Source organism: Zea mays, chromosome 1 (genome assembly GCF_902167145.1).
Source record: "Zea mays cultivar B73 chromosome 1, Zm-B73-REFERENCE-NAM-5.0, whole genome shotgun sequence".
Lineage (NCBI taxonomy): Eukaryota > Viridiplantae > Streptophyta > Magnoliopsida > Poales > Poaceae > Zea > Zea mays.
In genome coordinates, this window is record NC_050096.1 from 280,464,786 (window position 1) to 280,535,062 (window position 70,277).

The 70,277-nt window shown below is 45.4% G+C and overlaps 5 protein-coding genes across 9 annotated transcripts; 2 read left to right on the forward strand and 3 right to left on the reverse strand.

Annotated features, from left to right (window-relative positions):
- Positions 1-8,700: 8,700 nt before the first annotated feature.
- On the reverse strand, positions 8,701-13,779 carry LOC100283846 (uncharacterized). 3 transcript variants are annotated; one of them, NM_001412592.1, is made up of 6 exons: positions 13,472-13,779; positions 10,942-11,202; positions 10,761-10,842; positions 9,734-9,807; positions 9,521-9,581; positions 8,701-9,419 (listed from the first exon to the last, which is right to left on the reverse strand). In NM_001412592.1, the coding sequence occupies exons 2-6, from the start codon at positions 11,197-11,199 to the stop codon at positions 9,277-9,279; spliced, it is 618 nt and encodes a 205-aa protein (NP_001399521.1). In that variant the 5' UTR covers positions 11,200-11,202; positions 13,472-13,779; the 3' UTR covers positions 8,701-9,276. The 3 variants fall into 3 exon arrangements, with proteins under 3 accessions (NP_001399521.1, NP_001150216.1, XP_035823481.1); NM_001156744.2 differs by having other exon boundaries at positions 10,942-11,205; XM_035967588.1 differs by having other exon boundaries at positions 8,957-9,419; positions 10,942-11,205; positions 11,579-13,651.
- A 3,023-nt stretch (positions 13,780-16,802) lies between these two features.
- LOC118476173 (uncharacterized) lies at positions 16,803-17,787 on the forward strand. Its single transcript, XM_035964377.1, has 3 exons — positions 16,803-17,272; positions 17,359-17,443; positions 17,539-17,787. The coding sequence occupies exons 1-2, from the start codon at positions 17,074-17,076 to the stop codon at positions 17,376-17,378; spliced, it is 219 nt and encodes a 72-aa protein (XP_035820270.1). The 5' UTR covers positions 16,803-17,073; the 3' UTR covers positions 17,379-17,443; positions 17,539-17,787.
- Positions 17,788-20,002: 2,215 nt separating this feature from the next.
- On the reverse strand, positions 20,003-35,546 carry LOC103645598 (E3 ubiquitin-protein ligase HOS1). Its single transcript, XM_020546920.2, has 10 exons — positions 35,309-35,546; positions 33,896-34,286; positions 33,685-33,819; positions 33,289-33,464; positions 31,719-32,129; positions 31,438-31,596; positions 26,961-27,467; positions 26,176-26,307; positions 20,842-21,557; positions 20,003-20,529 (listed from the first exon to the last, which is right to left on the reverse strand). Exons 1-10 carry the CDS (start codon positions 35,324-35,326, stop codon positions 20,373-20,375), a joined length of 2,802 nt encoding a protein of 933 aa, XP_020402509.1. The 5' UTR covers positions 35,327-35,546; the 3' UTR covers positions 20,003-20,372.
- LOC100283483 (uncharacterized) lies at positions 35,522-41,699 on the forward strand. 3 transcript variants are annotated; one of them, XM_020552051.3, is made up of 15 exons: positions 35,522-35,966; positions 36,086-36,136; positions 36,225-36,297; positions 36,455-36,573; positions 36,654-36,727; positions 37,035-37,155; positions 37,235-37,303; positions 37,656-37,697; positions 38,800-38,877; positions 39,420-39,478; positions 39,605-39,689; positions 40,810-40,898; positions 40,986-41,051; positions 41,140-41,185; positions 41,254-41,699. In XM_020552051.3, exons 1-14 carry the CDS (start codon positions 35,907-35,909, stop codon positions 41,141-41,143), a joined length of 990 nt encoding a protein of 329 aa, XP_020407640.1. In that variant the 5' UTR covers positions 35,522-35,906; the 3' UTR covers positions 41,144-41,185; positions 41,254-41,699.
- A 133-nt stretch (positions 41,700-41,832) lies between these two features.
- LOC606457 (myo-inositol kinase) lies at positions 41,833-44,893 on the reverse strand. The gene is made up of 2 exons (NM_001112320.1): positions 43,877-44,893; positions 41,833-42,383 (listed from the first exon to the last, which is right to left on the reverse strand). The coding sequence occupies exons 1-2, from the start codon at positions 44,819-44,821 to the stop codon at positions 42,189-42,191; spliced, it is 1,140 nt and encodes a 379-aa protein (NP_001105790.1). The 5' UTR covers positions 44,822-44,893; the 3' UTR covers positions 41,833-42,188.
- Positions 44,894-70,277: the final 25,384 nt, after the last annotated feature.

A 70,277-nucleotide genomic window follows, 5' to 3' on the forward strand; every position in this document is an offset into this window, starting at 1 on the left:
CCCAGGACCCATCGCAAAACACTGTCCATGCTTCGGTGTCTTTATTTGCTTCTTCCTCCTGAGCCCCTGGCGTCCAGTCAGCAATGAAGTCTGCTAACGCCTGAGACTGAATCGAAGATCTATGAACATATTCAATACAAAATTCATTGAGCTCTGCAGCCCATTTTCCAATCCTTCCAGTAGCTTCTCGGTTCCTCATAATATCCTTCAGAGGTTGTGAAGAAGGAACAATTATGTTGTAAGCTTGAAAATAGTGCCGAAGCTTCCTGGATGCCATCAAAACAACATATAACACCTTTTCTAATTCTGTGTAGTTTTTCTTTGATATACTAAGAACTTCAGATACAAAATATACTGGGACCTGTTTCCTGGTTTGGCCATCAAGCTTCTCCTGGACAAGTGCTGCACTTACCGCTGAGTGCGAAGCTGCCACATATAATAATAAAGGAGCCCCTGGCATAGGTGGAGTTAGTGCTGTTAGATCTATTAAATACTGCTTCAGCTCTTCGAAGGCCTTCTGCTGGATTGGTCCCCATTGAAAGACTTCGGCTGACTTCAGCACTTCGAAGAATGGTAAGTTTCTCTCTGCTGATCTGGATATGAATCTATTAAGAGATGCCAACCTTCCTGTCAATCTTTGAGCCCCCTTTTTTGTAGTTGGTGGCTCCATCCGAAGTATAGCTTCAATCTTACTTGGATTAGCTTCAATTCCCTTTGTTGAAACCAAGCATCCTAGAAATTTCCCCTTCTTTACTCCGAAGACGCATTTTTCTGGATTCAACTTTAAGCCAGCTTGTCTGAAACTGGCGAAGGTCTCCTGCAAGTCAGCAATATGATTCTCCTGCTTCGTGCTTTTCACAATGATGTCATCAACATAAGTTAGCACATTTCTGCCTATCTGAGACTGGAGAACCTTCGCAGTCATTCTGCTGAAACTTCCTCCAGCGTTTTTGAGCCCCTCAGGCATCCGAAGATAACAATATGTGCCACTTGGAGTTATGAAGCTAGTCTTTGGCTCATCTTCCCTCTTCATCCAGATTTGATGATAGCCTGAATAACAGTCTAACAGACTCATGAGCTCTGAAGAAGCTGTTGCATCAACTAAAGAGTCTATCCTTGGCAATGGGAATTCATCCTTTGGACAAGCCTTGTTAAGGTCTGTAAAATCGATACACATTCGCCACTTGCCATTGGCCTTTTTTACCATAACAGTATTAGCTAACCATTCTGGGTACTTTACTTCTCTGATAACTCCTGCACTGAGGAGTCTTTTGACTTCGTTGCGAGCACCTTCGGCCTTATCATCTGACATTTTCCGAAGCCTTTGCTTTCTGGGTCTGAAGGATGGATCGACATTGAGCGAATGCTCAATAACATCCCTATTAACTCCACAGAGATCATTGGCTGACCATGCAAAAACATCTTTGTTGTTGAACAAAAACCTTATCAAGGTTTTCTCTTGTTCTTCGGATAACTGAGAGCCCAACAGCACCTTCTGCTCTGCTATATCCTCACATAAGAGCATGGGCTTCGGCTGATCTGCTGAAGCTGCTTTCTCCCTTCTGAATTTGTACTATTCACAAGCTTCAGCTCCATCTATGTTATGGATTGCTTTTGAATCAGTCCAGTTTCCTTCGGCCCTTCTGGCAGCTTCCTGGCTTCCATGAATAGCGATGGGTCCTTGATCCGAAGGCATCTTCATGCAAAGATAGGCAGGGTGAAGAATTGCCTCAAAAGCATTGAGGGTGCCACGACCAATAATTGCATTGTAAGGGTATTCCATGTCAACAATGTCAAACACAACTTGCTCAGTTCTAGTGTTGTTGATGAACCCAAAGGTCACTGACATGGTAATCTTGCCCAGTGCTACAATTTGTCTTCCTCCGAAGCCACAGAGAGGATGGGTAGCATCATGAATCTTATCTTCTAGCTCTTGCATTTGTCTGAAGGCCTTAGCAAATATGATGTCAGCTGCACTGCCTGTGTCAACCAAGACATTGTGGACCAGAAATCCTTTGATAACACAAGAGATAACCATGGCATCGTTGTGTGGGTAATCCTTGAGCTGAAGGTCCTCTTGGGAGAAGGTAATAGGAATGTGAGACCATCTTGACTTGATGAAGGGTCCTTGCACCCCAACATGTTGTACCCTTCTCTGTGCTTCCTTCTTTTGTTTCTTGTTAGCTGGCTCTGAGGATGAACCACCTGTGATTGGGAGCACCAGCTTCGGGTCCGAAGCAGCTCCAGCTTGATCGTTGAACGAAGCCATCAGCTCGAAAAGTGGAAGTGAGTTCACCGGAGGTGGGCGCCAATGTTGGAGACTCGTTCTCAAGTGCTATGAATTAAGAACAAGGCAACATAAAATGTTAAATGTCAACGTCCTTCGTCCATAAAACATTATTCCCTTGAGGATAATGGGTCTTGGACGAAGGTTGATGAGAGTAAAATTACGAAGTTTAGATCTTCGTACTAAGATTTCAATAGATATTGCAAGATGACATAAAATAAAAGGTACAAAAGAGATAAATAAGTCATGGACGAATTATATTATATTTTCTTAATATATCCAATTATTGAATACAATAATACCTCTGCCTTGACAAAAGGTTGAATTCCAGAATATGCGGTTGCAGTTACCAGAATCCGTGAACAGTAAAGGAATAATGTTCACTATTTATAGGCACAGGGCGCAGCCTGTGAGGGATTACAAGTATGCCCCTTATGAAAGTTTACAACATTGACTCAGACCTTTATGGACTAAAAGGTCATTCTATCTTTAAGTCGGTTTGTAATACCGAAGCTTCATGAAGAGGGACCTTCGGCCATCTTATACAAACAGCTTCAGCCGAAGGCCGCTTCTTCCTAGAAGACCTTCGGCGACGAAGCACAGGCCCAACAGCCACCACTGTCAAAACCCCAGTAGATCCACTATGTAGCTAACATTTGGTAATCGGAGCTGGAGCCGCCCCACGACCATCGCACGCGGCTGCAGACGAAGATGGCACCACCGAAGCCGGACGATCCGTTGGCGCAACTCCTGGCGAAAATTGAAGAAGGAAACAAGGAAACACATCGGAGGATGGAGTCGATGCAGGCTGCGATTAGCAGCATGGAGGCGACGATGAAGGGAGTGCTCACAGAGCAAGGCGATGTTCAGAAGTGGAAGCCGGAGATCGAGAGGAAGGTCACGGAGTTTGCTGAGGTGTTGAAGAAGACTCAAGCCAAAGCTGATCTGAAGTCGCTGATCGGGGCGTCCAACAACAAGGATCCAGTCGTGGATGGTGCGCTGGGCTCCGTTCATCAGGAGATCCCTTCACTCGAAGCGGCGCACGAGCAATTTCGCCACCGATCTGCTCACCCTTACCGGAGACCGGGTGCCCGGACCGATGAGGTCTGGACACCTCCTCCGGTCGGAGGTACGAACTACCCTCCACAGTTTGGTAACATTCCTTGGAGTGCGGGCGAGATGAATTCGATGGGAAATTGGTCTCAGTGTTCAGGATCGGTAGCTCCGAGTATGACCTTTCCAGTGTTTGATGGTAACAACCCAAAATTGTGGTGGCAGAGGTGTGAGACATATTTTAATTTTTATTCAGTAGCTAGGGGGATGTGGATTAGGATGGCTATCATGAATTTTGTGGGAACCGCTACTTTTTGGTTGCAGTCAGTGGAGAATAGGTTGGGAGAGATGAGTTGGGAAGAATTTTGTGGGTGTCTAAATGCTAGATTTGGTCGTGATCAACACAGCATGTTGATTAGGCAATTTTACCACATACATCAGACCAATTCGATGAGCGAGTATGTTGAGCAGTTTGATGTGCTATTACATCAATTGTTGGCTCATGAGGGTCAACTTACTCCAGCAATGATTACTGCGAGGTTTTTAGATGGTCTTAAGGAGGAGGTTAGGTCTGTTGTTGTTATTCAACGACCAAACAACTTGGATGCTGCTTGCTCCCTCGCCCTGTTGCAGGAGGACGTGCTGATGCATTCGGGACGCCGTGAACATCGGAGGCAAGATGGAGGGGGATTTTCCAAGCCGTTGCAGAAGGGCACAACAATGGCGGGATCATCGTTGTCAGCTACCACTAACAGGGTTGCTTACCCTGTTTCTGCAAGCAGGCTGGAGGACAGTAAATTAACTGCACTCAAGGCATATCGAAAAGCTAAAGGGCTATGCTTCAAATGTGGGGGAAAATGGGGGCATGCACACCGCTGTTCTAACACCGTACCCTACACCTAGTTGAGGAGATGTGGGCTCTAACAGTTACAGGCGAAGAAGAGGAACAAACGAAGTTCGTGACTGAGGGTGGCATTGATAGTGATGGGGAAGCAGTGTTGTCCATTTCGGTGAATGCAGTCAGTGGAAGTGAGGGTAATCGAACCGTGCGTCTTTGGGCGTTAATTCAACGCCAACAGCTGCTAGTTCTGGTAGACTCGGGCAGTTCAACGAGTTTTATGAGTGACCATCTGATGGGAAAGGTGACTGGAGTTCAGAGCATACTCGAACCTGTTCAAGTAAAAGTGGCTGATGGGAGATGTCTTTGGAGCAAATACTTTGTACCTGGCTGCCAGTGGTTGTGTGGAGGGATCACTTTCCATACTGACTTCAAATTTCTGCCATTAAGTGGGTATGATATCATTTTGGGAATGGACTGGCTAGAGGCCCACAGTCCCATGAAAGTACACTGGGTTGGTAAGTGGCTGGAGTTTGAATATGAATCGAGAGTTGTACGCTTACAAGGGGTGGTTCCAAAGTTGAGCACCTGCCATCAACTATCCAAGGTGCAGTTAAATTGGATTCTTAAACAAGAGGCCTGGGAACACATATTGGAGTTGAGTGTGGAAGACAAGGGCCAGTTCCAGAACATACCTTTTGAAATGGCTCAGTTGGTGGAAGAATACCATGAGTTGTTTGACAAACCTGCTGGGCTGCCTCCTCCCAGAGAAGTGGATCACACGATACCATTGTTATCTGGAGCCCAACCATTCAGACTTAGACCATATCGCTACACCCCCCAATAGAAAAATGAGATCGAAAAGCAGATTATTGAAATGTTGGAGCAAGGAGTTATACAGCATAGCTCGAGCCCGTTTGCCTCCCCTGTATTGTTGGTGAAGAAGAAGGACGGAGAGTGGCGGTTATGTGTGGATTATAGGCGTCTTAACGCCCATACGGTGAAAAATAGGTACCCTATGCCAGTATTTGATGAAATTGTGGATGAGCTATGTGGGACTAAGATCTTCACGAAACTTGATCATAGGTCTGGGTACCATCAAATTCGAATTAAAGAAGGTGATGAATTCAAAACAGCTTTCCAGACGCACAACGGACATTACGAGTACCGTGTGATGCCCTTTGGACTGACAGGAGCACCCGCCACCTTTCAGGATTTCATGAATAAGATTTTGACCCCCTTTCTTAGGAAGTGCGTGGTGGTATTTTTGGACGATGTGTTGATCTACAGCAGAGACATGGAGGAGCATGTTCTTCAGGTGAAACAAGTGTTTCAGAAACTAAAGGATCATCAGCTGAAACTGAAACTGTCAAAGTGTCGGTTTGCACAGACCACCCTTGAGTTCTTGGGACACATCATCAGTGCAGAAGGCATTGCCACTGACCCAGAAAAGGTGCAGGTTATTCGAGACTGGCCCATTCCCAACAACGTCAAGGAGGTGAGGAGTTTTCTCGGCATGGCCGGGTACTACCGTCGATTTGTCGCTCACTACGGCATAATCAGCAAACCCCTTACTAGCTTGCTCAAGAAGGACCAAATTTTTGTGTGGAATGATGAAGCTCAGAAAGCCTTTGAAGCTCTGAAGGCAGCATTGGTGCAAGCACCGGTTCTCTCCATACCAGATTTTTCACAACAATTCGTAGTGGAAACCGACGCAAGTGGATCGGGTATTGGGGCAGTTTTGCAGCAAAAAGGCCATCCTATAGCTTACATCAGTAAAGCTTTAGGTCCTAAGAACTTGGGATTGTCCACCTACGAAAAGGAATATCTAGCCATTTTATTTGCAGTTGATCACTGGCGCCCTTACCTCCAACATGGAGAATTTTTTTATCAAGACTGATCAGCAAAGCCTAACCCATCTAGAAGACCAAAAGTTGTCGACTATCTGGCAACAAAAAGCCATAACCAAGCTATTGGGTCTCCAATTCCGCATTATATATAAGAAAGGGGTGGAAAACCGTGTGGCAGATGCTCTTTCTAGACGGCCAAACCTATGCACTGATGGTTCCAAACTGCAACTCAACGTGTTAGCAACTTCGACAGTGGTACCAAGTTGGCTCACCGAGGTGACTAACAGCTATGAGGAGAATGAGGAAGCTAAGAGCATTCTGAGTACGCTTGCTGCAGGGGATACAATAGAGCCATTCACTTTGGTATCAGGAGTGATCAAGCATAAAGGAAGGATTTGGCTGGGTAGCAGTAACCAAGTGCAATTAAAGGTGATGACTGCCCTTCATGACAGTCCTATAGGAGGTCATTCTGGGTTCCCGGTAACCTATCATCGCATCAAGAAGCTGTTTTACTGGGCTGGCATGAAAGGACAGATCAAGGAGTTCGTGCAGTCTTGTGAGATTTGCACAAAGGCCAAGGCCGACAGAAATAGATACCCCGGTCTGCTATTGCCATTACCCATACCGGATCAGGCTTGGCAAGTTATTAGCTTGGATTTTATTTCTGGATTACCTACATCCCGACGCTTCAACTGCATATTGGTGGTAGTAGATAAATTTTCAAAATATGCTCACTTCCTAGCCATGTCCCATCCTTTTACTGCTCTATCTGTGGCCAAGCTGTTCCTATCACAGGTCTACAAACTCCATGGCCTACCATTGTCTATCATCTCTGACAGGGATCCAATATTCACCAGTAACTTGTGGCAGGAATTGTTTAAGTTGGTGGGCACAAAATTATGCCTCAGTAGCGCATATCACCCCCAATCCGATGGCCAAACTGAATGGGTCAACCAATGTGTGGAAGCTTATCTTCGATGCTTTGTCCATGGCTGCCCTAAACAGTGGTCCAATTGGCTATCTCTTGCAGAGTTTTGGTATAATACTTGTTTTCACACTGCACTGGGTCAGTCCCCGTTTGAGGTTTTGTATGGCCACACTCCATCCCAGTTAGGACTGTCAACTATTGAACAATGTCAAAGTGCTGATCTGCAAACATATCTGGCAACAAGACAACTTATGCTCCAACGGGCCAAGTTACATCTTCAAAGGGCTCAAGATCGGATGAAAAAACAAGCTGACAAAGGAAGATCTGAAAGGGTGTTTCAAGTGGGACAACGTGTATTTTTGAAACTGCAGCCAATTTGTCAGAGTTCGATGGGGAGCAGATTGAACACTAAATTGTCATTTCGCTATTTTGGATCGTTTCTGATCACAAAACAGGTGAATCCCGTGGCTTATAAACTGGCATTACCAGAAGGAAGTGCGATTCATCCGGTCTTTCATGTGTCCCAACTTAAATCAGCCGAAGAAACTCGTATCACAACCGATGCAACCATGCCAGACCTGCTGCAGGAGCTGAAAATACCCACAGAGGTGCTGGAGTCTAGGCTGCTTCGCAAAGGTAACAAGGTAATACCTCAACTCCTAATCCGATGGTCTAACTGGCCGGCTTCATTGTCTACCTGGGAAGATGAACACGCCATCAAGCAGCAGTTCCCACGGGCTCCAGCTTGGGGACAAGCTGTCTGTCAAGGGGAAGGGGATGTTAGCAGCACAGGGCACCTGAACACCGGGAAGGATGCTGCGATGGAAGAGGCGGACGCTGAGGTTCAGGAAGCAAAGAGGAGCACTCGGGCTAAAAGGCCGAATCCAAAGTATATAGAAAATGTGTGGATGAATTAGGCCCATGTAACGGGCAGCCCATGGCAATTATATAAAAGCCTGGGTTGTAATGGAGAAGAGAGACTTTGGCTGGTGGAACTGGAACACGAAAGAACCGCGTACCTGATCGCGATACGGCTGTGTTGCCGCCACCACTGTCAAAACCCCAGTAGATCTACTACGTAGCTAACAGGTTGCGTCTAAATCGAAGATAGATAAGAGGGAACAGATTCTTTTCTATTCAATTTTAATTAGAGAGGAATTTAATCTCCTCCAATCTTTTTTTATACAAACGCAACCGAACTCGGTCAATCTGGCAAACATTGTCACGCGCACAACGATCACCCGAGGCTAGGACGACTGCAGTCTCCCCAACCGAGAAACTGACTCAAAGGTTATTCCAGACGTGACCACGTACCAGTATATCACATACCATTCCGTTCAGTCTCCAGAAATCTATATCACATACCAGAAACATTTACGGGACTCCCCAACAGTCAACAGCAGGAGCAGCAGACAAGACTAAGACCGTTTGTTTGGTTTTAATCCGTACCGGCTTTTACTGTTTCTACAGTGTTAACAGCTACAACAGTCCAAACAGCTGACTTTAAGCCTTATTTGGAAGAGCTTTACTTCAGGAGTTTTAAGTTTGTTTTAGCTTCTTCTATCAAACAGGTAATTCAAATGGTGTTTTAAAAACATTGTTTTTTATATCTTCTCATAAAGTTACACAAAAATTATCCACCATATCATTAGTTACATGACCTACCGATTTATGTCTTTTTCTCCACCTTCTAATCATTAAAGATAAATAAGAAAACTCACACAATTTAATTGTATTACATAAGCTAGAAGCTATAATCCACATGCAAGTCAAATACTCTTGAAATTTGTCTTACCAATCTGTTGCAAATGTTTTACGATGAAGCTAAAAAATCGAAGCTGCATTTCCTAAATACGAATCTGTTGAAAATATTTCATGATGAAGCTAAAAACAGAAGATGTAATTCATAAAGTAAAGCCTTCCCAGTTCTGCACGTACAGTACTGCACTGAATCCGTACCGTTCATAAACAAGGCCTTAATCCAAAGCGAACATCAACAATAAGCAATGCACAACACGAACACCATTTTTATTCCTTCAAAGGAAACACACAGCGGCACGCTCTTATTTCCGGTGTTTCCACCATCAGATGGTCTCTGCGCCCCAGCACCGGGCGCATGGCTCACGCATGCCTTTGGCAATATACACATAGACCACGCAGTAGAATAAAAAAAGAGAAAGGAAAACCTTGCCGAACTTAACATCATTGTCCAAGAAAACACGGCCTATTTCGTCATCATCATTGTTCCGAGTTATTGGATTTCAAAGGCGGACTTCACTGACTGGCGGGATCGGAGGGGGTCGTCGCTGCACACGCCGTCCTAGTAGCCTCCCTGGATGTAGTCATTGAGCCGGTTCAGCTCCTCCCTGTGCTCGGCCACCACCGCGCGCACGACGTCGCCGATGGAGACCATCCCCAGCATCCCCGTGCCGTCGATCACCGGGATGTGTCTGACGCGGTTTTCTGCGCAGACGATTGGTACAGCGGATCATAACCAATTTTCCAGTGCTCTCACGATTCTAGTAGTATTTTTTCTGACAGAAGAACACGGGCAACCAGGTTACCTGTCATGAGCTGCATTGCCTGCAGGACCTTGGTGTCGGGATTCACTGTGATCAGTTTGTTCTGGCATCATAACGGTTCACCGGTTAAGTTGTGTCCAAGCATCCTTTCGGCACTTATATAGGTCATATCGTCACCAGGTACTGGTCTTATGCTAATCATGTTCTAGCTATCTTGCAAACCACACACACAAAAAAGATTAGTGGGGGTAATACCTCTTCAGTCATGATGTCGCCAACCTTAGTTGACTTGGAAGACCTTCCCTGCACTATGATTTTCCGGAGATAATCTGAAAACACCAAGTCTCAGATGTTAGCCTCATGGCACTATGATCTTATGCATGTCTTAAAAGATTGCCACGCTTACGTTTCCGTTTTCAGAATGCAAGATCTGTCAAGTATTGGTTCTAATCTCAAAAATACCATCTATGTATGCTGATCGAGTGATCGTCTGTATATGGATACTACTTGGTCACATTCAAGTCCAAGATGTAACGTGCGAACAGTGCAGCAAGGCATAGTGAAAAAGAAATCATCATGTGATGTGCCTGAAGTTGGCCCAGTTTCAACCTCCATGCTCGGCAGTGTTTGTACCGCGACGCGTGTGTGTAGCTGAGTACATCTTGTGATACAAGAATACAACAAGTGATGTCAGTTAGCCTATACATCTCTAATAGGAAATTCAGTGTGAAGTGGCAGCTATGATTGTGCCATGTGAAGAAGATCCTATGTTACTTACACGTATACTTTAACTTGATGCAATTTCTGTTGTATCTACTATAAAGTGCTCTAAAGAGTTGAGACTCTTTGATGCCAAAAGTACTATGATGCACAGCTGAAGTAAAAACAAAGCGGAGTTATACATTCACAACCTACCCGCCGAACATACTTCCCTTTCCAATGCGTCGGAGTTTCTTATCACCATAAAGGGGCAGTAAAGTAATATGGTTTTGCATCTAATGATATTTTTCCAATTAAAGGAACAGGAAAAGGCAAGAACTATGAAAACATAGAGAGATGAGAGAAAATTGGGAAACACCTCAAAAGCCCATTGTTTCAAATAGCAAGCTACAAGCACTAGCTGACCAGCTTTATCTTAAATCAAGTATTTATGATCAGAAAAACTTTGGTCAAGGGTGCCAGTTAAATGAAAATGGAGGTAGTGGTACATGATTTTGTATTTTTCCCATCATACCCACAGGCCAAAAGTTAGATGCCAAGAGTACAGAAATTTGTTCATCACCTCTCTCAGTGACAATGCCAGCGATTGATTTATTCTGTCCAGGTTTGACAACCACCAAAGCTCCCACGTTGTGCTGAGTCATCTGCAAAAAGTTTAAGGTACCGAAAGGTAGCCTTATCATTTGATGCATAACCATTGACTCTGAAGGAGTTAATACGATCATCGGGAAGTGAGGACATACAGATTTGACAGCGTCATAGACGCTATCCTCTGTGGTGCACCAGAGCCAAGATCCATCAGCACTCTTCCCTTTAGACTTCAAGACATCTGCTACAGTGGCAGTTTCAAATCCACGATCCTCTAGGCGAGCAGATGAAACTGACATGAAACGAGAAAAGGCAGCAGGAAGCATTGCTGGCTTGGGAGCGCTGATGTGTTGTAGAACAGCATATTTAAGAACATTGCCGTGTGACCTGACGGCCTGCACTGCCCGTTGCATTTTCTTCTGTGTCACATCATAATAAAAAACAACAATCACATCATTTTGAATTATAAATGATTAAAAGATGATTTTTATGCATCATATCAATTTGCTTACTGCTTTAAATGCTCAACCTATGAATAGTGCACTAAACCAAAATCTCAGACAACATATGTTCGGCATAGAATCCGTGACAAGAAACATTAGCCTCAAAACAGCATCCAACTCAAACCATTTCATACAAGCAGAAACAGAAATGGAGAGATATTAACATGGCATATAAATGAAAGTAAGTTTTTACCCGTATTCAAGGAAAAAAAAGAAAGTTTTTACCAACATATATCAAGAAGCAACCAGGCAGTCAAGGTCATTGATCAAGTTGCACCAAGTAATTCACCTTGTCAGAAGTAGGGGGAGTCCAGTACAAAGAAAAACAGAGACAAGGAAATAAACAAATACTTATTGCTTGCTCTCAATTTAACAACAATGAGGTGAGCTTGGTTAAAATAAGGATGTTTCCATACAAAGCAAGTTCACGACCATGAGCTGGTCTAGACTCTAGACAGAGAAATGGGAAGAAAGCAATACAACGATTGGATAATTGAAGGTGCTTCATCAATAATGCAGGCACGGCACTGTTCCAGATAAACAAACAAATCCTATCTCAATCATAGTGGAAAATTCTATTCCGATCTTTTTAGGAACACAATACCAAAGGCAGTTCGTTTTTCAAATTGCTGCCATCATGAAAGGGATGTCTAGCATATCACTTTGTTTTCTGACGAGTAAATAGTGGGAGAAGAAAACAACTACACACCACCACCACCCGATAACAGAACCAAATACTTCGTCTTGCTAGCAACATGACGACATGCCATATTGTACCTATAGATCAGCATCTGTGCTGACACAGTATTAGCAACATGCCAGCGATATATTCAGCCAGTCACAGTGCCACTCAAAATATATTCAGCTTGGGCGCAGAGAGAGAGAGAGAGAGAGAGAGAGAGAGAGAGAGAGAGAGAGAGAGAGAGAGAGAGAGAGGTAGTATGCCGTATGCGTCGACACCTTTTGGCAGGCCTGTATTCTGGATTTCAGACAATTGAGCCCACTAATGTATTACAAGAATATAGCATGGACTGGGTCCATGACATTGGGTTCGGTTTTCTGTCACTATCAAACCAATAAGGAATCACCACCAAACAGAGAATCCAAATAATGGCGTCTCCACTCAGGACACTGAACTCCATACACGAACTCGACTGTCTCCATGACATTTAATTCGGGTTTATGAAATCATTGCAGATACGAACAAACGAATCATAAACTCATGCCTGTCTCGGAAACAATTCTGAGCCAAGTAGAGTTTTTTGTTTTCTTTTAACAGAAGAAGAAGAAGAAAGTTTTAAAAAGCAGTAATGCAGCAGGCCGCCTCACCGATACAAAACTGAAATCTCTAAACAGCGCCAACGGAAAACAAAGGAAAGAAGGAAAACTCCACCCCCTCCTCTATCAGAGGCTGTAGATACAAACTCGATCTGCATCTACTGCGAGGGGAGGGGTAAAAAGCGAATAAGCAGTCTATGTGCACCGATAAAGATACCAAACGGAAGGCATCGATATTCGATACGGTGCCTCAGGCCACAGCTAATAGCCAAACAAATGAGAACATGGATCCTCTAGCGGGGAATGAACAGATCAGGCACTGAATAGCCAGAGAAGCGAAGTAGAACATGTCCTTTCGTCGTCTTTCGTCCCATTTGCTACCCAGCAACGTTCTCTCTTCTTTTCTTTGCCTAAAACCTCATCTCCTTCTACTGTATAAACCAAGAGCAGAGTTCCTCGCAGAGGAAGAGAGCAGACCGTGAAGAAACCAAGGGGGAAAAAAAGGGATAATAGTCTTCTCACAAAGCGAGACCACCGTAAACGTCGAGCTAGCTTTCCTCGCGGAAAAAACTTGTCTTTTTTTTTTCTTCCTTTTGGTACGAAACGGGCGAGCAGATACGCTAGCTCACGTTCTTTTACAGCGTAATACGAGCAGGAGCAGACCATCCCGTGTAGAAATCTAGAGCGAGAAAGCCAGAAAGGACGCTCTCAACGGCAACGCACGGGTAGCTGTAGCTTAGCTTTACCCCGATCCAAAGCAGGTAACACTAGTTCCACCGGAAACGCCTCTCAAGGCTCCTCTAGACTTGCAGAGCAGGCAGAGTTCACGGTTGGGGGGGCATCGATCTCCCCCGTTTAGCATAGGCTTAAGCAAAAAGGGTGTTGGGTTCTTCTGGTGCTTTACCTGCTCGAGCCGAGCGGAGCCGAAGCGAAGCCTGCGCCGCAGTGGAGAGACGGGGTTGGGGGTGGTGGGGACTTGGGAGTGGAGTGGAGGAGGAAGATGGAGGAAGGACACTTGTTACGCTGGGGAGGCGAGGGTGCGTGGCGACGAGCGCTGATTTAATAAAAGCGACGAGCCTCTGCGTGTGGGGAGCCGTGAAGTCATGTGCCGCCGGTCTTATCCAGATGGCCCTGTCTCCTCTTTCGCTTTTCCTTTTTTTTTCTTTTCTTTATGAGTCGAATAATTCTAAGGTAACTGAGTATACGTTTTTTTATAATAATAAATTGATTAAAATGTAAATTAACGGTGGTTGTGACTGATTTATTTATCTCTTTTTTTCGAAGAAAAAGATTGATTTTGTTTATCAGGAAGTATATTTTTTTCATTATTTGACAGAGCTAATGAGGAGCAGCCGGGTGGCGCACCTGCAGCACTGCGCAGCGCTAGATTATCCATCTATCTATCTTTTTTTTTTGTTCCGGCTTGTCAGCGGTCAGTCAGCCGTTGCGCACCGGACGGTGAGCAGAAGAAAACCACGGGCCGAGAAGTGAAGTCCATCGCTGTTGCGCCTGCGCGTAGGGAGGAGTCCCGGGGTGACGAAGAGCATGCATTGATGCGCGGAGGCGGAGCAACGGATCCCGGCAGTGGGCAGTGCCTACCACTACTCCACTAGCGTAATAATCAATCATGACTGACCGCAGGCGCCAAGGATTAGAGAGGACGCAACCCAACCCACAAAAGGACAGGGCACAGGAGGGTGGCTCCGTGGCTGGCGGGGCAGTGCACGGGGCCAGACAGGGCCGGTGCGCGTCGGCGTCGGCGTCACGAGCGCGCGTAAACAAAACAGGCGTCGCCGTCCCGGTGCCTCGTCGGGTCAGGAACCGGGCGGGAGTCGGGACGACGACGAGAAGAACAGAACGGGATGGGTCCTGCGTCTTCCTGGGGGCGGGACGCCAACAGATGGAGCGGAGGGACGGTGACGGCGGCGGGCGCGCGTGACGTGACGTGCGACCTCTGATGCCGACGTTCTGCCAGCCCAGCCGTTGGTGACACGGCTACCCACTCCTCCCTTCCTCTCTGAGTTTGTCGTCGCTGTTATTATCCGCTGCTGGTGGTGGTGGTGGCGCCGAAAATATCTTGGCCGCCGCCGCCGGCTGCATTGGATCGTTCATCTGCGCCTGTGTGGTCGCGCCAAGCTCGTCCCGTCCGTCTCTGGCCCCTACTGCTCCTACGCGAGCGTGCTGTTGCCCTCCCTGAATAGCTGGACCGATTCGCTGCGTTTTCACTCTCCACGGCGATGGTAACGCATTCGGCGGATTCCTAGCCCCAAGACACCGAAGCAGTGACGGTTTCGCTTTCACGGCTCCGAGTCACGGAAACACACATCGCTCGGCTACGCTAGCTAGCTAGTCTTGTGTGGCACTACCCACTAGCCACTTCCCAGTTCCCACCGACGAAGTTCCGTACGTGGACGTCGTGGCTGCCGGCAGCGTACACGGCTTGGATTGGATTATCGACGTAGGCTGCAAGGTGCGAGTGCGTACGTAGCAGCCTCGCCTCGTAGTAGTAGTGTAGTACCCATACCGTGCCTGCCCGCGAGGCCGCGACCACGAGCGGCCGAGAACGCCGGGGACCAGGCATAACGGCGGAGGGAGAGGGAGAGGAGGGAGGCCGGGCCGGTAGACTCCCAGCCGCGGAACGGGCGGTTGCCGGCCGTGGCCGCGCCACCACTCCGCCCTCAACGTCGGCGAGAAAGCTTATCAGGACGTTACTTTCTGAGCCCGCAGAAAATCGCACATGGTTTGGTTTGGTGTAAACCAGAGTGCTAATAAAGGGCCTGTTTGGCATGGCTCCAGAGCAAAACTCCAAGGAGGAGCTGGCCAGAGCATGCCAAACACCCTAACTCCAGAGTTGTAAACTCTATGGAGTTTTTGGAGCTGCAGTACAATTTTTTGGAGTACCTCTTTTGCTGCTCTGAAAACTCCAAAAAAGCAACCTAGTAATGGAGTTTTGAGTTATTTACCCGCCATTGCCACTGGTTATGAGAAACAATCTAAACTCTGGAGCAGAGCTGCTCCACCCAGAGTTTTAGAGTAGAGCTGCTCTGGGGTGGAGCAGAGCCATGCCAAACACACCCAAACTCAGGGCACACGGCGTCGCTTTTTCTTTAGGGCTATTTTAGAAACTTAATGGAGTGTTTGGTTTGAGGAATGATATAGTTCATCTTCTTACTTTTTTGTTTGGTTTATATAATGGAGTGAGTTAATCTATCACCACCTCATTTCTCATAGTTAGTTGTTTAGTACTAATATGTAAAATGAAGTCATCCCACTAAATTTGAGGAATATACCCATGATGCACCACTTCATTTTAGATAAAGTGATTCATCAAACCAAATACCTCACAAATTTCATAAATTTTCTTCTGTATTTCTGGCAGCCAATTTTCTACTCGATACCTAGAAATCCCGAAGAGAATTTAAATTTCCAAAATTTGGTAACTCTACTTTTTTAAATAATTTTATTTTTTAAGGGTAGATTTTTTTATAAAAAAATAGAGTTACCAAACGAGCTAGATTGAGCTTTTCTTTTCTTTTGGTGGGAGCATATTTGCGTCTTTATTGCCGCAGAAACCAAAACTCTCCCTGTCATTGGACAGATGAGTAATGCAGCGGCTGCCCAGCCCACAGCATAGGTGTGTTTGGTTTCTTATTCCATTTTAACCTTAAATTACCAAATACAGAAAATAAAATAGAGTTTTAATTGTTATATTTAACAATTTAAAGAATAAAGTGAAATAAAATTAAGTGATTAAAATTTAGTTCTTAGAAACCAAACCCCTCTATGACACTGACAAAAGTCAGCAGCGCAGTACACAACTACAAAACAGGTACCACCCATCAAGCGCAAATTCCACACGAATCAATTTTTTTTTTTGAAAAGCAATTCCCACTTTCCAAACAAGACCTAACCGCCTAGAGTCAAATGGGTCCCACATTTCAGTGGATAGAGGGCGCATCTCAATCATTTTGCATCCATACTGCTCTGCCCACTACATACACGAACTGCACTAGTTTTGCAACAACCCGTCAGGAAGCCGCAAATTTATTACTCCCTCGGTCCCGAGTTTGTCTTTCCAGATTTACCCTAAGCTAAAATATTTAAACTTTAACCAACAATAGATATAAGATCGAATTATTTTAAACTAATATATATATATATATATATATATATATATATATATATATATATATATATATATATATATATATATATATATATATATATCTACTACTATTGAAGTGCCTATTGTAGGCGTGCACAGGTGCATGTTCTGCCGCTTGCCGCTGGCGCACCCCGCATCCCGCCCGCCTCGCCCTCCCCCGCGGCAATCTCGGCGCTCGCTCTCCCCAGCGGCAATCTCGGTGTCCACCGCCGCCTCATAACACTCCCGTCTCCCACGCCATACGCCCAAGACCGAGCCGCCTAGATCTGATTGGGTTGGCTCTCGTCGCGGGGGCGAAGGGGAAGGGGGAGGAAGAACCAGGAGGCGTGCGTTCGTCCAAGATGCTGCAGCTGCTGATGGCGGCGGCCTTCTCGGCGGCCCCGCTGACGCTGTACGTGCCGCCGGTGCGCAGCCTCATCCTCTTCGTGGAGGCCATGGAGGTCGTCTGCCGCGACTGCGGCCCCTACTCCCACGACGTCGTCGCCCACTTCCGCGTCGCCCTCTCCCGCGTCCTCGCCGGCCTAGCCCAGCCCATCTCCGGTCGGTGAGAGCAAGTGATGGATCTGTTTATTTTTAGAAGTAAGAAAACCACATCAGATGACTGGTGTAGAGATTTATGCTTGCAGGCTACGGTGGATCGATCTAAAGGCAACAAGACTGAGATATCCAAATCTGAGCTCATACAGAAGAGTGCATACTGTAGGGTTTCAGGTAAATAATATCTGTTGTAAAACAGTCTTTATTTTAGAGGAGCATCAGCGATTTAGGTCCTCAGCTTACTGAATAACCCTATCTGATATTGGCAGGACGGGACATGGATCTTGTTGAACTTTCTGCCTATGGAAATGTCCGGCGAGGGCCAGATTCAGGGGGCTGCAAAATCCAATGAAGTAGATATATCTGAATGGCGTCAAAGTTCGAAGTAGTTTCCTGAGGCTCAATGGAGAAAGCTTGATTCATTGTTCTGTCAAATATCTCCAATCATGTTTATACTATGTAGCTTAACACTTCAAGTGATTTACCCCAGAAAATAAATCGTGATATATTTGAATCAATGATTGTCTGCATTCATACTCAGTAACACCAGCCCCACCTGTCCTGAAAAACTGGACAATCCGCGATGTCTCTCCAGTGAAGACCACATTTACCTATCCCGGTAATGACAGGTTGACTGGGTATTTTGTCTGGATATTGCAAGTTTTGAAAACATTAACACCTGCAGGTTGAGTCTTAAGATGACTACACCAACCACCCAATGAATGTACCTTTCCTCCTACTGCAGCGCCGAGAATTTGCCATCATGGATCATCTAGAAACACTAATGGTAGTACAAACTGTACCTAAGTTGTAGGTTCAGTTCGTTAATATTGTGATACTGACAGATAACTAATAAGTAGTGTGCTCAGTTTAAATGTTCTGTCGCGGTACTGTATATTCTTATAAGTTTTGCTTTATTTTTTGTATTAATATTTCCATTGATTCTGTCAGTATTTCAGAACACATTCCAGGGATTGACTATCAAGGGTGGTATGTTAGTTGAGTCAACCTAAATTGACTATCAAGGATGAGGACGCATGGAGCTGTATGATATTAAGTGGCAACACACAGAGAAGCAATATCCGTATCAACCATGATTATGCCAATGAATCGACAGTGACTGGTATAATTGTGAGATTTTTCAGCATGTCCTGAAATATTTACAGTTTTATATCATCATTCAACTTTAACAATGAAATGGTACCAATCAAACCAGCACCTGGCACTAGGGGTGGAAACGAGCCGAGCTCGGCTCGGCTCGCTGCGGCTCGTTCATGCAACGAGCCGAGCTCAGCTCGGCTCGGCTCGCCCATCTGGCGAGCTTGCAAGAGAGGCTCGACTCGTTCCTGGCTCGTGAGCTGGCTCGCTGAGCCAACAAGCCTACTCATAAATGTAGATCTGCTCTCTAAATTATAATATAAAATCTTAAAAATATTTTAAATTAGTAAAATAGATATATCACTAATATAATATAGATAATAGATTAATTTTGTATAGTAATCTCAAATAACATAAAATAATTGTCAACTCGGTACTAATATTATGTACTAACTATGATTTTATGTAACAAATTGTTGTTGGGTCGAGCCACGAGCCAGCTCGCGAGCTGCAGCGAGCCGAGCCGAGCTAGCTCGCTTTTTTCACGAGCCACAAAAACAGGTTCGGCTCGGGCACGTTCTGAACGTTAAGCCGGTCCAAGCTGAGGCGAACTGCTACGAGCCCGAGCCAGCTTTTTCCAGCCCTACTTGGCACCCTAAGGGCCAATATACACGATCGATCCAATGAGCATGTCACACCATGCCATGATCACATTGGGATATTTTTGGCTCCAATTCAGCTTGTTGCCATGGTAGACTGCAGAGGCAAAAGCAAGGAGTGCTTGCTTCTTGGAGGCTATATCTATCATAGCAAACTGAATTATTAGCAGCAAAAGATGTAGATAGAGCAGTAGAGGGAGAAAGCGTCCATGATTCTGATCACCCATATCTGATATATCTCCAAACCAAGATAACTAAACGAGCATCAGCATCATCAGTTTAATCTCAGAAATGATCAAGATGTCTGCAATGAAAACGGAAAGGTTAGTACTAAACCTTGAAACTGAAATTACAACATGAAAAGTAACTCAGTATTTAACTAATCATGCTTATGAAGAAATATGGTGTGTTCAGCCCAGCAGAAAGCACGGTGCCATTTGCTTATTTGCAAGCAGCCAAGCACATGTGGCCATCATCTGCAGAAGTCACAGTGAGGAAGCACTTAGGCTATTTGCAGCGCATACCACTGGAGTCTCCCTCCGTTAACACTGTAGCCGTTGTAGAGGCGACAATGCTCCTCTTGTCACTGCAGCGCTGCCCCCTCCGTAGCCCCTAGGTAGCAGCTTCTTTCTCTCTCACGCTGCATATGGCGTATCCCATGCGTGTCCCCTAGACACTATTAAGGACCGGATTCCATGCATACGGTTGTTTGTTAGCTGCGAAAAAATGATGATGAATTAGAAATAGATATAGGAAAATGATATTATATAGTTGTAGTTGGGTTCGTTGTATCGTTAGGATGGACATCTTACTATAACAATATAAGACACATTTTATATATAAATTATTATGATATTATATGTTTCCGTTGCAACGCACGGGCACTCACCTAGTATATATATATTATGATAGTTCAAGTCACGATAAATCTAGTAATTTTACATTTGTATTGTAAAATCTTATAAAATATCAGGTATAACAGATCAAAGTCAATAGTGATTAACTTAAAAGCAAATCTAAAAAGACAAACTCAAACTCATGTCCACAGAAGGTAGTATTTTGCTACTGCACCGGTTTACAACTACTATTGCACCGGTTTACAACTACGCGAACTGAACTATCTGAATACAACATGCCTATGCCATCTCATTTTTGTTTTATAGCATCCTGTGTGACACCTGAACTACACATCTCGGCCTTGGCAGTGTAAAATTATGCATGATTATCACATACACTTTTCCGATGAAACGTTTTTTTTGTTACATTAGGGTAATAACTGTGGAGATATTCAAAAAAAATCCTCGCCCTGCAAACAATTAATAAAGATCCATGAGGACGTGGATATATCATCTTCTCGAAAATCTAGGTCGCCTTCTAGTAACAAGAGAAGCTCCGCTCTCCCTGTTTGTTCTCTCTTCTTCGTCTTCACTAGACTCGTCGGATCTCCACCTTGACACACCTTTGCTGGCTTCTGCTCCATCGATTGAAGATCTCTTGCTAGAGCTGCAGGGAATAAAATCATACTTGGTTGTAAACCGGCCACATTGACGGATAGGAGAAAGAATAGATCGAGGATTAAAACAAAAACAAAAGGCTGGAAACCAGCCACTGCAGTCATCTAACTCTATTTGAAAGCTTAATCGGTAAAAAAATATGACTGATATATCAGCTTCCTGGTGTCCAAAAATTAGACCCGATTTACTGAAAACACACAAATTTCGTTCTAATGATATTGTGATTTGAGCTCTGAAGCCAAGTTCACACTAGGTACAGCGAAACATATTGCCAGAAACCAGAGTGCAGAATCGTGGTTACCTCAAGATGTTCTCCTTAGTTGGTACTTTGTAATCCTCACGAAAACCAGCATATCCAGACACCTTAGCGAGGCCATTTTGACCTACACCAGTTCCATTTAAGATGAAAGGCTTCTCGGCACGTGAACCAAAGTGGAGCTCTCCTTTTCCAACAGAATCTTTTCCTTGAAAAATAGTGGTTTTGTTAACTGCAGTCTTCAGCAAACTCGTTCGGTAGTCTTTCATAGGTGTATCACCAGAACTTAAGTTCAAATACATAGGCACTGGATCGTGATCACCATATTTAATCCCTTTTTTGAAACCCTCCTCTCCTTTTCTAGAACTGATATCTTTCGCCCCCCTCAAAAATGGACTCTCAACTCTCTGGCCCACTGTGGGGAACATATCCCCTGCACTTGATCTCATATTGGATGTAGGTGGCCCATGGGGTGATGCCCTGGTATCCAGAACAGATGGGACCTTTCTACCAAATTCTGAGCGGCTGCTTCGGATCAGACCACCAGAATCAGTCAATGCATTGTTTTTTCGGAGGAGGCTTGACTTATTTTGAAGAGAAGTCGTAAAAGTTGTGCTCAAGTCCATGACAGGACTTTGTGATTTGCCCACATGAGCTGGAGAAGATAATTGAGCAGTTCGAGCAAATTGACTTTGTTCTCCACTGTTGATGGCTTTCACATTCTCTCTCTGGACCTCCGGAAGCATGTCAAGGCATTTAACCTGTACGAAAAATAAAGAAAAGCAAAGCATTGCATAAATATAACTCAAGCAAAACATATTTATTCTGTGTTGAAGAAAGCAGGCTTCCACTGGTCCGTAGAGTGTAGAGTTTATTAGTTTACTTAGAGACTGAAGGAGAGCAAAGAAAATGCTAATGGCAAGGTCTAAGGCTGTCTTTTAACATATATCATGGAGAATGTTAATGGGCACACTATTCCAAAGACAGAATACTAATCCACAAGAACCTAGCTAATAACTTAAACCTTAATCAATAACAAGTTTAGTTTTGATAAGGACCTAGGTGCTGAAAATCCTTGCAACGAGTGTTGTCCTAGTTCAGAAAGAAATGTTTATACCATTATGCTAATAAGAGCAACTCCAGCAACATGCAAAAGATTGTTCAGCGGTGGCTGGCGTGAGCGCAGGACTGTTTGATGCTTAGCATTGGACTGCCCCGGACCCCGGTGTATTGATTTCCACCCTGAGACCTACAAACACCTCCCGAGAAGGACCATCGGGCAGACACACTTAGGGTTGTTCTAGGGCCGGCAAGACCACCTAGAATGCCTACAAACTCTGTTGAGAAGCTTGCAGAACAACACATTAGGGTTTGGAGAAGATTACAGAAAAGAGCAAAAGGAGGGAAAAAATGTAAAGGGCAAAAAGATAGAAGTTGTATTGGTTGATCTATTGGATGTCTCAATCAGCCATGTCCCTTTATATTTATAGGGTGGAAGATCTTTCCCGAGGGTAGTGTCCAAATACGTCATGAGAAACTGATCCAAAGGGCCAAAATAAGCATAGAAATTAAGTCCTTGGACAACAACAATAAAGCATTTTAGTCCAAATCATGTTAAGGTAGATTAGAGTTGAAACCTAACAAAAACCACAAGTCAAGGTCAGACACATATTCAAGTCTAAATCTTTATATTCCATCCTTTCAAGTCTTCTTTTGCTGCCTCTTCCCACGTCAACTTCGTCCTTCTCCTATCTCTTCCTATTGCTATCATGCCTTCAGATCATACTAAGCACCGGTACCTCTAGAGGTTTCTGTTGGAGTTGGACATGTTCATACCATCTCAATTGGTATTGGAGTATTGGACAAGCTTTTCTTCAATTGCCGCTACCCCTAGTCTATCGTGCATATCATCATTCTAGACTTGATCCCTTCTCATATGGCCACCACGCAACATATGTATTTCTACAATACTTATATGATAAACATGTCTTTCTTAGACCAACATTCTGCATCATACAACATAGCAAGTTTAATTGTCGTCCTATAAAACTTGCCTTTTAGCTTCTATGATACTCTCTTGTCACATAGAATGCCAGATGCTTGATGCCACTGTATACACCCCGCATTGATTCTATGGTCATCAATATCCCCGTTTCTTGTCTTATTAACAAAATGGTTTTCATGGTTTTATTTTTCATGTGCACCCTTCAGTTCTGGCCTTCTTTTCTGCGGCAGTTTCTTCTGAAGTGGGCAATGACAGGAATACTCTGTTTTGGACAGATAAATGGTTAAATGGCCAAAGCCTACAACAGTTGGCACCTCATCTTGTTAGGTTGGTATCTTCAAGGGCTAGGAAACGGAGTGTTCAGGATGCCCTCACTACTGGAAGCTGGGTTCAGGACATTAGAGGGGCTATTACTGTTAATGTGTTGACTGAATTTTTTCAAGTCTGGGACCTCGCTGCCAGCTGGATTTTGCACCCGGAACAGGAAGATAAACACATATGGCTGCTCTCTAGTTCAGGAATTTATACCGCCAAGTCGGCTTATGATGGTTTCTTTATTGGCTCAACAACCTTTAGGTCATGGAGGAGGATTTGGAAAAAAATATGAAACAATAACATATAAAATATTCCCATCATAGTAGTGCATAAAATGGTCTCAAATGTTTAATCCATAAATTGGCTCGTTATGTTTTTGTCCAATGGCAATTGCGGGTAATTTCGATCAAACTTTAAGGGGAGGTCCATATTTGGTTGGTTGAGGAGCTGTTTTAAGGGAGGGTGGAGCAGGTTTTTTTAGATCCCACCTTTCTTCACAAAAACGACTCCTGATCTTTCGGCTCCACACGAGAATCAGTTTTAAAAAATACCCGTTTGACACGGCTCCTCTAGATCCTCTCTTAGAATCAGGAGTTGGAGCTGTGCCAAACGGGCCCTAAATACCGAAAGGTATCAATCCTAGGCACTACTTAACCTTTCGAACTAGCATCTCCTTCCTCATGTGTAGTAATCTTCCAAACTAACATCTCTGTCTCATGTGTAATAGTGTCAAAGTCACATCTCATATATTTAGTTTTAATTCTACCGAGTCTAAAACTTTTGGACCCTCGAGTCTCCCGCCACAATTCCAGCTTCCTAAAAATTCATGTCCAACTTTCATCAACTAGCACTACATCGTCTAGAAAATCTTACACCAAAATATATCCCCTTGTATGTCCCTTGCGACATCATCCATCACCAAGACAAAAAGGTAAGGGCTCAAAGCCGACCTTTGATGTAGTCATATTCTAATCGAGAAGTCATATGTGTCTCCATCACTTGTTCAACACTGGTCACAACATTATTATACATGTCCTTAATAAGTCCAATGTACTTCGTTGGAACTTTATGTTTATCCAAAGCCTACCACATAACCTTTCTTAACATTTTGTCATAAGCCTTCTCCAAGTCAATGAAAACCTTGTGTATGTCCTTCTTCTGCTCCCTACTCCATCACTTGTCTTATTAACAAAATGGTTTTCATGGTTGACCTTCCTAATATCATTGTCCAACAGAAAGAAACTTCATAGAATTTCTATTTACGCTGAAGATGTGGCCCTCTTCCTGCTCCCAACTCAGAATGACATTTCCACTACTCTGGACATTCTCAACATTTTTGGGAACGCCTCTGGTCTCCGCAACAATGTTCAGAAATCCAGTATTTACCCTATCAGATGTTCGGAGCAGACCATCCTGGAGGTTCAAAGCTTGTTACCTTGCGGGGTGGCGTCCCTACCTTGCAAATATCTGGGTCTCCCTCTTTCCCTCCACAAACTGACCAAACAACAGTTTCTGCCCTTTATTGAGAAAATTGCAGATCTTCTCCCAAGCTGGAAGGCAGAGCTGTTGAACAAAGCTGGCAGAAGAATTCTAGTGCAGCATGTCCTCACTAGTATGGCAATTTATACTGCAATGGCTATTGATTTCCCTAAGTGGGCTTTGGATGCAATTGACAAAATTAGAAGGGGTTTCTTATGGCGAGGCAGAAAGGATGCTAAAGGGGGCCACTGTATGGTGGCCTGGGAAAAGGTATGTAGGCCTCTACATTTGGGAGGTCTGGGGATTTCTAGCCTGACTAACCTTTGTTGGGCTCTCAGAATGAGATGGTTGTGGCTGCAAAAAACTGATTCTTCCAGGCTATGGGTGGACCTACCCATTCAGGTCCCAAGCATTGCCAGGTCCTTTTCTGCAGTGTTGGTGTCGGAGGTTGGTAATGGTGTGAATACTCTTTTCTGGGTTGATAAATGGATTAATGGAAAAAAGGTAGCTGGCATTGCACCAAGGCTGTTCTGCACCATATCAAAAAGAATTATCAACAAAAGAACAGTGCAAGAGGCTATGGTCAATAGGAGATGGATTAGTGATATTAGGGGCATTCTTTCAGCAGGGGCCTTGATTGATTTTCTGCACCTCTGGGAAGCTCTAACGAATTCACGGTTGCATCCTGATATTGAAGACATGCACATTTTCTCCATAGCGCCAGATGGTAATTACTCGGCTAAAACTGCTTATGATGGGCTCTTCTAGGGTCCGTACTCCTTTCATCACCATAAAAGAATCTGGAAATCCTGGATGCCACCCAAGTGCCATTTCTTCCTGTGGCTGGTGGCACACAACAAATGTTGGACAACTGATAGGATGCAGAAGAGAGGCATGAACCATCCGGTTAGGTGCCCTCTATGTGATCAAGAACCTAAAAGCATTGATCACCTGCTGGTTTCCTGTGTGTTCTCAAGAGTTTTCTGGTACAGGCTTTTGAGAAAGTTTGGGTTGCACAGTTTATCCCCTCAGCAAGTGGAGACTTCCTTCTTTGGTTGGTGGGAGAAATCCTCGGCTCAGGTCCTCAGTATGAGAAAGAAAGGACTGGACTTTCTTATTGCCTTAGGGGCCTGGATGATCTGGAAACATAGGAACAAGGTGGTGTTTGATGGAAGGACCCCTTCTATCTCCTTCCTTCTTCAGGCTGCTGGTGATGAAAGGGAGATGTGGCAGCTGGCTGGTGCCAAGGGGCTTTCCTTTTTGGCCGGCCAAACTTCCTAGCTCCTAGGGTTGCAGTTGCTTAGTCCAATTTTTTATGGATAGCTTTGTGTATGTCTGTTTCTGGCTTCCATAAGGAGTGCTTTGTACCTGGGTCTTTACGGCCCTTTTTTCCCCTCTACTTTAATATATGGGTGTGCAGTCCTCCTGCGCTCTTTTCGAGAAAAAAATATCAAGTGTATCATTTTTTATTACACTATGAAGGGGGAAAATTGCAAGTTGATGAGTTGGCAAAATAAAACATAACAATTAGACATGCGTAATAAAGCAGAACTGCAGAAGTATAAAACGACAGTACTTACAACTAAACTTTCTCTCCATCGAGCAATTGCTCTGATTTTTGAAGCAATCTCTTCAGTTGTATTTTCCAATATCTTTTGCTCAAATTTTTGAAGACTACGGTCAACCTCATATGCCTCCAAATACCGATAACGCTAACAAAACAGCAAACACAGGTAATTTACTAAGGCATTTATGCGCCAGCATGCTTCTATTATGAAGTGGAAAGAGAAAAGAGTAAAACTGTAAATGAATGTCTCTCCTTTAAAGATTTATAAACAATAAACAAAAGTATAGAAGATCTTCATCATCAAACAGGATACATAATCAATAAAACTTGAAGATAGAAATATTCTTGTGCAAAAAGAGAGGTATTGAGGAAGCCTATAACCATGCCTTCTAAAAGAAGTACATCAACCTGAGATGCTTTTAGTGAATCTTTTGTTCGGTCTGTTTTTTAATATGCATATATACCTAAGAAATTGTAAGCATCATTTTTCTGTCCTAGATCAATATAAAATAATCATATACGTCAGATTCTATATGTATGAAAAAAATGCTACACCAGCTAATCCTTGTTGCTTTGGATTACATACAGGTATACAACTGTCATATTTGTAATTTTAATGTATGAAAGACGTGCATTTAATAAAACAGATGCAACAACTCAGTATATAGATGAGAAATGACACAAATGAGCCTGACAATTTCATCATAACAGTATACCCTAAAGTTTTAGTCATCTGCAATTTCCATAGTGCCTCTTAATATGGTTTTAAATACAAAAAATGAGAATCAGAATATTTACCCGAAGGTAGTAGACAACAAGCAGACTACCATTTGGTTTCATGGGCATTTCATGAGCAGAGTCAAAGAGGGACTTGTGAAGATGTTTCTCCTCCTCAGAATCCCAGGGCAGATCAATCATTTTATCAACTAAATTCCTTTTAATGCAGATAGCACAAAATTCGGTCACCATCATCTCAACATGATAAACCCAAGAGTTTTTTAATGCATCCTCAGCATGTGTCATATCTGCTGAGTGTTGCTCTTTCACCTTAGAGCAGTAGCTCCTATGATACATAAACGCTTCTGTTAGGAGGCGACATTCAATTCTGACACGAACCACAGTCACTGCCTCACTAAGAGATGAAATGTCATCTTTTTTAAAGTTTTCTGTAGCAGAGAAGCTTCCATGCCCTGTGCACTTTAGCACAAGAAGTGCCATATCATATTTTTGTCGTTCCAGAAGAACTTGTGCTATCTTTGGATGTGTTTCCTTGCTAGAGATCTTGGGAAGATGAGAGCAGGCCTCCTGCAAAGGAAGCAGGGTTGCATCACAAACATAAGATAATGAAGACAAAATCCATGAAACTCAATTAAAATGGCACTGCATACATATACAGACGAGATTCAAATCTGAAGTCAATGGTACCATGAACAGAAAAAACAAATCATTGTTACATAGCAGTACGTAACACAAACTATAACACGATTCCAATAACAAAACACTACAATGCAAATGTGTTCAGGTAAGTGCAGGCAGCCAACCAAAAGAATGTCTGCAATTCAAAGAAAAAGTAAACACAGTACGCCTGTGATCCTTGCAATTGCTATGCTCATTAAGTAAGTACTGTGAATTTTTAAGAGAATTATTTGAAAATCATAGCATGCTGGAGGGTTTTTGCATGCCCAAACCCCAAAACCCATCCTGTAACCTCGCAGAGGGCACAAAATCTGCAGTGACAGGTACACGAACACTGTCAAAGAGTCCTCGAGAGGGAGATGAAGTGGAGGGCAGAGGAAGAAAGCGAGGAGAGGTGGAAGGAGAAAAATAAGTCTGCCGTCAGAAATGATCTCGGCAATCCAAGGTGACGGACCTGATGTCCAGGACGTGCGTCCTCCTGGACACAAAATAATTAAGATAAGTGTATGGAAATAGGGAATTCAGGGGCACAGACAGGCTCATTCCGTGCTATCCTAAGACAGCAATTGAGTTTCACAACCTCTATAGGAACTGAATGCTTATTAGTGCTGCTTAAATGAGGCTATGTTTGTTTCCCTTCTATATTATATAAGTTAGATTATGGTTAGAAGAGTAAAATATCACTTTGGAAACATAAATAAGTTGAAATAAGCTAGTATTGGGTAAGCTTATTTCAGCTTATTTGTAACCCCAAAGTGATATTTTACTATCCTACCATTCCACCATAATCCAACTTATATAATCTAGGAGAGAAACAAACACACACTGAGATGGCATCATGATTATATGGAGGAGGGGTGGGTATTTCGGATTTCGAAAAGTTTGGGTTTTCAGAAATAATATCCAAAGTTTTTCCCAAAAAATAGCTACCCGACATTTTGGAACCCAGAAATACAGTTCGTGTTTCTGGTAATCCCAAACCACCTAGTTGCAGCATAAATTATTAGAGTGGATGCACTAATCAGTTCAACCCAAAAGATTAAGTTGTTCGGAGAAGGTAGGCAATTCATTTATACACTTCAACACCCTCACTCACGTTGCACCCAGAGAGAAAGGCACAAACGTGCAAATAAAGAAATAAAGGGGCGGAGGCACAAATAAAGCCTCTGTCAGGATTCGAACTTGAGACCTCTGGCTCTGATACCATGTTAGAGTGAACACACTAACCAGTTCACCCTAAAAAGTTAAGCTATTAGGAGAAGGTAGGCAATCAACTTAGGGTGCGTTTGGTTCAACTTTTTTAACCTGCTTTTGCTTTAAAAAGACAAAAGCTAAATTAAAGGGGTTCAACTTTTCTACTGCTACTTTGAAAAGGCAGCTTTTCTGTAGTACAAATTTGAAAACAACTTGTACCCTGCTTTTATATTAAAAAACAGATGCGGCAAATAGAAACTACAATAGGATTAAAATAATTAAGTGTTATAACGAATGAAATGTGTCAAACTTAACTGGCAGTCTGCCAACTGATGTTTTTATGGTATGGACTTCATGTTATGGGATTCAACTCAGGAAGTTCAGTTACAACCGGAAGTTTAAGATCAACACTGCTGGGCGCTGGCTGCCAACAGCCTCAAGGGAGTATTCTTCTATGTCAGCCTATGATTGTTTCATAATTGGATCCACTAATTTTGAATCGGATGAGAGAATTTGGAAGACCTGGCTCCCTGGAGATGCAATTTTTTCATCTGGCTTGCATCCCTTAATAAATGCTGGACAGCGGAAAGATTGGCTCGAAAGGGAATGGACCATCTAGATAAATGTCTTTTTTGTGATCAGCACAAAGAAATAACACAACACATCCTGGTGTCTTGCATTTTTGCTAGAGACACTTGGACCTAGGTCTTGATCAAGGTAGGGCCGCTGTCTTTGGCTCCAGAAATATCAGATATAGTATTTCAGGAATGGAGGGAGGCTGAGCAGAAAGTGCCAAAAAACCAGAGGAAGGGCTTTAATTCCCTAGTTATGCTGGTGGCTATGAAAACATAGGAATGCTTGTGTGTCTGATGGGGCCTCCCCGAGCATTAGCATGATTGTACAAAGATATTCAAGATGATGTTAAGCTTTAGGGAATGGCAGGAGCAAAGGACCTCAGTAGGTTGTGGCCTTAATTTAGATGGTGTTGGGGCTGATGCCGTCATGCCCCCCTCTCTTTCTCTCCTTTTTCGTTTATCTGGTTTGCCATGCTTGATCGGGCAGTTTGTATTTTGGTCTATTTTAGACCTCTCTTATTTTTCTTAATATAATGATGTGCAGTTCTCCTATGCGTTCGAGAAAAATATAATGAATGAAATAAAAATAATTTAAATAAGGAATATTATAAATGGAATTGTAAATTTGATTTACTTGCAAAAATATCAGGAACACAAATGTGAACTAGGTTTTTAAATTAGATATATTGATTAAGAGATATAGTTAAACAAAGTGCATATAAACAATATACAATTTGTTTGCAGTGGACAACTCACAACAGTTTGAACTAAACGACTTTCAACTTTTTTTCTCACAACAGTTTTTTCACAGCAGACAACTCACAACAGTTTTTTCATAGCTCGCAGCTTAACCAAATGCACCCTTATACACTTCAACATATATAATGAACAAATCAATCAAATTTCAATAGATCCTACCGGATAAAGATCACATATTCCCGCAAACAAATTAATCCATGAATTGATTCCAACAAATTCCCGCAAAATGAATTGATTCCATAACAATTCTTGCCCTTGGGAACTGTACCATCCAGAGGCCATGTTCGGCAACACCAATGGTCATCCAGGCAGAAAGAGGCAGATGTGAGATGCAGTGGCAGCAGGCAGGAAGCAAACAGCAGAGGGTGCAAGGAGCAAGATGATTAGGTCGTCTGGGCATGGGCACGACAGAAGCTCAGGTGGGATGCCGCTAGGGTATTTTTAGGTGGTGAGATTGGGTTGGGGAACATGGAATTGGTCTGGGCTGAAAATGTGAAATAGCATGTAGGGCTACTACTACTACAACACCAACAACAACAAAGCCTTTTAGTCCCAAGCAAGCTAGGGTAGGCTAGAGTTGAAACCCAACATAAATCATAAATCAAGGTTCGGGCACTTGGATAATTGTTTGTCATTCGCTCATATTCAACACTAAATCTTTGGATACATTCCATCCTTTCAATTCTTCTTTTACTATCTCTTCCTAAGTCAACTTCGGCCTTCTCCTGTCTCTCTTCCCATTACTGTCACGTCTTAGGATCCCACTACGCACTAGTGTCTCTAGAGGTCTCCGCTGAACATGTTAGGCTACTGCGCGTTAAAATTCGCTACCAAGAGACACTACTCAAATTACGCAAAGAAATTTGGGTTTCTATATTTGTTACCAAAGATAGTATCTGGTTTTTTGGGTTCGGGTTTGGGGGGGTCGGGTTCAGGTTTTTCAGGTTTGGTTTTTGGGTATCAGGTTTCGTGCCCACCCCATAACACCTGAATAACAGGATATGTACATGATAAAGTAGCACTGGGAGATGAAGTACTGGGAATCAGTTGTTTCTTTCCTATGTTCTGTTTTCATATTTTCTTTCTCTCTTAATTTTTTGGTCCATGAAAGGAGTACACGGCCTTAGAAACTATAATTTGAACAACTTTGGACAAACAGTAAGATGACGATAGAGGGCTAGTCTATACGCACTTACATAGCTGCTCAAACTCCACAAAAGTGATGCAAACAGGTAGTTGGAAGCAAATACAACACCCACATCCAGGACATTGCACAATATATATGTCAATTCAAATTTAAATGTCAAGAAAAACAGGTAAAGAGCAGGTACCTCCAAGGCTTCTGAAGAATAATCATCTAGAAGGCAAAATACCAGGCACTCAAGCAATGTTCTATTAGTAATCCCAAAAGTAGCAGCAAAATCATCCACCAGATACCTCCATTCTGAATCTGGCCTACTCCAATGTCGATCAAATAGATAATACAATAACTGAGAAGCGTCAAGAAAATTTAATGAAGTAGCATGCCTGTGAGAAACAATGTAAATATGATATCCCAAGCGGCAAGTGAAAGAAACCAAAGGTAGTACGAGATAAAAATATTGAAGGATACAATAGCTTGTTTTGCAATCACCATGTCTGATGCTCCGTGTAGAAAGAGTACATCAACTGCCTCACGCAAATTCTTAAAAGGGTATCTGTCAATACTAAAATGATCGGTTGTAATTGTGGAACAGAACATAGATGATGATTGTTCATTCTGTAAACATGTGATTGCTATTTCTTCCTCCTTATCCATATAACTTTGTTCAATCCCAAGGTTTTGTAGGGCCTGCTCAATGAATAGTGTACTCTTACTGGCTTGATTTACATCTGACACTTCATCAGAAAATCCAGGCCATTTTGTTTCTGCATATGCTTTCCTTTGAATCACATCAGAACTCCATGATGTATGATCAGCGTACCTTGAGCAGATATCCTGAATAAAGCTATGCCTGATACACCAGATCATAGCCTCCAAATGCTGTAGAAAAAGGTACAATTAATACTTTACCAAGATAATGATTATTCTGAAAGAAGTGTATCCTTTCCACTGTTCGCCTAAACAGCCATTTAGCCCATTTAAACACCGTGTAAACACTACCCGGTGGTGCACTGTTTCCATTTAATCATCCATTTACCCCGTTTAGTTGGCCGAAACCCGTTCAATGGATCGTTTAGCCCTAATAACCACTAAATAGAAGGTGACCGACTGTTTACCACACTGATCCTTTCAAGCATTTCAGTGATGTACAAGTGGATATACATGGCCCTAAGATACAGATTGTTTAAAAGATTGGAGTTTATTGAGGCGTTATGCACAGCATTAGTGTAGTGATAGGGGGGATTGGGAATCATAGGACATCGCCAATTGGAGTGAGTGACTCCTTAAATTAAAGATTATATATCAACTAAAGCAATGCTACAAAAAACTAAAAGGATTGTTGATGTACATGCATCTTTAACAGATGAGCTAGAAGCTTTCATAACACATACTAGGAAAAACCTATGGTACAGAATTGTTCTATGATCTAATGCCATAACACTACATCACTAGCAACCATCAAAGTGTAAGAAAGCACAAGGTTTCATAAACAAGAAAAGTTCTAGAGATATACTCCATCTGATTGTACATATAGTCGTCTCAGGATTCTTGGCGGTCTAATTTTTTTCTAGTATGATGCATAAAGAATTAGGTAGATTGAGAACATAAGGTCGATGTTTGTAGATTTAACATGAAGCTAGTTTCATAATACACAACCCTCTTATTTTAAATATATGACATTTTTATGAAAATTGCTAGTCAAAGCTCAACATAGTAGGTTGTATCAATGTACAAATGACTTATATTCACAGTTGGAGGGAGTACTTATTAGTTATTACAAAAATGAACCAGAAACTATCTTGAGCAGTTATATCAATACTTGTCCAGGATCAGGATGAGACCAAGGCAAAAAGGAGATAAAAAGGTTTTATTCCAATGTGCGCACAAAATTTTATAATGAAAAAGGAGCCCCGTGGGACACTCATCTTATAGAAATTCCAGCAATGCATAGACAAATTGAAGTACCTAGACCAGTTCAGTGTTAGTTCTTAGTAGTGATCGAAAATCCTTAGCAATAGAGGGGTTAAGAAAGAAAGACCTGCTTTGCCTTCAATGTGTTCTCAATGAGTTGATGCAGGTCATTAACATGCGCTGAAACCGCTTCGGTGAAAGATGAAACCATAACTTCAAGTACACTGTAAATTCCTGCCAACTGTGTGGCAAACTTTTGCAGTTGGGATAACTTAGATCTCATCATTTCTAATCCAAACTTATCTAAGGCGTCGTTAAGGTTAGTTACTTAAGACTGTCTCCAGCGGGTCGCCTAAAATAGGGGACGTGGAACTGTAGATGACACTGTTTGCAAAGTGGAGTTTGAAATAGGGGATGGAATAGGAGATCTGTCCCTCAACATGTGTGGCCTTGAACACATGAAAAGCGAAACATAATAAAAATGTATATAAACCACGTAACTGAATCTAGAGTTTTTGGATACAGATCACGCCAATCTCAGTAATGAGCGCATTAACAGCCTTCTTGCACCAGTCCTTGATGACCACCTCATCCAAAAGAAAAGCCAGAAGTGGATCACTTGACACAGCATTCTCATCCAAACAAACATCTGTGATATCTGGTCAAAATGTTAAGAAACCAACAGAAAGAAGATGCGGTATGGAAATGCATAAGCAGTCTCCTGAAGAGGATACAGTGGCAAATAAGGGAAGTAAGATTGTTCTGGACTGCAACATCAAACAATGAATGCAGCCGCTGGACATCCATGCTAACAGGATTGCCATGGTCTTCCTTTTCCTGAAACCTGTCATCGTGCTGCTTAGAAATAAGGCCCGCTTCCAGGCACTTGTAGTAAAGACGTAGCTGAACCCTATTTCCATTGTCCGATATTGGACTCCTGCAGATTGGGCAGACGTCACATCTTTGGCTGCACTCAGCACATAATGAGGCATGGCCACATGAGTTAAGCACATGGTGCACATAGCGGCCACAGCTACTCAAGTCTCTAGTTGCACGGCAGCGCTCAATTCTGGCCTCCTTGCATAGCTCGATGAGATCAATGGATGCCAACTGCTCCAACGCATTCTGCCAAAAGAAATCATTCTTTCAGCAACTACCACCAGAAATTTACTCCATATAAAGTACATTTTATCATTTGATTTGAGGCCACATGGGGCTCACTCAAAAAAACAAAAAAAAGGCCTTGTACTTCTTGGCCACTAAGCTAATTGACTCCATGAAAAATGCTAGATGGGAATACAAAAAGAAAACAAAATGCTACAGTTACTTAAGCTCACAGACAGGACGTGGATGTAAACGACTAAACGCACATGCACACAAAGGTTTGTCATGATTGGAATCTCATACAGAGAGTCCTCTACTTTCAAGTATGGGCTCTTATGTGAGTATTTCTGTGGGATTGTGGAATAAGGGACATCTGTGGTATGTGCCTTGCCCCCCAAAACATAAAGTAGCCCCTTGAAACAGAGCTTTATGCTCCCAAAAGAGAATGAAATGCAGGAACAAAAGGACCTGTTGCATTGAAAAAAATCCATCCCTCCATAAATTATTTACTCAAAAAAGCAGTGAGATAATGAATAGTATCTTAATATCCAGGGTACCGTAAAGCAATTCTACCCTTGGCTATCAGAGTTTCACAGGTTAAATTAATGTTCACTCGTTCTGTGGTAGGAACAGAACATTTTTCTCTGAACCAAATTGGTTCAACCAATTAAATGCCCTAAAATGTGCCTAAATAAAACCCAGACTTCGTGAAGCTAGCAAGCAGTTCATGAGTTTTGGAGGCACAAAGAATAGAAGCTAGTAGGCATAATTCGTGTACACGCTTGCAATTAGATCAGGTCCCATTACAGATAACCAGGTTAGGCTTTGCCTTCCGCTCGGTTTCGCATGGTAGGAAGTGGATAGAAGGGGCATGCCAGATAGCTTAGAGTTTTTTTTTTGCTATTATAGGACTCTTTTTAACAGGCTTCTCCCTAATGGTGCTCTGAATATAAGCTTCTCCTCGATAGCTTAGGTTAGACTTTGGTTGCTGCACTGGCGCTCGGTTTCGCGCAGCAGGAAGGGAAGAGAAGGGACCGGCATACCATTTGTTGAGCGCTCATTGCCGGAGACGGGGCCGACGAAGACCTGGGAATCTGGCGAAGACGGTGGTAGTGCCGTAGTGGTCGCGCTGAGAGGGGGAGAGAGCACGCGCGGGGAGAACGAGTAACCCAGGCCTGGGCCGTTCCGCCGGGGGGGGGGGGGGGGGGGGGGGGGGGGGGGGGCGCAACCGTACAGAGAGAGAGAGACTCAGAGAGGATCGGCCTAGATCGAATCAGCGGAAACATGTGAAGTGCTCCAAGATCTTACTGGGCCTAGGACAGGCCAGATAGTTCGATTGGGCCGGATCGGATGCACCAGTGCACCACGTAGAAAGACCGACTCCGTTAGCTTCTCCCTTCCCTCACCGAAAAAAAAACCATCACCGCCTTCCCGGCGCTCGCCGCTGCCACCCGTCGCCGCGCGCCTTTCCGCCACCCGCCGCCGCTGTTGGCGCCCAAACATCGCATCTGCTGTTGCTTTATCCCTTTTATTCCACAGCCGCTCTAAGTGGTGGGTGTCCCTCTATATTCGCCGCTTATAGGAATCGAGGGTTCGATCGGCTGTGGTGCGTGGTGACTGTGAACGAGGAGGAGCGCAAAGATGGCTGATTTCCGGACCTCCACCCAACGGGAGAGGTGGATCTTCCAGTCGCACGATTTGGTGAGCTCGGGCGCTCAGAGTTTGCTTTACTATGCTTTGTCACGGTCTCGGCGGTTCCAGTCTGTTCTGACTTTCTGACAGTACGGCGCGCCCGCGCGCCCTTATGCTGTGCTTCGCAGATGGAGAGGTGGGCGGCGGCAAACCAGCGGGCCGCTCAGACCCTTGCGCAGGTTGGGTTGCGTTGCTTCCCCTTGGGTAGCCGTATCTACTTGATTAATTCCGAGTTTACTCATCGTTCCTCTCGTGCTCTTTGTGAAGTATGGGACGACCCGGCTTAATGTGGACCTGCTTGATGGCTCGGTATCCTACCCAGAGTCCATGCCGGATCATGGTATGCGACATTTGTTGGTTTATAACTCACCTGTGCTATGTGTATTCCAAAATATGAAATATATATGCACCACCAGTTCACTCCAAAGAGCTGTGCTTTCATGATTTTCCACTTGCGCTTCGTCAAGCTAGTGTTGAAATAGTGTTCTTTGGTTCAGTTGAGGGTAGCTCGGTTGTAAAGCCTCTTTCTTACGAAGAGGAGCAATTGACAAGGGTATTTTACGAGCAGAAGATTCAGGAAGTATGCGCTGCATTCAAGTTCCCTCACAAAATCCAGGTAAAGAATCCCCTCTTCCAAGATGGAACCTTTATGAGGTTATGATTCTGGTTGCTCATGGTTTGCTTACTGCTTTGCAGGCTACAGCAATAATATATTTCAAGAGATTCTATCTACAATGGTCTGTAATGGAGCATCAACCAAAGCATATTATGTAAGCAGGGTACTCAGCAGTAATGAAACAATTATGGTTCTACGTTTGTGAATGTAAAGGTTGATTTCTAGTGTGCTCATGCTTAGCTAAGTTCTCTTCATATTATGTGAAGATCGATGCATGTGACTTGAAAACTGAGTGTGCTTATCTAAGTTATCTTCATATTGTGTTAAGAGCGATGTGTGTGTCTTGATCAAAACTATGAGGGTGATGTGTCTTGTTCTGTGCCTATACGTTCAAGTTTGATTTCCTGAATGTATTTAGTGTTTTGACTGGACATTCCAGCTAACTAACTTTCGTCTCACAGGTTAACATGTGTATATGCTTCTTGCAAAGTGGAAGAAAACCATGTTTCTGCTGAGGAACTTGGTAAAGGAATTCAGCAGGACCACCAGATCATTCTAAATAATGAGATGATTCTTCTTAAAGTATGCCACTTCCACATTTTGTTTTGTTAGTACCTCCAAGCAACCTGAATATGGCATTAAGTTTCTTGTTGGCTTCCAGACTTTAGATTTTGATCTCATTGTTTATGCTCCATATCGATCGATTGAAGGATTTATTGATGACCTAGAGGTAAGTGTGTACTTGTTTTGTGCTGCAAATTAAGGTCTGTTTGTTTACCCTCTAGATTATATAATCCAGTTTAAATAAGTTAAGAGAAACAAAACAACACAGATTATTAGGTAGATTATATAATCTAGATACCTAGATTATGATAATCTATAAGCAGGTCATTAGGTGCTTATATAATCCATAAGCTAGATTATATAATCCTGGAGAGAAACAACAGGGCCTAACAAGTAAAGTTTCTTGTGGTTCTTTGGTTTAGGAAGGAGTTCCATGGCATTCACATATATAAATTCTTCACAGTTCAATCTTTCCACTGCACTATATATTGTCTAACACTATTGATTTTTGTATGAAGGATTTCTGCAGGGCAGGTAATGGTCCATTCCAGCGTTTGAAGGTAACATTTGCTGTTTCTGCTTCTTTTTTGTTTTTCTTTTGGACGTGTTCCAGTGTGCACAAACTGAGGTAAACCATGTTCAACAACAACAAAGCTCGTTAGTTCTAAACAAGTTGGGGTAAGCTAGAGTTAAAACCTAACAGAAACCACAAGTCAAGGTTCAGACATGGATAACTGTTTACTATCCACTCTTGTTCAAGGATAAATCTTTGAGTATATTCCATCCTTTTGGGTCTTTTTACCGTTCCTTCCCTTGTCAACTTTGGTCTTCCTTTGCCACACTTTCCGTTGCTATCGCGTCTTAGGATCTCATTACACAATCTAGTGATCTCCTTTGGACATGTCTAAACCATTTCCACCAGTGTTGGACAAGTTTTTCTTCAAATGGTGCTACCGCTAGCCTATCATGTATATCATCGTTATGGACTTAATCCCTTCTTGTATGGCTACAAATCCAACGCAATGTGTGCATTTCTTCAACACTTATCTGTTGAACACTTGAACATGTCATATTTTTGTAGGCCAACATTCTACACCATACAACATAGCATGTGTCATATTTTTGTAGGCCAACATTCTACACCATACAACATAGCATGGGTAGTATGAGTGGTAGGTTTGGGGTCTAAGACTAGGACCCCGACTCTTGGACGTCGTCGGGATGGCGGTTGTGGAAGGGCGGTACTGTTCACGTGATGAACAATACCCGTGGATGAACAGTGGCGCCGGATGAACAGTAGGTGAGTTGGGGAAGCACGGGCAAGATACTTGCCTGCTTCGTTTATTCCTTAGCCAAAAGGAGCTATATATATGGTTGAGATAGCAGCCTCAAACTCTATCCAAGACTAACAACCCGATCCTAACAAAATCCATCTGATCTAACAAACTCTATTCCATCTAACAAACCCTATCCGATCTAACAAACTCTCTATCCCATCTAACAACCTAAGCAAACTAACAAATGATAGTATGGGATGCCGGTCATAACAGTTTTCAAGCTAGAATAGACACCCTATGTGCTCTCAGTATAGAAACAAAATAATTACTACGGCATATTCTGCAAGGTGTACATTGTTTGTTCTTACCTCTGATTGGCTTACAGGAGTTGCGCCAGGCTGCTATATCCCATGTTGACAAAATGATGTTGACTGATGCACCTCTTCTCTATACCCCTGGGCAGGTAACCTTACATTAACTCTTGTTAGTTATGGTATCATTACCATTTTGAGCGAAAGGGCCTCTAGCCGAGTTGGTTAGGTGGTCTGAGTAGCACTCCTTAGATCCTGAGTTAGATCCTGAGTTTGAATCTCAGTGGGAGCGAATTTCAAGTTGTGGTTCAAAAAATGTCACTCGCTGGTTCCCCTGGTTGTGTACACACGAGATGGACTGACCTTTGGGGGGCGGATCCTCGTGTAGGGGCTAGGAGGGCTCAAAGCGCGAGTAAAGATCTGACCTATAGGGGCGGACCCTCATGTTGCACGAGGGACCAGCTTTCGTGACCTTTCTCGGTCAGGGCTCCGATTGAGCTTTTTCTTAATATAATATCGTGGGGACGGTCTTTCCCCTACTGGCCGAGTTTTTCATTACCATTTTGATGAGTTTACTGCTTTGATTTTGTTTCTGATCAAGAAAGCATCCAACGTGCAAACTTCTCAAACTTAGCTTGCTCAAACTTCAATTTTCCAACTGATCTCATCATATACTTTGTTTCAAATTTTGCAGTTGGCACTGGCGGCTCTTCACAAGTCTAATGATCTTCTCAGGGTCGTCGATTTTGAAAGGTCAGGAAACATTTTATCTGAATTATTATGAATACCATATGTCCATATGTCAGGGTTTTGTGTTTCAATATGTGGTTACTTCATATTTATTGTTTCCATGTTACAAAATTCATTGGTTGGTTGCAGATACTTGGAAATTATCTTCTCAAGGCAACATTCTGATTGTCCAATCGAACAGTTTGTTCAGTCGATCAACGAAATCAATTACTTAGTAAGGATTTGGCTTTGGGCTATAAAGTTTATGCGCAAGTAGGTTGTGCCAGTATCAATTTCCAATTTATTTTGGAGCCATGCATGATAAACATCAAGACCAGAGTCAGACATATCTGCTGATGGTTAAATCATGACAACTGGAGTTTGTTATCACTAGTCACTGCTAGTAAATTGTAGGACTTCCATCTGGTCGTTTTTTAGAGAACTCACAATGGTAAACTAAAAGGCCCACTAGAGCCAAATACTGAGCACTGAGTCTATGGGAGTGATATCTCCTTGTTCTGTAAGTGGCTTGCCTAGGGGTTGTTGTCTGGCCTGTTGTGGTTGGAGGGTTTTTTTTGCCTGTTTTCCATCTACTGCACGTCTGTATGGATTTCAGTCCCGGTTCCCCTTATGAGCCGGGTCAATTCCATTCTACTTCATTGAAAGGGAGAGCTCCTGCCATTGCATTAAAGAAAAAAGAGTATGCTACCTCTTAGCTCCTATGTTGCAGCAAGACAAAGCACACCAGATCTTTTTTTAATAAATTTTAATATTCAGTGCCACTATGGTATTGCTGTACTACGCTATGGTATCTTGTCACGTATAGGAGGTGTGCTTTGTCCAAGTAAACTGATACAAAAATATAGAAACTCGATTTAAAAGGCATGCCAATGCTGAATCTTATGACCGTGACCTCATGAGGTAGCGAGAGATCGTCTTTGCAGTAAAGAAGCCTTTATTTAATTTTATTATTCTTAACATTCCTTTTTGGCTTTTGTGGCCCCTAAAAAATGTATTTAGTGCATACTCATAGGAGAGCTAGCCCCATTGACCACTGTGATGTAGATCTTGTAATTGGGCTCACAGAACTATGTTGGAAGCTTAAAGCTGGGCAACATTAGGCTTAGTGAACCAATATGAGTTTATCCTACAAAAGTTAAAGATTAGAAAATTAAAAACCCATCTGTCATTAACATGGTAGAAAATGCAGAAGACTCTTCTACTATGCCGATTCTGATCTTCATTCTGTAACCATATGGGCATATCTCTGCTACATACCATATTAATGAGTCTTCTATATTTTGATAGCTACCGTAACTTCGTCATTCTCTTTGTATTCTTTGTGCGTCTTGCAGGTCGACCAGCTTAATATACCTACTGTCAAAGACATGAGACACGTGGACCGCAAGCTGAAACATTGCTGGGATCCAAGCTCACATGACGAGTAGGCTCTCTTCTTTCACTGTGCCAGCATCATCTATGGCTATTATAACTAACCACGCTCATTTCTGTGATCCACCCATCTCTACAGGCATAACAAGAAGAAAGAAAAGAAGTCAAAGCACAAATCGAAAAGAACATCTACCGATGCCCAACTGTGAGCACCTTGTACTGCCAACTCACGTATACGATCATGTTCTATTCAGTCCTTGCATTGCTTCTGAACACCTTCTGTGCGGTAACAGATAGGAAGCATATGGTCCAGCAGTGGCTTTGTGTAAGAGTACAACGGTGAGGAATTTCGCTAGGCTGTCTAGTGTGCTTCATTATGTATGCTATCATGTTAACCAGTGGAGCAGCTTCGTTTAATCATTTCATTCAGGGCCTCCAAATGATCGAAACTGAACTCAGGCATCTAAGCACAGCAGCTCTAAGACAGCTTTCTACACCAGCTGAGGCATACCTGAGGTCAAGCAATTTTGTGACGATGTGGGCTATGGAACTTCATTGCTCCAATGGGAGAGTTGCAGCAAAGATACAAACTAAGAGATGTAACATTGGATGCCTATCTCCAAAGTACGGAGAACTTCAAATTTTATATGGCCGACTTTGTGTCAGCCACAATTACTTGAGTTCCTTTTGTTACGGATGTAGCATTGTTTATTAAGTTTAAACGCCGAATCCAAGATGATCCACCTGCTGTTGTGAATCGTTTTTTAACTGATCAGTGATTTTGAATCTGGATTGTGTATATGTGTAGAGCTTATCATGGCACCAGATTGTTGAATAATTTCTGTTATTTCTATTGGTTCTGTTTTCCAGTGACCGGAAGTCCAACTCTAATTCAGACATCGGTGACGCGCTAACTTGTGTGTTGGCCCTTCTCAGTTCAGTCAGACAAATTTCCCTGTGTTCAGTCAGGGTAAAAACGCTAGACCTTTTGGTAGAAGTCGACATATAGAATGGTAAAAAGTTAACAGCACGAATGCCCGAAAGCTCAAAAATGCGCACTTGTTCAGCGGAGAAAACATGGTGCGTGCAAGCGCCACAGCTCAACTGTTCAGTTGTCTTCATTTCCTCGTCAGCGATAGCAAGGTAGAAACGATCCCTGACGGCCTTGCCAGCAGAATAGTAGTGTAAAGGCCGGAGAGAGCGTATGTACAAACTTCCTCCACTTGTTGGCACCATGTTTACAGATCTCAATGTGAGATCAGGAGTTCAGGACTGCAGTGCTGGTTATTTTGCCACAAACTTCAGTTTGGCGTTCGACTGCTTCAGCTTCACTGTGAGGTACCTATGCCGAGCAAATATCACCGCCACTGCCGTTCGCCGGATCAGCCTGCTGCTGTTCAGACATCAGCACCGCAGCTTCTTGGAGAGCTGCGTGTAACTCGTTGTGCATATTTGACTTCTCCAAGGTAAAACTAGCGCCGTTCATACATGGACTAGATCGTTTCCTTGTCTTCTCTTCAAGTATTTCTTTAACTGCCTGCACCCAGTCGAAAACTTGAACTAAGAAAAAAGATCATTGATTCCATAGGAACAAAACATTAAAAGCACACCAGATAACAAGCCAACGATGTTGAGGTATACCCCTAACAAAATGAAATTCTATATGCAAGTACAATGCTCAACTGTCGAGCAGCAAAGGATATGAAACTATTTATTCTGACAAAAAATCAAGATTTTTACCCCTGGAAACTGGATCAAAAATGAAAAACTGTTAACCTCGGAAACTGGTAACAGATTCTAAGGCTACTACATTGGCCGCCCTAAAATGATCTTGAGGGGGGTCCTGAATGTGGCAAAAAAAATTGTGAGTATGCCAATTAATAACTGTATCAGCGGTTCTCAGAAAAAAGAGGGATGGCAATATCGTGGATGTTAGAATATGTTCTTCGAACCAACCTAGTCACAAAGCAACCATCTACATAGATTGAATGAGAAGTGATAGGTCAAGATATTATGCTGATGCTAGCCACAAAACATATTTTGCAGGCACACACCGTAAGTAGAAGGATCATACTAGAGTGGAAACTTCACCAGAGACACATATACTCATTGTTCTCATTTTTAGCCTTTAGGGTTTATTAACTGGTTGATTTCTAACTAATACCCCATAGTTCCACCCAAGGCTCTTTTTTTTTTTGCCCACCAGCCTGCCCTTTTATGGCTGCTAAATTTCCTTCAGTCTCAAAGACACCCTAATAAATGGTTGCCAGATGGTTGAGCCCTTGATAATATCGTCGGAAGTCAACATTTTGAAAAGATCACATCTATTCAGGGCCTGTTTGGATACAAGAGCTAATCATTGGCTAGCTAAAAATTAACTTAAATTAGCTCTAGTGCATTCAAACAAGAGGGCTAATAGGTGGGCTAATTGTTTAGACACATTTTCAACTAGTTGTTGGCCAAATTAAGATGACATATCATGTGCGATCACATATTGGGTGCGAACGTGCAATCAAATCATCCAGAATCTAGATCAATGATGTATATTGTTTTTTATATCCACCCTCCTATATTTAGCAAATATATAGGGCATGAAGAAAATAGATAAAGGGTGATGTGGGGGTATAGAAATACAAAAAACGACAAACATAGTTGGATCTAGATCGAACGCTCTGGATGGTTTCATTGTACGTTTACACCAAATGAGTGATGTTTACACCAAATGAGTGTGATTGCATAGGAGTATAGTACATGTTCTCACCACTAGCTAGCTAACCTTGGCTAATTTGAGATAATTTTTAGTCCAACTAGTACAAATATGTCCTCAAATTCCCAACAGCAGAATACTACTCCAGCATAGGTCAATCATTTGGAAATTGCCTGCACTGCAGTCCGTTAGAGCTATGATTTTGCCTCTGATAAGTGACACATTTAAAAAAAATGTCCAAGGACTTAATTGATCAACATGAACAGAATGATTCTCCCCCAATCCGAGTGTACAAGGAGCTGAACAAGTCAAATGGTGCAAACCTGCAACATCTTGGGATGGAAGGTGGGCACGCCGACCTGCGATACAGCAGCGGCGCCAAAGAAGTTCCCCAGCAGCGCGGCGTCCGTCGCCGACAACCCCCACAGCAATCCGGCTGCAAAGCCCGCGAGAAAACTGTCTCCGGCGCCAGTAGGGTCCACCTGTACGGCGGGGAACGGCGCAACGTGCGCCTCCCCACCGTCCCAGTACAGCCGGCAGCCGTCCCTCCCCTCCGTGACGATCACACAGCACTGCCGCCTCGTCGTTTCCACCCCAACGTATGGCGCCTCCTCCGACGACGCCTTAACGAACGCCACTCGGGGCAGAAGCCGCGCGTACGGGGTATCGCCAAGCGCCACGTGACCGACGGCGCCGTCACCGTCGAACGCCCGGATCAGCGCCTGCGCGTCCACGAGCACCGTGCGGCAGAGCCTGATCATCTGCTCGAGCGTCTCCGGTAGCACCTCCCCGGCGACGCCGACAGCGAGGCCGTAGGCGAAGCGGCGGTCGGGAAGGTCGGCGGGGTAGATCGGGTCGCAGGCGCGCACGCGCCGGAGCTCCCGGTCGGGGGCGTGCGCCGAGGCGGCGGTCTCCGAGAACTGGGCGTGGAAGGAGGTGGTTGGGGACGAGCAGAGCAGAGGCGGATGCCGCGCGGACGCCGGCGCGCGGGCGTAGATGAAGTCGTGACCCACCTTGGCCACAACGACAAAGGGGGATGTCTCGTTGAGCGCGGCGCCCTGGGGCGAAGCGGCGTCGAGCACGTTGGACACGAAGGCCGCAGCCCCGCCGAGCGTCTCCCCCACTATGCGCCCGCCCCGGATTAGCACATCGTGGCAGTAGCTCCCCACCACCAGTCCCTCAAGCCCGGGCCCTCCCTTCGTCGTAATTAGCAGCTGCTGATTCTCCCTTTCCTCATGAGCGTCGTCGGGCTCTGCCGCGAGTGGCATCGCTGCGGCGGCGGGGGGAGGCGCCACAGTTCGGGGGCGGAGAGGGAAGCGTGGGGGTCTCGGGGCGGCGAGAGAGAAGAGGTGCGCAACGGCATCGTAGACGAGGGGGAGATGCGGTGAAGTGGGGAATAAAAGCGCGGGGGCGGGGTGGGCGCCGGGGCGGCGACAAGCGGCTTTACAGATGCCGCTGACGCGGGGCGTGCGGCAGGACACGTGGTAGCGGCGCACGTCTGAGCTGCTGCGGCGACGTACGTTTGAGGTGCTGCCGCTGCGGCGACGTTGGCAGCTTAGCGCGTTGGAATTTGGAATTGTCAGATCCCAGGTCGTCGCCTTGTCGTCCTGGAGGCTGGCTGGAGAGGTACCTCTGCCTCGTCATCACGAATCATGATGATCGCGCTTGAACACAGGCCCAATAATGTCACTAGACTACCATGTTAGAAAGAATTTAGCGGCTAAAATTAGCTAGAGGTATCAGAATAATCCAATAGTTTAGCTACTATCTATTTTTTAGCTAAATGAATTTAAACACATCTAGCTAATAGTTTAGCTATGGTTTTATAGCGCATGAGCGGGTAGGGGAGGGGAGGGGCGATTGCCGACGAGTGGGACGCCGGCGAGGAAGGCCCTGGCAGAGTCAGGTCGGGGATATTTGAGCCATCGAGGAGGGGGTCGCTGTTGCGCCACCGGAGCCGGAGGGGAGGGGCGCGTAGATTCGTTGCCGCAGGGGGTGGCAGATGCCCGCGCCATGGAGAGGCAGACGACGACAAGGGAGCTGGGGGCCTAGCTGCTGGGGGAGCACAGTCATGGCTCGCCACCGAGCGGGGAGAAGCATCGCGCCGCTGCCGGTGACGGGCGCGGCGGATGGGGGCGTCGGCGGCGGGCGCGGCAGATGGGGGGCCCCAGTGATGGGCGTGCCGGATGGGGGCGCAGCACGGCCGCGTCGAGGCAGAGCGCCGAGGCCGGGTCAAACCGGGGGAAGAGAGGCGGCGACATGGGCGCCGAGGAGGGGAGGGAGGAGGTGGTGGCCGGAGCAGGAGCAGCCGGCGGCGGAAAATCTGGCGCGGGCGGCCCTGGCAGCAGGGGCGGCGCGGGCGGGATGCGCACCAGGGAGGGGGTTCGGCGTGGGCGCCGGCGGCGCCATCCGACATCGAGCAATAGCAGCCGGCGGCCGGAGCAGTAGCAGAGTCGAGGAGGCGCGGGCGCCGGAGAAGGGGGAGAAGCGGGCCTACTGGTCGGGGCGCGCTTGAGCCCGAGCTCGCCGGCTGGGGGAGGAGGAAGACGCTGGCCGAAGAAGGGGATGGAGGCGGCCGGAGGGGGCCCGTGCCTGCCGGTTGGGGGTGGCGGCGGCCAGAGACTGGCGACCGGCTGGGGAGAAGGGTCGCCCCGGGAGGGATGGGTGAGCCTCCCGGGGCGGCGGCGCGGAAGCCGGTGGCGGCTGGACTTTGGCAGGGAGGATGTGGCGGCTGTGGGGTGGGAGGAAGCCCTAACCCTTTGATACCATGTAGAATAGTGAAGTGCTTGATATATTGCATAAAGTGGGGGTACATATATAGAGAGACTCAACCCTAACCCTAATGGGTCGGCATCCCAACAGTGGTGTCGGGCCACACACACTCACACACACACAGTCTAACACTTTTTTCCTTTTCCCTTTTCTTCCTCATCTATGATGTTGTTCTGTTGTTTCTCTGATTGATAAGGCGTCACCTTGCTCGCCTTAGTAAGCGTCTAGGCGTCACCTAGACGTCCAGGTGGTGGTCCAATGCCTTGCCTCACCTTACCGCCTTAAGAACCATGGCCATTACAATAGGAGCACACGCAGTCCACCCCCCCCCCAAACTCTAGCCATTAGACCCATTACAGACATTGAGACTGGACAGAAACTCTGATAGCACCGTGGATAGGAGCCCCTTGGCGAAGATATCAGCATGTTGGAATAGGAAACCCTAACCCTAATTAGGGTAGGCGTAGAATATTTATATCAATAATATATGGGCTCGGCCAAAGCCCATTACAGTAGGAGCACACACAAAGTCGAACAAAAATTGGTCTTGTTTCTTTGATTTGACTGTTTGGGAGTGCTGGATGCATGGCATGGGGCGGGGGAGTAGCCCCCCTATTGTACCTCCCTGCCTACTAATTGTGGGGACATTTTATTTTCTTTTTCTTTACCTGCTTCCAGCCATTCTACTTATTTTTTTCTCGAACACGCAAAAGAACTGCGCGTCATTATATTAAGAGGAAAGAAAGGTCCCAAGTGGACCCAAAAAACAAAGTGCCCGAAAAGGCAACAAGCGAGATGAGGGGACAAAAAAGGAAAAAAGAAAATAAAAAAAAGAGAAGAAGAAGAATAAAAGAAACTAGAAACAAGAGGGAAAGGGGGCAACAACCCCACACCATCTAAATTAAGGCCACACGTGTCTAATATCTTTTGCTCCTGCCATTCCCCAAAGCTTAACATCCTCATGAATCTCTTTTGCTCACTGTTAGAGTATTATGGGTCGTATGTGTGCTGGCCCATTAGGGTTCTATATTTTGTACATGTTACTGTAGCTAGGGATTCTGAAAGAGAATTAGGCTTACACCTATTTTCCTAATTGATTTTGGTGGTTGAATTGCCCAACACAAATAATTGGACTAACTAGTTTGCTCTAGTCTATAAGTTATGCAGGTGCCAAAGGTTCACATTTAGCCAATAAAAAGACCAAGAAATGGGTTCAACCAAAAGAGCAAGGGACAACCGAAGACTGCCCTGGTCTGGCGCACCGGACTGTCCGGTGTGCCACCGGACAGTGTCCGGTGCACCAGGGGACTCCAAGCCAAACTTCGCACCTTCGGGAATTTTCAGAGGCGCTTTGCTATAATTCACCGGACATGTCCGGTGCACATCGGACAGTGTCCGGTGCCCCAGGAGAGAGCGACTCTGAACTCGCCAGCTTCGGATTTCCACTCCGCTATAATTCACCGGACATGTCCGGTGCACACCGAACTATCCGGTGAGCCAGCGGAGCAACGGCTACTTCGCGCCAACGGTCGATTGCAACACATTAAATGCGCGCCAGCGCGCGCAGAGGAGCAGAGCACGCGCGGGTGGCACACCGGACAGTCTACAGGACTTGTCCGGTGCACCACCGGACAGCCAGGCGGGCCCACACGTCAGAGCTCCAACGGTCGGAACCCAATGGCCTGGTGACGTGGCTGGCGCACCGGACAGTGTCCCATGGCACACCGGACTGTCTGGTGCGTCATGCGACAGCAGCCTCCACCAAACGGCTAGTTTGGTGGTTGGGGTTATAAATACCCCCAACCACCCCACATTCAAGTCATCCAAGTTTTCCACCTTCTAACTACTTACAAGAGCTCTAGCATTCAATTCTAGACACAATCAAGTGATCAAATCCTCTACCAATTCAGCACAAAGCCTTAGTGACTAGTGAGAGAGATTTGTTGTGTTCTTTTGAGCTCTTGCGCTTGGATTGCTTATTTTCTTTCTCAATCTTTCTTGAGATCAAACTCACTTGTAATTGAGGCAAGAGACACCAATTGTGTGGTGGTCCTTGCGGGAACTTTGTGTTCCAATTGTTTGAGAAGAAGAAGCTCACTCGGTCCGAGGGACCGTTTGAGAGAGGGAAAGGGTTGAAAGAGACCCGGTCTTTGTGACCACCTCAACGGGGAGTAGGTTTGCAAGAACCGAACCTCGGTAAAACAAATCCGCGTGTCACACTCTTTATTCGCTTGCGTTTTGTTTTGCATCCTCTCTCTCGGACTCGATTATATTTCTAACGCTAACCCGGCTTGTAGTTGTGATTAACTTTATAAATTTCAGTTTCGCCCTATTCACCCCCCCTCTAGGCGACTTTCAATTGGTATCTGAGCCCGGTGCTTCATTAGAGCCTAACCGCTCGAAGTGATGTCGGGAGATCACGCCAAGAAGGAGATGGAGACCGGCGACAAGCACATCGGCGACAAGCCCACTACAAGCCATGGGAAGGCTTCATCGGAAGAATCCCGCAAAAAGGGGAAGGGGAAGGAGAAGAAAGTCTCTTCCCACAAGTCGCATCGGAGTGGCGACAAGAAAAAGAAGATGAGGAAAGTGGTCTACTACGAGACCGATACTTCATCACCTTCCACCTCCAGCTCCGACGCGCCCTTCGTAACTTCTAAGCGCCATGAGCACAAGAAGTTTAGTAAGATCCCCTTATGCTATCCTCACATTCCTAAACATACGCCTTTACTTTCTGTCCCATTAGGCAAACCACCAACCTTTGATGGTGAAGATTATGCAAGGTGGAGTGATTTAATGCGATTTCATCTAACCTCACTCCACAAAAGTATATGGGATGTTGTTGAGTTTGGTGTACAGGTACCATCCGTAAGGGATGAAGATTATGATGAGGACGAGGTGGCCCAAATTGAGCACTTCAACTCCCAAGCCACAACAATACTCCTCGCCTCTTTAAGTAGAGAAGAGTACAACAAGGTGCAAGGATTAAAGAGTGCCAAGGAAATTTGGGACGTGCTCAAAACCGCGCACGAGGGAGATGAGCTAACCAAGATCACCAAGCGGGAGACGATCGAGGGAGAGCTCGGTCACTTCTGGCTTCGCAAAGGGGAAGAGCCACAAGACATGTACAACCGGCTCAAAACCTTGGTGAACCAAGTGCGCAACCTCGGGAGCAAAAAGTGGGATGACCACGAAATGGTTAAGGTTATTCTTAGATCACTTATTTTCCTTAACCCTACTCAAGTTCAATTAATTCGTGGTAATCCTAGATATACACTAATGACTCCCGAGGAAGTAATCGGGAATTTTGTGAGCTTTGAATATATGATCAAGGGCTCAAAGAAAATCAATGAGCCAGATGATCTCTCCACATCCGAAGCACAACCGGTCGCATTTAAGGCGACAGAGGAGAAGGAGGAGTCTACACCAAGTAGACAACCAATCGATGCCTCAAAGCTCGACAACGAGGAAATGGCGCTCGTCATCAAGAGCTTCCGCCAAATCCTCAAGCAAAGGAGGGGGGAAAGATTACAAGCCCCGCTCCAAGAAGGTTTGCTACAAGTGTGGTAAGCCCGGTCACTTTATAGCAAAATGTCCTATTTCTAGTGACAGTGACAGGGGCGACGACAAGAAGGGGAGAAGAAAGGAGAAGAAGAAATACTACAAGAAGAAGGGTGGCGACGCCCACGTATGCCGCGAGTGGGACTCGGATGAGAGCTCCTCTGATTCCTCCTCCGACGAGGACGTCGCCAACATCACCATCAACAAGGGCCTTCTCTTCCCCAACGTCGGCCACAAGTGCCTCATGGCAAAGGACGGCAAAAAGAAGAAGGTTAAATCCAAATCCTCCACTAGATATGAGTCCTCTAGCGATGATAATGCTAGTGATGAGGAAGATAATTTGCATACTCTTTTTGCCAACCTAAACATGCAACAAAAGGAAAAATTAAATGAATTGATTAGTGCTATCCATGAAAAGGATGATCTCTTGGACTCCCAAGAGGACTTCCTTATTAAAGAAAACAAGAAGCATGTTAAGGTTAAAAATGCTTATGCTCTAGAAGTAGAAAAGTGCGAAAAATTATCTAGTGAGCTAAGCACTTGCCATGAGACTATTGACAACCTTAGAAATGAAAATGCTAATTTGTTAGCTAAGGTTGATTCAAATGTTTGTAATGTTTCAATTCCCAATCCTAGAAATGATGATGATGATTTGCTTGCTAAGATTGAAGAATTGAACATTTCTCTTGCTAGCCTTAGAAATGAAAATGAAAAATTGCTTGCTAAGGCTAAAGATTTTGATGTTTGCAATGCTACCATTTCCGACCTTAGAAGTAAAAATGATATATTGCATGCTAAGGTTGTAGAATTAAAATCTTGCAAACCATCTACATCTACCATTGAGCACACTTCTATTTGTACTAGATGTAGAGATGTTGATGTTGATGCTATTCATGATCACATGGCCTTAATTAAACAACAAAATGATCATATAGCAAAATTAGATGCTAAAATTGCCGAGCATGAACTTGAAAATGGAAAATTTAAATTTGCTCGTAGTATGCTTTATAGTGGGAGACGCCCTGGCATCAAGGATGGCATTGGCTTCCAAAAGGGGGACAATGTCAACCTTAATGCCCCTCCTAAGAAATTATCTAACTTTGTTAAGGGCAAGGCTCCCATGCCTCAAGATAACGAGGGTTACATTTTGTACCCTGCCGGTTATCCTGAGAGCAAGATTAGGAGAATTCATTCTAGGAAGTCTCACTCTGGCCCTAATCATGCTTTTATGTATAAGGGTGAGACATCTAGTTCTAGGCAACCAACCCGTGCTAAGTTGCCTAAGAAGAAAACTCCTAGTACATCAAATGACCATAGCATTTCATTTAAAACTTTTGATGCATCATATGTTTTAACTAACAAATCCGGCAAGGTAGTTGCCAAGTATGTCGGGGGCAAGCACAAGGGGTCAAAGACTTGTGTTTGGGTACCCAAAGTTATTGTGTCTAATGCAAAGGACCCAAAACCATTTGGGTACCTAAAGTCAAGAACTAAAATTGTTTTGTAGGTTTATTCATCCGGGGGCTCAAGTTGGATCATCGATAGCGGGTGCACAAACCACATGACTGGGGAGAAGAAGATGGTCTCCTCCTACAAGAAAAACCAAGATCCCCAACGAGCTATCACATTCGGGGATGGTAACCAAGGTTTGGTCAAAGGATTGGGTAAAATTGCTATATCTCCTGACCATTCTATTTCCAATGTTTTTCTTGTAGATTCATTAGATTACAATTTGCTTTCCGTTTCTCAATTATGCAAAATGGGCTACAACTGTCTTTTTACTGATGTAGGTGTCACTGTCTTTAGAAGAAGTGATGATTCAATAGCATTTAAGGGTGTGTTAGAGGGTCAGCTTACTTAGTAGATTTTGATAGAGCTGAACTCGACACATGCTTAATTGCTAAGACTAACATGGGTTGGCTCTGGCATCGCCGACTAGCCCATGTTGGGATGAAGAATCTTCATAAGCTTCTAAAGGGAGAGCAGATTTTAGGATTAACAAATGTTCATTTTGAGAAAGACAGGATTTGTAGCGCATGCCAAGCAGGGAAGCAAGTTGGTGCCCATCATCCACATAAGAACATCATGACGACTGACAGGCCACTGGAGCTCCTACACATGGATCTATTCGACCCGATAGCTTATATAAGCATCGGCGGGAGTAAATATTGTCTAGTTATTGTGGATGATTATTCTCGCTTCACTTGGGTGTTCTTTTTGCAGGAAAAATCTCATACACAAGAGATCTTAAAAGGATTCTTGAGACGGGCCCAAAATGAGTTCGGCTTAAGGATCAAGAAAATTAGAAGCGACAACAGGACGGAGTTTAAAAACTCACAAATTGAAGGCTTCCTTGAGGAGGAGGGCATCAAGCATGAGTTATCTTCTCCCTACACGCCACAACAAAATGATGTAGTGGAAAGGAAGAATAGAACTCTATTGGACATGGCAAGAACCATGCTTGATGAGTACAAGACCTCGAATCAGTTTTGGGCCGAGGCGGTCAACACCGCCTGCTACGCCATCAACCGGTTATATCTACACTGAATCCTCAAGAAGACATCATACGAACTCCTAACCGGTAAAAAGCCCAATATTTCATATTTTAGAGTCTTTGGTAGCAAATGTTTTATACTTGTTAAAAGAGGTAGAAAATCTAAATTTGCTCCTAAGACTGTAGAAGGCTTTTTACTAGGATATGATTCAAACACAAGGGCATATAGAGTCTTTAACAAGTCCTCTGGACAAGTTGAAGTTTCTTGTGACGTTGTGTTTGATGAGACTAACGGCTCTCAAGTAGAGCAAGTTGATCTTGATGAGTTAGGTGATGAAGAGGCTCCATGCATCGCGCTAAGGAACATGTCCATTGGGGATGTGTGTCCTAAGGAATCCGAAGAGCTTCCAAATGCACAAGATCAACCATCCTCCTCCACGCAAGCATCTCCACCAACTCAAAATGAGGATGAAGCTCAAGTTGATGAAATACAAGATCAAGCAAATGAGCCACCTCAAGATGACGGCAATGATCAAGGGGGAGATGCAAATGATCAAGACAAGGAGGATGAGGAACAAAGGCCGCCACACCCAAGAGTCCACCAAGCAATCCAACGAGATCACCCCGTCGACACCATCCTTGGCGACATTCATAAGGGGGTAACTTCTAGATCTCGTGTTGCACATTTTTGTGAGCATTACTCTTTTGTTTCCTCTATTGAGCCACACAAGGTAGAGGAAGCACTACAAGATTTGGATTGGGTGGTGGCGATGCAAGAGGAGCTCAACAACTTCACTAGGAACGAGGTATGGCATTTGGTTCCACGTCCTAATCAAAATGTTGTAGGAACCAAGTGGGTCTTCCGCAACAAGCAAGATGAGCATGGTGTGGTGACAAGGAACAAAGCCCGGCTTGTGGCCAAAGGATACTCCCAAGTCGAAGGTTTGGATTTCGGTGAAACATATGCACCCGTAGCTAGGCTTGAGTCAATTCGTATATTATTGGCCTATGCTACTTACCATGGCTTCAAGCTCTATCAAATGGACGTGAAGAGTGCCTTCCTCAATGGACCAATCAAAGAAGAGGTCTATGTTGAGTAACCTCCCGGCTTTGAAGATAGTGAGTACCCTAACCGTGTTTATAAACTCTCTAAGGCGCTTTATGGGCTCAAGCAAGCCCCAAGAGCATGGTATGAATGCCTAAGAGATTTCCTTATCACTAATGGCTTCAAAGTCGGAAAGGTCGATCCTACTTTATTCACTAAAACTCTTGAAAATGACTTGTTTGTATGCCAAATTTATGTTGATGATATTATATTTGGGTCTACTAACGAGTCTACATGTGAAGAATTTAGTAGGATTATGACACAAAAATTCGAGATGTCAATGATGGGGGAGTTGAAGTACTTCTTAGGATTTCAAGTGAAGCAACTCCAAGAAGGCACCTTCCTAAGCCAAACGAAATATACTCAAGATATTCTAAGCAAGTTTGGGATGAAGGATGCCAAACCCATCAAGACACCCATGGGAACCAATGGGCATCTCGACCTCGACACGGAAGGTAAGTCCGTGGATCAAAAGGTATACTGGTCGATGATTGGCTCTTTACTCTATTTATGTGCATCTCGACCGGATATTATGCTTTCCGTATGCATGTGTGCAAGATTCTAAGTCGACCCTAAGGAAGCTCACCTTACGACCGTAAAACGAATCTTGAGATATTTAGCTTATACTCCTAAGTTTGGGCTTTGGTATCCTAGGGGATCCACATTTGATTTAATTGGTTATTCCGATGCCGATTGGGCGGGTGTAAAATTAATAGAAAGAGCACATCGGGGACTTGCCAGTTCTTGGGAAGATCCTTGGTGTCTTGGGCTTCAAAGAAGCAAAATTCTGTAGCTCTTTCTACCGCCGAAGCCGAGTATATTGCCGTAGGCCATTGTTGCGCGCAACTACTTTGGATGAGGCAAACCCCTAGGGACTACGGTTACAAATTAACCAAAGTTCCTCTTCTATGTGATAATGAGAGTGCAATCCACATGGCGGATAATCCCGTTGAGCATAGCCGCACTAAACACATAGCCATTCGGTATCACTTTCTAAGGGATCACTAACAAAAGGGAGATATCGAGATTGCATACATTAACACTAAAGATCAATTAGCCGATATCTTTACCAAGCCACTCGATGAACAAACTTTTAACAAACTTAGGCATGAGCTAAATCTTCTTGATTCTAGGAATTTCTTTTGATGTCTTGCATACATAGCTCATAACTATACCTTTGATCATATCTCTTTCATGTGATATGACTAATGTGTTTTCAAGTGAATTTCAAAACAAGTCATAGGTGTATTGAAAGGGAATTGGAGTCTTCGGCGAAGACAAAGGCTTCCACTCCGCTCCATAACTCATCCTTTGTCGTCGCTCCGAGCCATTTCTCCAACGTTGGTATAATCTTCACTCGTATTTTATTTGCCAAAGGGGAGAAAGTAATAACAAGGACTTATATTTCACTCAAGTATCCGTTTTTGGCGATTCATGCTAAAGGGGGAGAAAGTATTAGCCCAAAGCAAAAGAACTGCACCACCACCTAATTTTAAAAGAGTTTTTCAATTGGTATGATTTTTCAAATTGGTATCTCTTTGTGTTCAAAAGGGGGAGAGAGTAATATTTTCAAAATCAGTATCTTAAAACCCTCTTGAACACTAAGATGAGGAATTTATCAAGGGGGAGTTTTGTTTAGTCAAAGGAAAAGCATTTGAAACAAGGGGAGAAGATTTCAAATATCAAAAATGCTTCTCAAACTTTTATTCATTTATCTTTGACTATTTGCAAAAAGAACTTTGAAAAGGATTTACAAAAGAATTTGCAAAAACAAAACAAGTGGTGCAAGCGTGGTCCAAAATGTCAAAAATTAAAGAAACAATCCATGCATATCTTATAAGTATTTATATTGGCTCAATTCCAAGTAACCTCTGCACTTACATTATGCAAACCAGTTCAATTATGCACTTCTATATTTGCTTTGGTTTGTGTTGGCATCAATCACCAAAAAGGGGGAGATTGAAAGGGAATTAGGCTTACACCTATTTTCCTAATTGATTTTGGTGGTTGAATTGCCCAACACAAATAATTGGACTAACTAGTTTGCTCTAGTCTATAAGTTATGCAAGTGCCAAAGGTTCACATTTAGCCAATAAAAAGACCAAGAAATGGGTTCAACCAAAAGAGCAAGGGACAACCGAAGACTGGTCTGGCGCACCGGACTGTCCGGTGCACCAGGGGACTCCAAGCCAAACTTCGCACCTTCGGGAATTTTCAGAGGCGCTTCGCTATAATTCACCGGACATGTCCGGTGCACACCGGACAGTGTCCGGTGCCCCAGGAGAGAGCGACTCTGAACTCGCCAGCTTCGGATTTCCACTCCGCTATAATTCACCGGACATGTCTGGTGCACACCGGACTGTCCGGTGAGCCAGCGGAGCAACGGCTACTTCGCACCAACGGTCGACTGCAACGCATTAAATGCGCGCCAGCGCGCGCGGAGGAGCAGAGCACGCGCGGGTGGCACACCGGACAGTCTACAGGACTTGTCCGGTGCACCACCGGACAGCCAGGCGGGCCCACACGTCAGAGCTCCAACGGTCGAAACCCAACGGCCTGGTGACGTGGCAGGCGCACCGGACAGTGTCCGGTGGCACACCGGACTGTCCGGTGCGCCATGCGACAGCAGCCTCCACCAAACGGCTAGTTTGGTGGTTGGGGTTATAAATACCCCCAACCACCCCACATTCAAGTCATCCAAGTTTTCCACCTTCCAACTACTTACAAGAGCTCTAGCATTCAATTCTAGACACACTCAAGTGATCAAATCCTCTCCCAATTCCGCACAAAGCCTTAGTGACTAGTGAGAGAGATTTGTTGTGTTCTTTTGAGCTCTTGCGCTTGGATTGCTTCTTTTCTTTCTCAATCTTTCTTGAGATCAAACTCACTTGTAATTGAGGCAAGAGACACCAATTGTGTGGTGGTCCTTGCGGGAACTTTGTGTTCCAATTGTTTGAGAAGAAGAAGCTCACTCGGTCCGAGGGGCCGTTTGAGAGAGGGAAAGGGTTGAAAGAGACCCGGTCTTTGTGACCACCTCAACGGGGAGTAGGTTTGCAAGAACCGAACCTCGGTAAAACAAATCCGCGTGTCACACTCTTTATTCGCTTGCGTTTTGTTTTGCATCCTCTCTCTCGGACTCGATTATATTTCTAACGCTAACCCAGCTTGTAGTTGTGATTAACTTTATAAATTTCAGTTTCGCCCTATTCACCCCCCCTCTAGGCGACTTTCAGATTCCATTCTCTCTGTATTGCAACATGGTACCAGAGCCTTGACTGTTCCCAGCCACCGCCGCCACCCCTCCCTTCCCCTAGTCTACGTCGCCCCATGGCTGGACGACCCCCTCTCCCCTCCTCCGGCGAGCTCTTCCCTCCTCTCCCTCCTCTCCCTCTCTCCTATAGGGCTACGTTGGTCGCGCCTCCTCCTCCCGCGCGCGGCGCGACTCCGAGGATGGTCCCCATGGCCGGGCATCCCGTGTCGCCGCCTCCCTTCACCGAATCCGGTGGGCCCGTGTCGGCCGTGCCACCACCCGCGGTGCTGGCCCTCATGGCCGAGAGCCCCACGTCGCTGCCACCCTCCGGCGCCTCCGGCCCCGCTGGCACCCCTCTCGCGCCGCTGCTGGGTCCGGCCGACTCCGACTTTGCCGCTGTCTGCCCCACGTCGATCTCCCTTCCTCATGCGTCCCAGACCACCGTGCTCGGCCACGACGACGCCCTGCTATTGCCCCTAGTTTTCCCCGATGGCGCCATTGGCACGACCATCTACAGCCAGTCGTCCGCTACCACCTCTACACTGTGTGCTCCTTCCCCTTCGGATGACGCTTCAGCCATCCTCGCTGCCACCCATGCTGCCGTTGCGGTGGCTCGCCAGCGGACCCAGGACACCGCCCGTGCCCTTAAGAAGGAACAGGCGGTTGTCGACACCATCGAGCGCCAGTACGCCGAGACCTACCGTCACCTCGCTAGCAAGGGCATGTCGGATGGTTCTCCCATGTCCGCTCGTCACAGCGCCGACACTTTCGAGCCCGCGCCCGTCCCAGCCTCGACCCTTCGCGCCTCTCTTCATGCCCAGGCGGCGGCCCTCACCAGCATCTGGGCAACTTTCACCGACATTCTCGCGCCGGACTCCACTCAGTATCCTCGGTGGCGCGACCAGGTCCTGCAGACCATCCGCCGCTACACCGTCGTCGACCACGTCCTCACCGCGGTCGCTGCACCGATGGAGGATTGGCTCCTGATGGACGAAGTGGTGCTCTCTTGGATCCATGACACCCTCACGGCCGAGCTTCAGGACATCGTTTGAGTGCCGGACGATACTGCTCACCGTATCTGGGGTGTCGTTGAGGCTCAGTTCCTCGGCAACCACCAGACTCAGATTCTGTACCTAGAGACCGCCTTCCGCTAGCTTGTTCAGGGTGATCTCTCTGTGGAAGAGTACTGCCGCCAGATGAAGATGATGGCGGACACTCTCCTCACCCTCGGGGCCCCCATGACCGATGAGAGCCTCGTGCTCAACCTCCTCTGTGGTCTGAGTCCTCGCTTCGATCACGTGGCGCCCATCGTCACCCACATGAAGATGTTTCCCACCTTTGCGGAGGCCAAGAACAATCTGCTTCTCGTGGAGCTTTGCCTCTCCGCCGCTGCAACCACCGCTCCCGCCATGGCCCTCTACAGCGTACCTCGGGCTGCCCCCTCCGACTCTGTGGGGGTTCCCGCTCACCGCACTCCGACCCTGCTGCCCTCTAGAGCTCCGCGACAGACTGCTGGCTTTAGGGGGTCTCGCAACCGCGGTCGCGGTCGCAAGGGCGGACGAATTGGCGGTGGCCCGTCGGGAGGCTGTGGTGGCTCATCGGGTGGCTCTCAGTGGCTATCCTTCTACAACCCGTGGACTGGCACCATTCACATGTGGCCCGGGTCGTCCACGGGAGCCTCGGCCCCTCACCCCACCACCTCTCAGCAGGTTTTCTTTGTCGCTGCACCCCGGCTCCTCCATAGCCTCAGCAAGGTCTTCTATCACTCCCGGGGTCTCCGACCCAGCCCATGTGGGGGCCCTGGATTAACGGATGGGATGCGCAGTCCCTCGCCAACTCCTTCTCCACGATGATGATGGCCCCGCCCATCTCAGTCTCTGATTGGGTGGCGGATTCTGGCGCCTCCTACCACACCACCGCAGACGCAGGTATTCTATCTTCCACCTCCCCCGCCCACCCCTCTCTTCCCTCTTCCATCATTGTCGGAAACGGGTTCGCCCTTCCCGTCACCTCAATAGGTGACACGGTCCTTCCCGGTACTTTTCGCTTAACCAACGTCCGTGTTGCCCCCCACATCATTCAAAATCTTCTTTCTGTACGTCAGTTCACTACTGACAACTCTTGTTCCATGGAGTTTGACCCGTTTGGTCTTTCTGTGAAGGATCTTGCCACTAGGACCCTTCTCGCTCGGTGTGACAGCCCCGGGCCCCTCTACACGCTTCGCCTGCCTGCTCCCACTACTTCGACCTCCGCCCCACATGTTCTTGCAACAGCCGCCTCTTCTGCGACTTGGCATCATCGTCTTGGCCACCCCGGGCGTGATGTGATGTCCAAGCTTTCCAGTAGTACTTCTGTTTCTGGTTGTAGGGGATCTTTAGAGCACCTCTGTCATGCTTGTCAGTTAGGTCGCCGTGTTAGGCTCCCATTCCCCACCTCCTCTAGAGCAGCAGACATTTTTGATCTGATACACTGTGATGTATGGACATCCCCTGTAATCAGCATTTCTGGCTATAAGTATTATTTACTCATTCTCAATGACTTCTCGCATTATTTGTGGACTTTTCCTTTACGTCAGAAGTCGGACACTTCCCACCCTATCTCACTTCTTCGCCTGGGTCTCTACTCAGTTCGGTCGCACCATCCGGAGCATCCAGTGTGACAACGGGCGCGAGTTCTATAACAATGCGTCCTGTGACTTCTTCCTCTCTCGCGGCATCCACCTCCGCATGTCATGCCCCTACACGGCTACACGTCTCCTCAAAACGGCAGGGCTGAACGTATGATTCGCACAACGAACGATGTCGTGCGCTCTCTACTCTTTCAAGCTTCCCTTCCTGCTCACTACTAGGCTGAGGCCCTCACCACTGCCACCTACCTCCTCAATCGTCTTCCCACCAAGGCGGTTGCCCACCCCACTCCTTACTTCACACTTTTCGACATACACCCCTCCTATAACCATCTTCGTGTTTTCGGGTGCGCTTGCTACCCTAATCTCGCCTCCACAGCTCCTCATAAGCTAGCCCCCCATTCCACTCGCTGTGTCTTCCTCGGATACTCCCCTGACCATAAGGGGTATCGATGTCTCGACCTCACCTCCCAAAGAGTCCTCATCTCTCATCACGTCGTTTTCGACAAGTCGGATTTCCCCTTTTCCTCCTCTTCCGCTGCCTCTGTCACCGAGCTCGACGTGTTCCTCGACCCCGACTCTGTGTCCCCACTGTCGTGCCCCCCTTCTTTGCAGGTCTGTCCACTGCTCTGCCTCATGAGGACCCGCTTGTGACTTCCTCCCCCGCACAGCCACGTGTGGCCTCGACGCCTCCTGAGTCGCCCTGCGCAGCCCCACCGGCGCCGCCCTCCCTCGCACAACCACTTGCGGCCTCGGTGTCCCCTCCGTCGCCTCGCGCGGCCCCGCCGTCTCCCGCACAGCCCCGTGCGGCTCCGGTGCCTCCCGCACCAACACACACTGCCCCGTCGTCTCGCTACACCGACCCCATCTAGACGTACCAGCGTCGTGGTCGACGTGGTGCCCCGGCTTGCTCTCGCGCCGAGCCCCCGACCTGTCACCCCGTCATCGTCTATAGGGATCCTCGATACATCCACCTGATGGTCACTCGGCGCGCGGCAGGTGTCCTCCGGGCACCTGATCGCCTGATTCTCTCTGCGACCTCTTCTCTGGTTCTTCCGCCGGTGCCCATGACTGTCCGTGGTGCGCTTGCCGACCCACAGTGGTGACGTGCCATAAAAGCGGAGTACGCAGCTCTCCAGGCTAACCACACCTGGGACCTGGTGCCCCTCCCCCGGCGCCAACGTGGTGACCGGGAAGTGGATCTTCAAGATGAAGCTGAACGGCGACGGGTCCCTGGAGCGGTACAAGGCCCGCTATGTGCTCCGGGGCTTCACCCAGCGCCCCGGGGTTGACTACGATGAGACCTTCAGTCTGGTGGTCAAGCCTGCCACCGTCCGGACTGTTCTGGCTCTGGCTCTGTCTAGGGACTGGTTGGTCCACCAACTCGATGTGATGAACGCCTTCCTCCACGACACCCTGACGGAGACGGTCTACTGCACTCAGCCCGTTGGGTTTGTCGACCCTGCTCACCCCGACATGGTCTGCAAGCTCAACAAGTCCCTCTACGGCCTTAAGCAGCCCCACTAGGCTTGGTACAGTCGCTTCGTGAAAGTCGCCTAGAGGGGGGTGAATAGGGCAAAACTGAAATTTACAAAGTTAATCACAACTACAAGCCGAGTTAGCGTTAGAAATAATAATGAGTCCGAGAGAGAGGGCGCAAAACAAATCGCAAGCGAATAAAGAGTGTGACACACGGATTTGTTTTACCGAGGTTCGGTTCTTGCAAACCTACTCCCCGTTGAGGTGGTCACAAAGACCGGGTCTCTTTCAACCCTTTCCCTCTCTCAAACGGTCCCTCGGACCGAGTGAACTTCTCTTCTCAATCAATTGGAACACGAAGTTCCCGCAAGGACCACCACACAATTGGTGTCTCTTGCCTCGATTACAAATGAGATGATCACAAGAAAGAATGAGAAAGAAGCAATCCAAGCGCAAGAGCTCAAATGAACACAACAAATCACTCTCTCTAATCACTAAAGCTTTGTGTGGAGTTGGGAGAAGGATTTGATCTCTTTGGTGTGTCTTGTATTGAATGCTAAGCTCTTGTAAGTAGTTGGAAGGTGGAAAACTTGGATGACTTGAATGTGGGGTGGTTGGGGGTATTTATAACCCCAACCACCAAACTAGCCGTTTGGTGAAGGCTGCTGTCGATGGGCGCACCGGACAGTCCGGTGCGCCACCGGACACTATCCGGTGCGCCAGCCACGTCACCCGGCCGTTAGGGTTCGACCGTTGGAGCTCTGACTGGTGGGGTCACATGGCTGTCCGGTGGTGCACCGGACAGGTACTGTAGACTGTCCGGTGCGCCTCCCGCGCGTGCTCTGACTCTGGCGCGCACTGTAGCGCATTAAATGCCTCTGCAGGTGACCGTTGGCACCGTAGTAGACGTTGCTTCCGCTAGCACACCGGACACTGTCCGGTGACTCGCCGGACAGTCCGATGAATTATAGCGGAGCGCCCTTGGAAATTCCCGAAGGTAGCGAGTTTGGCTTCGACCGCCCTGGTGCACCGGACACTGTCCGGTGGCACACCGGACAGTCCGGTGCGCCAGACCAGGGTGCCTTCCGGGTTGTCTTTTGCTCTATTGTTTGAACCCTTTTTCTTGGTCTTTTTATTGGCTTATTGTGAACCTTTGGCACCTGTTGAACTTATAGACTAGAGCAAACTAGTTAGTCCAATTACTTGTGTTGGGCAATTCAACCACCAAAATCAATTAGGAAATAGGTATAAGCCTAATTCCCTTTTAATCTCCCCCTTTTTGGTGATTGATGCCAACACAAGCCAAAGCAAGTATAGAAGTGCATAATTGAACTAGTTTGCATAAGTAAGTGCAAAGGTTACTTAGAATTGAGCCAATATTAATACTCATAAGATACACATGGATTGTTTCTTTATTTTTAACATTTTGGACCACGCTTGCACCACATGTTTTGTTTTTGCAAATTCTTTTGTAAATTCTTTTCAAAGTTATTTGCAAATAGTCAAAGGTAAATGAATAAGATTTTGCGAAGCATTTTCAAGATTTGAAATTTTCTCCCTTTGTTTCAAAATGCTTTTTCTTTGACTAAACAAAACTCCCCCTCAATTAGATCCTCCTCTTAGTGTTCAAGAGGGTTTTAAGATATCAATTTTGAAAATACTACTTTCTCCCACTTTTGAACACAATAAGGTATCAATTTTAAAATCATAGTTTTAAAATTAGTGGTGGTGCGGTCCTTTTGCTTTGGGCTAATACTTCCTCCCCCTTTGGCATGAATCGCCAAAAACGGATACTTTGAGTGAAATATAAGCCCTTTAAACTACTTTTCTCCCCATTTGGTAAATAGCATATGAGTAAAGATTATACCAACGTTGGAGAATTGCTCGGAGTGACAGCGAAGGATGAGTCATGGAGTGGAGTGGAAGCCTTTGTCTTCGCCGAATACTCCAGTTCCCTTTCAATACACCTATGACTTGGTTTGAAATTCACTTGAAAAACACATTAGTCATAGCATATGAAAGAGACATGATCAAAGGTACACTTATGATCTATGTGTGCAAGACATCAAAAGAAATTCCTAGAATCAAGAATATTTAGCTCATGCCTAAGTTTGTTAAAAGTTTGTTCATCTAGTGGCTTGGTAAAGATATCGGCTAATTGATCTTTAGTGTTAATATATGCAATCTCGATATCTCCCTTTTGTTGGTGATCCCTTAGAAAATGATACCGAATGGCTATGTGTTTAGTGCGGCTATGCTCAACGGATTATCCGTCATGCGGATTGCACTCTCATTATCACATAGAAGAGGAACTTTGGTTAATTTGTAACCATAGTCCCTAAGGGTTTGCCTCATCCAAAGTAATTGCGCGCAACAATGGCCCGCGGCAATATACTCGGCTTCGGCGGTAGAAAGAGCTACGGAATTTTGCTTCTTTGAAGCCCAAGACACCAAGGATCTTCCCAAGAACTGGCAAGTCCCCGATGTGCTCTTTCTATTAATTTTACACCCCGCCCAATCGGCATCCGAATAACCAATTAAATCAAATGTGGATCCCCTAGGATACCAAAGCCCAAACTTAGGAGTATAAGCTAAATATCTCAAGATTCGTTTTACGGTCGTAAGGTGAGCTTCCTTAGGGTCGGCTTGGAATCTTGCACACATGCATACGGAAAGAATAATGTCCGGTCGAGATGCACATAAATAGAGTAGTGAACCTATCATCGACCGGTATACCTTTGGATCGACGGTTTTACCTCCCGTGTCGAGGTCGAGATGCCCATTGGTTCCCATGGGTGTCTTGATGGGCTTGGCATCCTTCATCCCAAACTTGTTTAGAATGTCTTGAATATACTTCGTTTGGCTAATGAAGGTGCCCTCTTGGAGTTGCTTTACTTGAAATCCTAAGAAGTATTTCAACTCCCCCATCATCGATATCTTGAACTTCTGTGTCATGATCCTACTAAATTCTTCACATGCAGATTCGTTTGTAGATCCAAATATGATATCATCAACGTAAATTTGGCATACAAACAAATCATTGTCAAGAGTTTTAGTGAACAAAGTAGGATCGGCTTTTCCGACTTTGAAGCTGAAAGGGAATTAGGCTTACACCTATTTTCCTAATTAATTTTGGTGGTTGAATTGCCCAACACAAATAATTGGACTAACTAGTTTGCTCTAGTGTATAAGTTATTCAGGTGCCAAAGGTTCACATTTAGCCAATAAAAAGACCAAGAAATGGGTTCAACAAAAAGAGCAAGGGATAACCGAAGGCAGCCCTGGTCTGGCGCACCGGACTGTCCGGTGCACCAGGGGACTCCAAGCCAAACTTCGCACCTTCGGGAATTTTCAGAGGCGCTTCGCTATAATTCACCGGACATGTCCGGTGCACACCGGACAGTGTCCGGTGCTCCAGAGGAGAGCGACTCTGAACTCGCCAGCTTCGGGAATCCACTCCGCTATAATTCACCGGACATGTCCGGTGCACACCGGACTGTCCGGTGAGCCAGAGGAGCAACGGCTACTTCGAGCCAACGGTCGACTGCAACGCATTTAATGCGCGCCAGCGCGCAGAGAAGCAGAGCACGCGCGGGTGGCACACCGGACAGTCTACAGGACTTGTCCGGTGCACCACCGGACAGCCAGGCGGGCCCACACATCAGAGCTCCAACGGTTGAAACCCAACGGCCTGGTGACATGGCTGGCGCACTAGACTGTCCGGTGCGCCATGCGACAGCAGCCTCCACCAAACGGCTAGTTTGGTGGTTGGGGTTATAAATACCCCAACCACCCACATTCAAGACATCTAAGTTTCTCAACTTCCAACCACTTACAAGAGCTAGGCATTCAATACAAGACACACCCAAGTGATCAAATACTCTCCCAAATTCCACAAAAGCTTTAGTGTTAAGTGAGAGAGATTTGTTGTGTTCTTTTGAGCTCTTGCGCTTGGATTGCTTTCTTCTTTCTCATTCTTTTCTTGTGATCAAAACTCAATTGTAACCGAGGCAAGAGACACCAATTGTGTGGTGGTCCTTGCGGGGAAGTTTTGTTCCCGGTTGATTTGAGAAGAGAAAGCTCACTCGGTCCGAGGGACCGTTTGAGAGAGGGAAGGGGTTGAAAAAGACCAGGGCTTTGTGGCCTCCTCAACGGGGAGTAGGTTTGCGAGAACCGAACCTCGGTAAAACAAATCCTTGTGTCTCACTTCCTTATTCGCTTGCGATTTGTTTTTACGCCCTCTCTCGGACTCGATTATATTTCTAACGCTAACCCGGCTTATAGTTGTGATTAACTTTGTAAATTTCAGTTTCGCCCTATCCACCCCCCCCTCTAGGCGACTTTCAGAAGCCATTAGCAATAAGGAAATCTCTTAGGCATTCATACCATGCTCTTGGGGCTTGCTTGAGCCCATAAAGAGCCTTAGAGAGCCTATAGACATGGTTAGGATACTCACTGTCTTCAAAGCCGGGAGGTTGCTCAACATAGACCTCTTCCTTGATCGGTCCATTGAGGAAGGCACTCTTCATGTCCATTTGGTAAAGCTTGAAGCCATGGTAAGTAGCATAGGCTAATAATATACGAATTGACTCAAGCCTAGCTACTGGTGCATAGGTTTCACCGAAATCCAAACCTTCGACTTGGGAGTATCCCTTGGCCACAAGTCGGGCTTTGTTCCTTGTCACCACACCATGCTCGTCTTGCTTGTTGCGGAAGACCCACTTGGTTCCTACAACATTTTGACATTCCTAGTGAAGTTGTTGAGCTCCTCTTGCATTGCCACCACCCAATCCGAATCTTGAAGTGCTTCCTCTACCTTGTGTGGCTCAATAGAGGAAACAAAAGAGTAATGTTCACAAAAATGAGCAACACGAGATCTAGTGGTTACCCCCTTATAAATGTCTCCAAGGATGGTGTCGACGGGGTGATCTCGTTGGATTGCTTGGTGGACTCTTGGGTGTGGCGGTCTTGGTTCTTCATCCTCCTTGTCTTGATCATTTGCATCTCCCCCTTGATCATTGCCATCATCTTGAGGTGGCTCATCTCTTTGATCTTCTTCTTCATCAACTTGAGCCTCATCCTCATTTTGAGTTGGTGGAGATGGTTGCGTGGAGGAGGATGGTTGATCTTGTGCACTTGGAGGCTCTCCGGATTCCTTTGGACACACATCTCCAATGGACATGTTCCTTAGTGCGATGCACGGAGCCTCTTCATCACCTATCTCATCAAGATCAACTTGCTCTACTTGAGAGCCGTTAGTCTCATCAAACACAACGTCACAAGAAACTTCAACTTGTCCAAAGGACTTGTTAAAGACTCTATATGCCCTTGTGTTTGAATCATATCCTAGTAAAAAGCCTTCTACAGTCTTAGGAGCAAATTTAGTTTTTCTACCTCTTTTAACAAGAATAAAGTATTTGCTACCAAAGACTCTAAAATATGAAATATTGGGCTTTTTACCGGTAAGGAGTTCATATGATGTCTTCTTGAGGATTCGGTGTAGATACAACCGGTTGATGGCGTAGCAGGCGGTGTTGACCGCCTCGACCCAAAACCGATCCGAAGTCTTGTACTCATCAAGCATGGTTCTTGCCATGTCCAATAGAGTTTTATTCTTCCTCTCCACTACACCATTTTGTTGTGGGGTGTAGGGAGAAGATAACTCATGCTTGATGCCCTCCTCCTCAAGGAAGCCTTCGATTTGTGAGTTCTTGAACTCCGTCCCGTTGTCGCTTCTAATTTTCTTGATCCTTAAGCCAAACTCGTTTTGAGCCCATCTCAAGAATCCCTTTAAGGTTTCTTGGGTATGAGATTTTTCCTGCAAAAAGAACACCCAAGTGAAGCGAGAATAATCATCCACAATAACTAGACAGTACTTACTCCCGCCGATGCTTATGTAAGCGATCGGGCCAAATAGGTCCATGTGTAGGAGCTCCAGTGACCTGTCAGTCGTCATGATGTTCTTGTGTGGATGATGAACACCAACTTGCTTCCTGGCCTGACATGCGCTACAAATCCTGTCTTTCTCAAAATGAACATTTGTTAAGCCTAAAATGTGCTCTCCCTTTAGAAGCTTATGAAGATTCTTTATCCCAACATGAGCTAGTCGGCGGTGCCAGAGCCAACCCATGTTAGTCTTAGCAATTAAGCAAGTGTCGAGTTCAGCTTTATCAAAATCTACCAAGTATAGCTGACCCTCTAACACTCCCTTAAATGCTATTGAATCATCACTTCTTCTAAAGACAGTGACACCTACATCAGTAAAAAGACAGTTGTAGCCCATTTGACATAATTGAGATACAGAAAGCAAATTGTAATCTAAAGAGTCTACAAGAAAAACATTGGAAATGGAATGGTCAGGGGATATAGCAATTTTACCCAAACCTTTGACCAAACCTTGGTTTCCATCCCCGAATGTGATCGCTCTTTGGGGATCTTGGTTTTTCTTGTAGGAGGAGAACATCTTCTTCTCCCCTGTCATGTGGTTTGTGCACCCGCTATCGATGATCCAACTTGAGCCCCCGGATGCATAAACCTACAAAACAAGTTTAGTTCTTTGTTTTAGGTACCCAAACGGTTTTGGGTCCTTTAGCATTAGAAACAAGAACTTTAGGTACCCAAACACAAGTCTTTGACCCCTTGTGTTTGCCCCCAACAAACTTGGCAACTACCTTGCCGGATTTGTTAGTTAAAACATATGATGCATCAAAAGTTTTGAATGAAATGCTATGGTCATTTGATGCATTAGGAGTTTTCTTCTTAGGCAACTTAGCATGGGTTGATTGCCTAGAGCTAGACGTCTCACCCTTATACATAAAAGCATGATTAGGGCCAGAGTGAGACTTCCTAGAGTGAACTCTCCTAATCTTGCTCTCGGGATAACCGGTAGGGTATAAAATGTAACCCTCGTTATCCTGAGGCATGGGAGACTTGCCCTTAACAAAGTTGGACAATTTCTTAGGAGGGGCATTAAGTTTGACATTGTCCCCCTTTTGGAAGCCAATGCCATCCTTTATGCCAGGGCGTCTCCCACTATAAAGCATACTACGAGCAAATTTAAATTTTTCATTTTCAAGTTCATGCTCGGCAATTTTAGCATCTAATTTTGCTATATGATCATTTTGTTGCTTAATTAAGACCATATGATCATGAATAGCATCAATATCAACATCTCTACATCTAGTGCAAATAGAAACATGTTCAACGGTAGATGTAGAGGGTTTGCAAGATTTTAATTCTATCACCTTAGCATGTAATATATCATTTTCACTTCTAAGGTTAAAAATAGTAACATTGCAACCATCAAAATCTTTAGCCTTAGCAAGCAATTTTCATTTTCAATTCTAAGGATAGCAAGAGAAATGTTCAATTATTCAATCTTAGCAAGTAAATCGACATTATCATCTCTAAGATTGGGAATTGAAGTATCACAAACATTAGAATCAACCTTAGAAATTAATTGAGCATTTTCATTTCTAAGGTTGGCAATAGTATCATGGCAAGTGCTTAGCTCACTAGATAATTTTTCACATTTTTCTACTTCTAGAGCGTAAGCATTTTTAACCTTAACATGCTTATTATTTTCCTTAATTAGAAAGTCCTCTTGGGTGTCCAAGAGATCATCCTTCTCATGAATAGCACTAATCAATTCATTTAATTTTTCCTTTTGTTGCATGTTTAGGTTGGCAAAAAGAATGCGTAAGTTATCCTCCTCATTGCTAGCATCATCCTCATCACTAGAGGTTTCATATTTAGTGGAGGATCTTGATTTTACCTTTTTCTTTTTGCCGTCCTTTGCCATGAGGCACTTGTGGCCGACGTTGGGGAAGAGAAGTCCCTTGGTGACGGCGATATTAGCGGCGTCCTCGTCGGAGGAGTCGGTGGAGCTCTCGTCGGAGTCCCACTCGCGGCACACATGGGCATCACCGCCCTTCTTCTTGTAGTACCTCTTCTTCTCCTTTCTTCTCCCCTTCTTGTCGTCGCCCCTGTCACTATCACTAGATAATGGACATTTAGCAATGAAATGACCGAGCTTACCACATTTGTAGCAAACTTTCTTGGAGCGGGGCTTGTAATCTTTTCCCCTCCTTTGCTTGAGGATTTGGCGGAAGCTCTTGATGATGAGCGCCATCTCCTCGTTGTCGAGCTTGGAGGCGTCGATGGGTGTTCGACTTGGAGTAGATTCCTCCTTCTTTTCTTCCGTCGCCTTGAATACGATCGGTTGTGCTTCGGACATGGAGGGGCCGTCAAGCTCGTTGATCTTCTTTGAGCCTTTGATCATCAATTCAAAGCTCACAAAATTCCCAATTACTTTCTCGGGAGTCATTAGTGTATATCTAGGATTGCCACGAATTAATTAAACTTGAGCAGGGTTAAGGAAAACAAGTGATCTAAGAATAACCTTAACCACCTCGTGGTTATCCCATTTTTTGCTCCCGAGGTTGCGCACTTGGTTCACCAAGGTTTTGAGCCGGTTGTACATGTCTTGTGGCTCCTCCCCTTGGCGAAGACGGAAGTGAAAGGGAAATGTGCCCTTGGGCCATTTCTAAGTATTTTGGTGATTGAGTGTCAACACAAGTGCTTAAATGTAAATCTATGCCCATGGATGGACAAGTTGCAAATCACAAGTAAAGGTATGTTTCTAAGCCCTAGTACATTGGTTTTGTGTACTAATACACTTGTCTAAGTGTTAGAAATAGAGAGAAGAAGAAAAGGAGAATGTTGGCTGTGTACAGCCAACAGGCTGTTTCGGTCTGGGGCACCGGACTGTCCGGTGGTGCACCGGACAGTGTCCGGTGCGCCAGGCTGCCTCGGGCGAAGAGGCCGCTCTCGGGAAATTGCCGACGGCGTACGGCTATAATTCACCGGACTGTCCGGTGTACACCGGACTGTCCGGTGAGCCAGTGGTCGGCCGAGCCAACGGTCGGCCGCGGATTCTGCGCGCGACACGTGGCCTGGCCAACGGTCGGAAGGGGGCACCGGACTGTCCGGTGTGCACCAGACATGTCTGGTGCGCCAACAGCTCCCAGATCCCCACCGGTCGGCAACGGTCGGCTGCGCTGTTTATGGAAATAAATCGGGCACCGGACAGTGTCCGGTGTGCACCGGACTGTCCGGTGCGCCCGATGACAGAAAGCAAGGATGACCTTCCAGATTTGTTCTCAACGGCTCCTAGCTGCCTTGGGGCTATAAAAGGGACCCCTAGGCACATGGAGGAGAAAACAAAGCATTCCTTGAGCACTCTTGATCACTCACACTTCAATCTTGCGCACTTGTTCGACATTCTAGTGATTTGAGCTCCGTTCTAGTGTGCTAGTCTCTTGAGCTCAAGTCTGGGTCTTGTGTGTGCGTATTCGCTGTGATCTTTGTGTCGTGTGTGAGTTGCTAATCCCTCCTTTGCTCTGTGATTCTCTGTGAACATCTTTTGTAAGGGCGAA

What these genes read in the sequence shown, in the direction of transcription:
- LOC100283846 (NM_001412592.1), bottom strand. Translation starts at nt 11,199, where the DNA reads ATGCAACGGGCAGTGCAGGCCGTCAGGTCACACGGCAATGTTCTTAAA. An exon ending in TGGCATTGTCACTGAGAGAG is followed by an intron (nt 9,808 to 10,760) that starts GTGATGAACAAA and finishes TGGTGTTTTCAG; the next exon opens with ATTATCTCCGGAAAATCATA. An exon ending in GCGACATCATGACTGAAGAG is followed by an intron (nt 9,582 to 9,733) that starts GTATTACCCCCA and finishes TTATGATGCCAG; the next exon opens with AACAAACTGATCACAGTGAA.
- LOC606457 (NM_001112320.1), bottom strand. Translation starts at nt 44,821, where the DNA reads ATGCCACTCGCGGCAGAGCCCGACGACGCTCATGAGGAAAGGGAGAAT. An exon ending in TCCATCCCAAGATGTTGCAG is followed by an intron (nt 42,384 to 43,876) that starts GTTTGCACCATT and finishes GACTGGGTGCAG; the next exon opens with GCAGTTAAAGAAATACTTGA.
- LOC118476173 (XM_035964377.1), top strand. Translation starts at nt 17,074, where the DNA reads ATGCTGCAGCTGCTGATGGCGGCGGCCTTCTCGGCGGCCCCGCTGACG. An exon ending in CCTAGCCCAGCCCATCTCCG is followed by an intron (nt 17,273 to 17,358) that starts GTCGGTGAGAGC and finishes TTATGCTTGCAG; the next exon opens with GCTACGGTGGATCGATCTAA.
- LOC103645598 (XM_020546920.2), bottom strand. An exon ending in TACTTCCCTTATTTGCCACT is followed by an intron (nt 33,820 to 33,895) that starts GTATCCTCTTCA and finishes CATTTTGACCAG; the next exon opens with ATATCACAGATGTTTGTTTG. An exon ending in ATTCTTCAGAAGCCTTGGAG is followed by an intron (nt 27,468 to 31,437) that starts GTACCTGCTCTT and finishes CTTCCTTTGCAG; the next exon opens with GAGGCCTGCTCTCATCTTCC.
- LOC100283483 (XM_020552051.3), top strand. Translation starts at nt 35,907, where the DNA reads ATGGCTGATTTCCGGACCTCCACCCAACGGGAGAGGTGGATCTTCCAG. An exon ending in CCGCTCAGACCCTTGCGCAG is followed by an intron (nt 36,137 to 36,224) that starts GTTGGGTTGCGT and finishes CTCTTTGTGAAG; the next exon opens with TATGGGACGACCCGGCTTAA. An exon ending in ATGAGATGATTCTTCTTAAA is followed by an intron (nt 37,156 to 37,234) that starts GTATGCCACTTC and finishes GTTGGCTTCCAG; the next exon opens with ACTTTAGATTTTGATCTCAT.